At 36.1% G+C, this 71,276-nt stretch overlaps 1 protein-coding gene across 1 annotated transcript; it reads left to right on the top strand.

Annotated features, from left to right (window-relative positions):
- Positions 1-12,336: 12,336 nt before the first annotated feature.
- LOC120214529 (protein virilizer homolog) lies at positions 12,337-30,422 on the top strand. The gene is given in 29 exon segments (XM_039212413.1): positions 12,337-12,619; positions 12,831-12,919; positions 14,046-14,169; positions 14,658-15,317; positions 15,446-15,634; positions 15,637-15,813; positions 15,910-16,014; positions 16,121-16,303; positions 16,904-17,045; positions 17,134-17,315; positions 17,433-17,518; positions 17,619-17,667; positions 17,815-17,881; positions 17,979-18,460; positions 18,537-18,636; positions 22,632-22,765; positions 23,294-23,361; positions 23,452-23,668; positions 24,039-24,254; positions 24,411-24,566; positions 24,657-24,710; positions 24,797-25,011; positions 25,134-25,203; positions 25,320-25,648; positions 26,146-26,332; positions 26,409-27,722; positions 27,837-28,640; positions 28,734-28,805; positions 30,212-30,422. Coding segments are annotated over 29 exon segments (6,567 nt in total). The 5' UTR covers positions 12,337-12,544; the 3' UTR covers positions 30,233-30,422.
- The last annotated feature ends 40,854 nt before the right edge of the window (positions 30,423-71,276 follow it).

The raw sequence follows: 71,276 nt of genomic DNA, 5'->3' as shown, positions 1-71,276 counted from the left end.
ACGACCTTACGGTGACCCCCTTGGGTACGACCCACATTATTTATGGTCCAGGTTAAACGGTTAAAAACAACCCCCTAACTTTTAAATTTATACAATTTAATATTTCTATTTTTTATTTATTTATTTTTCTAGAACTTTAAATTTCAGTATTTTATTTTTCTGCCCCTTTAATTTACTGCATTTTATTTCAGTACTTTTAATTTCCAAAATTAAATTTTCTGTATTTTCATTTAAGCATCTTAACTTGAACCTCATTTTATTTTAGTCATTGATATTGTATGTGGTTAATTTATTCCTAATGTCTATGTTTTGCTCGTATTTTAGACTCGAAATCGAACTTGGTTATCTTTATTATTGCTACTCTGTTATGCACATATCATCATATCTATATTATTATTCAAACTTTATTTTTTATATAAATCATCATATTTTTTTATAGAGGAATGATAAATTATGTTATGAGGGAAATCTGTAATACCCCAAATAGTAGGTTAGTGATTAATTTGAAAGGAATTAAAGTTTGGAGGATTAAATTGAGTAATTGGTAAAGAATAAGAAATGACTTAAGTAAGACCAAATTGTAAGAGATAGTTTATTAAAAGGGAATTTTGGTCTTTTAGGTGAAATGAAATTAAAACCCATTTAAATTAGGGATTTAAGAAAAATAGGAAAGTGAAAAACACTTATTTCTCTTCTTCGTCTTCTTCCCGTGGTTTTCTCTCCTCCATAGCTCCACAAGGTAAACTTCAATTAATCAGTTTTTCCTTTTGATTTTGGGTTGTTATTGCAACCTTAGGTGATATGCAAGCTTAAGGAAAAGTTATATGAGATTAAAACTATGAAATGGAGGAAATATTAGAGATTTAAGAAAATGGGTTTTTAAATGATATGTTAATATATGAGTGTTTATTGATAGAATTGACTTGTCAAAGTAGTAAATAAGAGATTATAAGCATTAGATGAGTTTGAAAACACGTTAGAAAATGTGATGTAATTCTTAGAATCAAATGATATTGAAGGATGTTATATGTTTTAAGTAGCTAAATGAAGGAAAATTAGTATGGATAGATAAGGAGGAGTTTAATAGTATTGTATGGGGTAAAAATAACGAGAATTGACTACATTGGGATGAAAATCGAGTTGAAAACTGTAAGGAGTATCGATACCATGATAAGGGGTATTGATACCATGATAAGGGGTATTGATACCATGAAACATCGAATCTAATTTTGGTATTAATACCAGTAAGGAGTATCGGTGCCATAGTAGGATAGTATCGATACTATGGTAAGGGTATCGATACAAAGAAACAACGAACCAATTTTTGGTATCGATACCTGAAGGGGGTATCGGTACCATAGTATAGAAGTATCGGTACTAGGGTAGTAGTATCGATACTATAGAGCCAGAAAAGTTAAAATAGGCTGATATTGGTATAGAAAGTTAATGATATGTTCTTTTAAGTATTGTTAAGTATAATGGTTAGGAAATATTCTAACATTGGGTATGGTATATATTTTATGGATGCTTGAGTAGATCGGAACCAAGCTCCCGAAACAAGCAAAACTAAGGGCAAAGGAAAAGTACCAGAGTAATCAGCCTTACCTTTTGGATACATAGCAGGATAATCAGGTGAGTGCATTTAATTATGTACGCACATGCTACAATAGTAATAATGTAGAAATTATTAAGGTATGTATGTTTATTACCAAATGGAACTAAGTGTGCAAAATGTTAAGAAATTCATACTAAGTGTATGAATTTATGTATGGGCACTATGTGTGCGAAATAAGAAATTAATATCATTTGTATGAATTTTCGTATGGGAAATATATGTGAAATTGTCCGAAGTTTAGAATAAGAAAGTGAATTGTCGTAATTGTAGTGGATTTATGGGTATAATGATAGTAAAATTATGGTATTAATGCACTGGACTTATGGGTATAAATCATAGAATGTATAATGATTAAAGAGGCTAATTGATATTGAATGATTATTATAGTATAGACTGCTTTAAAAGAAAAGATTAATAGGCCTAACTATGCATTTGACAAAAAGGTATCATTTATGCCAGTTAGATGAAAGGCTAAGTGCCTTTGAGGCCTAACTATGCATTTAACAGAAATGTGTCATTTATTCCAAATAGATGAAAGGCTAAGTGTCTTTAAGGCCTAACTGTGCAACTGGTAGAAAGGTACCAACTATGCCAGTTAGATGAACGGTTTAATGCTGTTGAGTAAAAGAATAATAGACTAACTGTGCAATTGGTAGAAATGTACTAATTAAGCCAGTTAGATGAATAGTTTAATACCGTTGAGTAAAAGAATAATAGCCTAACTTTGCAATTAGAAGAAATTTACCAATTATGCCAGTTAGATGAACGATTTAATACCGTTGAGTAAAAGAATAATAGCCTAACTGTGCAATTGGTAGAAATGTGCCAATTATGCTAGTTAGATGAACGGTTAAACACTATTGAATAAAAACAAAAGGTTAAACACTGTTGAATGAAATAATGATGGATTAGTTGTGCATTTGACATAAAAGTGTCAAATATGCAAGTTAAATGTAAAGCCAAATACTTTGGGGTAGAAGATTAAAGAAATTAAAATGTGATATGAATGGCATATAAGTGATATTACGGGATGATATATAGGAAAGCATAAATAGAACATAATGGGCATGAAAGGATACCAAAATGAAAATCTAAAAGATACATGATCAAATAGCACCTTGGTGCAATACATGTATAGTACTTTCACATTTAAATTATACATGGCAAATAAAGAATAAATGGAGGGAAATATACCAAAATATAAGTAAGATAGGTATAATATGAATAATTTACATGATGGTATTAAAGAAGTATGGTTGAACTGAGAATGGCTTAACTGGTCTTTATAAATGACAAAATTAAATTCTTTATTCAATATTCATAAGATACCGCTGTATAAGTTGCAATATCATTGCAATATTATGTTTCACTAAGTAATTACTTAACGTGTATTTATTTCACGCGTAGGTAAAGACAAGGATTAGTTGCGTAAGGAGTGTAGCAGTAGCAACAGCTTTCATCAATTAAAGGTTGACTCATCAGTAATATTATGACAATCTTATTCAATTTAAAAACTTAGTTGGCATGTAATTAAACTATTACAAATATTTTGGAATGTAATTAAGTGATATTTTAGTATGTTGATTTCAGAAATATCATATTTTGTAGTTGGTTAAATTGAAACATTTTTTACGGGTTTTAAGATGACAAACATTTTTATAAAGTAATGTGACATATGTATCTTGTATACAGAAATGTATACGTGATATGGTGTTACATTTATTGGTATCGGAGCTATAGGTTTAGTCGATGCTCGGTCGAAACTAAGTTCAATTGAAATGAAAAAAAGGATTACATGTCATTAAGATTGTCATGGTTACTGATATGGTGTCATTAAAGTGTAATTGATGACAATTCTTACTAATTGAAATGTTATTATTATGTATGTTCTAATAGATGTTAGAATCCTTTAACTCTCATAGAGCGGGGGAACAAGAGATGAGAGAAGTAACTGGTAGCGAAAGTTACGAAGCTAATAGTGAGCAACTTATTCCATATGAAAATGCTAGTGCGCCTGCACATCAAGGGATGTCGGTACCATAGTATGGAGCTTTTATGCAAGCTCTCAACGCTATGTTGACTCATTTTCAACCTCCTCCACCTCTTTCTGCTCCTCTAACACCTAGAATGTTGATCCCAAAGGAGCTGAAGAGTTTGGGAGCTCCAGAGTTTCGAGGAGATGAAGGTGAGGGTCCTATGGAGGCCGATTTATGGTTAAATGATGTGATGTTAATGCTTGAAAGCCTGCAATGCTCAGATCAGGAAAAGTTGGGAGGCGTTGTATCTTTACTTAGAGGATCAACTCGAGTATGGTGGTCCAACACTACGATGTATGCACCACCGGAGCAAGTCACTTGGCAATTCTTCCTAGAAAAATTTAAGGACAAGTATGTGGGTGAACAGTTCAAACGGGAAATGTTGTTAAAGTTCCTAAATTTGAAACAAGGTGATCGAACAGTACACGAGTACGAAGCTGAGTATAATAAGTTGAGTCATTTTGCCGTGGAAGTAATTCCAAATGATAAGGCCCGACGAGATTGGTTTATTGAGGGGTTGAGGCCAAAATTAAAAGAAATGATGTTGGCTTTGAGCTTAACTAACTTGCTAGAAGTTATTAACCGAGCCAAAGCTATCGAGAGAGCACAAGAGGAGACATTAGCAGCTGAACATAGTTTACAGATAGGGAAAAGGGATGGAATGCCTTCAACTCCCTATTATGTTAAAAGAGGCAAGGCTCAAGTTCAGGAGATTCGGACAAAGAGAGTTCTGCAACAATTTCACAAAAAACAAAACAGTCTCAGTCGATGGCTACTAGCTCAGGTAGGGTGTATTCGGTTCGGTTTTTTACCAAAAATTGAACCGAACCGAAATAAACGGTTTTTCAAAATTTAAACCGAAACCAAATGGTTAAAAAACGAAAAAATCGAAACCGGTTTTTTCGGTTCGATTTTTTAACGATACGGGTTTTTCAGTTCAGATCAGTTCGATTTATCGGTTTTTCAATGAAAAAATCACTTGAAACTATAATTTTTTTACAAAAAATTGCCTATTCAGTTCAATATGGAATAAATGGGTTCCATATGGAAAACCCGAACCGAATCAAAAGAATTGAGACTTTAAACCAAACCGTATAATGCCAAACTGAACCGAACCGTTTTACTCGGTTCATGTCGATTTTTCAGTTTTCTCGGTTTTGTTGCTCAGCCCTAAGCTCAAGTAGAGCAGTTGGAGAAATAATAGTATGTCAGACATGTGGAAGAGTGCATCGGGGAGTATGCAGACTATTAGCAGAGCTTGCTTCCAATGTGGTGAGACTGGTCACTGTGCCCGAAATTGTCCAAAGAAATCTGGGGACAATTTAGTGTAATCTGAAATATATGTGGTAACCTCTAATAGAAACAGATAAAGTGGAAGATCAAGGGGACGAGATAAATCATTGCAGCGACAAGAGACTCGGGGAGTCGACATAATCTATAATATTACGACCAATAAGGATTGAGATGATCTGGAAATTTTAACATATATTTTTCATCTTTGGATGAACCTGTTTTGGTATTAGTTAACCCTTGATCTATGCACTCATACACTAGTACAAGATTGGCTAGAGCTAGATGAATTTTTGTAGAACAAATCTTGAGTAAAATGATAGTCGTAAACCTTAATAGGTCATGGGAAGAATATGACTGGAAAGTTAGTAGCCAATTAATAAAGATTCCAGGGACTATGTCCTGGGTGAATCATATAGAATTGCAAATTGATGAGTTGAGATCATTGCTTAAAGTGAAATTGATAATGATTGTGAAGAGAATGAGGTTTGGGTAATGTAATAGATACTCAAATAAGAAAAGTAGGATTGTTTGATAATGTCATCAAATTGGGAAAATAGAGATGTCATTTTAGATCAATATATTGGGTTACCTCTAGATCGAGAGATGTAATTCAAGGTAGTTAGTTATTAGAGTATTGAACATGATTTTATGATTTAGTATCACAAGAATCAAGAGGAATTATCTACTTGTGATTTAGAGTCGGCAGTAGTCGAGTTGCCTCAAAAGATTTGACATCATTATCGATATAGTGAGTGATACTATAGTGGTGCTAATCACACAAGCCTTAAATACTTGTGGAAATTGAAGAGAGTGAACATGAGACAGAGAAGATGTTCAGAACCTCTAAAGGTGTATGAGGTGATCATTATATTACAAAAAAAAATAAAAAAAATTATGAATAAGAATGATATAAGTATAAAATGAAAAATTAAGGACTTTTGGAGGTCAGGTTAGACAGATGTTCATAGTATTTGGGAGACTTTATATGTCTGATGCACTATTAGAGGAAAAGTTGCATATCAAGTATTTTCTAAATTGTTTCAATCAATCTTGATTTATGAATGGAAAATGGGTTTTGGGGATATAGAGATTCGATTAGAAGTGAATTATGAAAAAGAATCAAAGCATATATGGATTAGAGAAAGCCAGAAAACGTGTAATAAAACGATTCACATGGTTGAGAAATTGTGGTAAGTGCATAAAATCTTTAAATTCGAGGACGAATTTTCTTAAGGGGGAGAACTATAATACCCCAAATAGTAGGTCAGTGACTAATTTGAAAGGAATTAAAGTTTGGAGGATTAAATTGAGTAATTGGTAAATAATAAGAAATGACTTCAGTAAGACCAAATTATAAAAGATAGTTTATCGAAAGGGTATTTTGGTCTTTTAGGTGAAATAAAATTAAAAACCATTTAAATTAGGGATTTAAAAGATATGAAAGTAAAAAACACTTATTTCTCTTTTTCTTCTTCCTGTGGTTTTCTCTCCTCTTTAGCTTCACAAGGTAAACTTCAATTAATCAGTTTTTCCTTTCGATTTTGGGTTGTTACTGCAACCTTAGGTGATATGTAAGCTTAAGGAAAAGTTATATGAGCTTAAAACAATGAAATGGAGGAAATATTAGAGATTTAAGAAAATGGGTTTTTAAATGATATGTTGATATATGTGTGTTTATTGATGTTTATTGATAGAATTGACTTGTTAAAATAGTAAATAAGAGATTAGAAGCATTAGATGAGTTTGAAAACAAGTTAGAAAATGTGATGTGATGCTTAGAATCAAATGATATTAAAGGATGATATATGTTTTAATTATCTAAATGAAGAAAAATTAGTATAGATAGTTAAGGAAGAGTTTAATAGTATTGTATGGGGTAAAAATAACGAGAATTGACCACATTGGGATGAAAATCAAGTTGAAAACTGAAAATTCTGGGCAAAGGTATCGATATTGTTAAGAACAGTACCGAACTGATACTGTAGGCTAAAATGAGATAAATTAGATGAGTAGTACTGATACTGATTCAATCAGTATCGATATCGAGGAGGTAGTATCGATACCATGATAAGGGGTATTGATACCATGAAACATCAAATCTAATTTTGGTATCGATACCGGTAGGGAGTATCAGTACCATAGTAGGGTAGTATCGATACCATGGTAAGGGTATCGATACCAAGCAACATCGAACCTATTTTTGGTATCGATACCCGAAGGGGGTATCGGTACCATAGTATAGAAGTATCGGTACTAGGGTAGTAGTATCGATACTATGGAGCCAGAAATGTTAAAATAGGCTTATATTGGTATAAAAAGTTAATGATATGTTCTTTTAAGTATTGTCAAGTATAATGGTTAGGAAATATTCTAACATTGGGTATGGTATATATTTTATGGATGCTTGAGTAGATCAGAACCAAGCTCCCGAAACAAGTAAAACTAAGGGCAAAGGAAAAGTACCAGAGTAATCAGCCTTACCTTTTAGATACATAGCAGGATAATCAGGTGAGTGCATTTAATTATGTACATACATGCTACAATAGTAATAATGTAGAAATTATTAAGGTATGTATGGTTATTACCAAATGGCACTAAGTGTGCAAAATGTTAAGAAATTCATACTAAGTGTATGAATTTCCGTATTGGGCACTTTGTGTGCTAAAATATTAAGAACTTCATACTAAGTGTATGAATTTCCGTATGGGCACTATGTGTGCGAAATAAGAAATCATACTAAGTTCCTTTGAGGTCTAACTGTTCATTTGACAGAAATGTGTCATTTATGCCAGTTAAATGAAAGACTAAGTGTCTTTCAGGCCTAACTGTGCATTTGACAGAAAGGTGTCATTTATGCCAGATAGATGAAAGGCTAAGTGCCTTTGAGGCCTTACTGTGCAACTGGTAGAAAGGTACCAATTATGTCAGTTAGATGAACGGTTTAATGCCGTTGAGTAAAAGAATAATAGCCTAACTGTGCAATTGGTAGAAGGTACAAATTATTCCAGTTAGATGAACGGTTTAATACCGTTGAGTAAAAGAATAATAGTCTAATTGTGCAATTAGCACAAAACTACCAATTATGCCAATTAGATGAACGATTTAATACTGTTGAGTAAATGAATAATAGCCTAACTATGCAATTGTTTGAAAGGTGTCAATTATACCAGTTAGATGAACGGTTAAACACTGTTGAATAAAAATGAAAGGTTAAACACTGTTGAATGAAATAATGATGGATTAGTTGTGCATTTGACAGAAAAAGTTTCAAATATGCAAGTTAAATGTAAAGCCAAATACTTCGGGGTAGAAAAATAAAGAAATTGAAATGTGATATGAATGTCATATAAGTGATATGAAGGAATGATACATATGTGTATATATATATACATAAGATACAACAATGCATAACTAGTATGAAGGGATGTTATAAAGAAAAGCATAAACATAACATAATGGGTATGAAAGGATACCCAAATGAAAATCTAAAAGATACATGATCAATTAGCATCTCGGTGCAATACATGTATAGTACTTTCACATTTAAAGTATACAAGGAAAATAAAGAATAAAAGGGGGAAAATATACCAAGGATAAGTAAGATATGTATAATATGAATAATTTCCATGATGGTATTAAAGAAGTATGGTTGAACTGAGAATGGCTTAACTGGTCTTTATAAATGACGAAATTAAATTCTTTATTCAGTATTCATAAGATACTACTTTATAAGTTGTAATATCATTGCAATATTATGTCTCACTAAGTAATTACTTAACGTGTGTTTATTTCACGCGTAGGTAAAGGCAAGGATTAGTTGCGTAAGGAGTGTAGCAATAGCAGTAGCTTTCATCAATTAAAGGTTGACTCATCAGTAATATTATGACAATCTTATTCAATTTAAGAACTTAGTTGGCATGTAATTAAACTATGGAAAATATTTTGGAATGTAATTAAGTGATAGTTTTAGTATGTTGATTTCAAAAAATATCATATTTTGTAGTTGATTAAATTGAAACAAATTTTTATGGGTTTTAAAATGACAAACATTTTTATAAAGTAATGTGACCTCTGTATCTTGTATACAGAAAGGTATACGTGATATGAGTGTTACAAAATCTATGGAGACATCTCCCAGCTACAAGGGAATATGTCTTCGAGGATTTTTCGCATAAAAAGGTCATTTTTTATATTCGATTGGTTTTTATTTTATTTATTTTATTTTTATCTCATCATCTCGTTCTATTTTATTTTATCTCGTTTATTTTATTTTTATCTTTGATATAAAAAAATGCAAGGCAATGTCTTTTTGTGAGGGGAATCCAAGTCTCCTAACTACAAAGGGATTGCATTCCGAGGATTGTTCGCACAAAAAACATTCTTTTATTTGAGCATTTCTAAAAAATTTAATATAATACTATACTCTTTTAAACTATACATCCATAAAATTAAAGAAACACTATTTTGTGAGAGAAATCTATGAAAGAGCCTCATAACTATAAAAGAAGTGTATTTTCATGGATTGTTCGTACAAAATGGTGTGATTTATCTTATAAAGATAATTGTAATTTTTCGAGTCAAATAAACAACTTTACTCCATAAAAATAATGTGTGCTCTTTAATTTCTGTGCTCATTGTATTTATTATTTGTCATCATTTTCTTATTTGATAAAGCAACGTTGTTTTTAGTTTTTGAAAATTGACATCTTTTTAAATAAATTCGAATGAATAGAATGATAGTAATTTAAATATATTTTCCAGTTTGTAATTTCCCAACATTTAGACATCATATAATCGTTTAGGTACCAAACATAGGCGTTTTGGGGGTGCTCACTCTTCCCCATACGTAACCGACTCCCGAACTCTTAAAAATAAATTTTTGCTAAATGCATACCATTTTTTCGTCTTTTTATGATTTTTCTGAACAAATTAAAATGATATTTTAGGTATTCGACCTACCTAGTTTAAAGGTTGACGACGACTCCAAAATCAAATTGTTTCAAACCTAAATTTCATCGTCTTTCATTGAATTAAATTTTTAAGTCTAACAAATCACCGAGGGATACGTTATGAAAATTAGTTTTAATGGTGATAGTTATTTTTTTTGGAACACACAAGGGACTCTTGGTCCGGTTTTTAATCATTATTATAAACTTTTGTTGAAGACGCAGAAGCCGAATATTATTACGTTGTTGGCACCGCGTATTAGTGGGTAAAGCGCGAACAATTTTATTCGAAAGTCAGGCTTTCCTAATTTCTTTCAAGTGGAGGCGAATGGCTTCTCGGAAGGCATTTGGGTACATTGGAAAGACACAATTAACCTTGATTTTTTGGTAGCTTCGACTCAATATTTACATGGTTATGGGGTAGAGGTTGATAATCAAAGATGATTTTTTATTTCATTCATTTATGCGAGGCCGAGACCAGCAGTAAGAAATCAAATTTGGAGTCAGTTACAAGCGTTAGAAGTTGATGTCGATTCGGGGAAGATTTTCATGCCATTGTTAGTACGAGTGAACGTAAGGGGATCTGCTTGAAGAAATGGAGTTTGTTCAAAGTTTAATGATTTCTTATTTAATTTCGGGTTGCTTGACATGGGATATAAGGGTCACCAGTTTACTTGGCAATGGTATGGTATCTTTGAGAAATCGAAAGTGATGCATTTACAAAAATTTGGCTCGGACCGTAGGCCAATTTTTTATCACGATGAAAGGCCTCGGGGTAAAGTATAGTAATAGGTCGTTTCGATTTGTTCATGCGTGAAATTGTCATCCATATTTTGAGAATTTCTTAAAAGCTAATTGGGGAACGAATGCGGCAATGATTGATAATTTTATGAATCTACAGGAGAGAAGTCGATAATGGAATAAACAGGTCTTTGGGTATATCAGCAAACGAAAAACACTACTTTTTGCCAGAATTAGAGGAATCAAAATAGCGTTGGAGAGCTCGGATTCACCTTTTTGATGGATTTACATGATGCCCTGAAGGAAGGGCTGGATTCAGAATATTATCTGTATGTTTCGGATGGAAGATGAAGAGTGGTGTGAAGATCCAAAGGTGTTACAGCAACATGCAAAGTCCTACTTCCAGATCATCAACGTATAAACATATGATTATATATCCATCAATAATGGTTTTGACATACACATTTGTTACACTCATTAATTTTAAATCGATTTGATATTATGAAACTGTCAAATTTTTACTCCATTAATTTGGTGCTTGCTCAGATCATCATCTTTTTAGATATTACAATATTATTCGTGTGAAGGAATTAAGACTCAATCGATTTAATCATTTTATATTCATAAAAATAAAAAATATGAATAATACAAAATCCTAATATTCATGGTTATTTTTTTGACAAACCTAATATTCATAGTTTTTTTTGACAAAAATAAAATATTCTAATTTTATTAAGAAGGAAAGAATCGAATATCCAAAATTACACTTAAGGTTTACAATTAGATTTGTAAACTAAATATTGAATATTCTTTTTTAACCACAAACACAAGAAACTAACCACTTAAGATTATATAAGGATCATACAAGAAAAATTTAAAAAAATTAATTCAAAAAAATGAAAAAAGATAAATACAAACATATCTGACTGCTACGACAAATGAACCACAACATAAAATCATATTGCTAAAAGAACATTGATAAATGCAAATCAGAGTCAAATATCGTGAGAAAACTATCTACGAATGTAAGTTACGTATCAAAAATCCAATTTGAGGGTCAAAAGCAGAGAATATCAACATGATAACAAATGAAATCATCTTGATTTATCGCGATGACGTCAAATCCAACAATTAAAAAAATAAACAACAAAAACATCTAAATGGCTAAAGTTATTTGAGTTGACGAATCCTATTTTATAACTCGGATTTGATTTGAAATTTTTTTGAGTCGAGTCAAATTTTCGAGTTTTTATTTAAATTTAATTATAAATATTTATAATATTATAAATTATTTAATTATAATTTAAATGATATTTTATAATCATATACAACATATATACATTTTTTATATTTTTTCATATGTGATTTACATATATCATATAAAGTCGAGACAACTCAAACTTCGACTTAAAATTGAAAATTAATATACCAATTACTAAAAATTTCGAGTTATTCGAGTTGTATTTTACAACTCAATTTGAATTTGAATTTTTTTCGAGTCGAGTCTAGTTTATGAAATTACAATTTGAACTCAATTCGAGTAGAATTTTTTCAAATCGATTCGAGTAAAAAATTTAATTTTCGAATCGAGTCAAATTTTACTCACCTCTAAGATTTTATATCAACATTCAATAAATTAAAAGTACCAAATTAGAAAAAAAATTAAAATTTTAAAGTTTAAAGTAAAACCTTTTCTTACTCCGCCTTCCCTCTCAGATTCAAGGTCTGGTTTGGACACGAAACAAAAACTGAACCCCCTTTCAATCAGAACCGAACACTCTTTAACTGGCGGCGGGGTTTTAGAAATCAAATCCAAAACCCTAACCAATTCCAAATCCATAATTTTTTCTTCGAGTTTTCATGTTCCCTCATTAATCGACCCGAAGATCGATAAACTAAGACCACGAACCAAAATGGGTCGACCCGAGCCCTGCGTTCTGTTTTCTCAGACTTTCGTCCACACTCACTTGGACGAATACGTTGACGAGGTAAGTCTTTTTCTCGGCGTGGGTTCTTTCTCTACTTTTTGGCTTTTTCTGAATTGGGTTAGCGAGGAATAATTAAGTAGTGAATTTGTGGTGATTCAGGATTGTATCGGAAGTGTTTTGGTTTTTTGATTGAGGGTATTGTATTTTCTTAAAAAATGATTTATGGGTTTCGGTTTGTGTTTTGATTTTATTTTCTCGTTTTATTCTTCAGGTATTGTTTACTGAACCAGTTATTATAACTGCGTGTGAGTTCCTAGAACAGAATGCGTCCTCGGCTTCTCAAGCTGTATCGCTTGTTGGGTATGTTGAGCTAGTGAGGTTTCTACAGTTTTTAGGGTTATTTTTCTCTTGGGAATTTATTTGCATGATAATAGTGATGCTATCATTTTGTTCTACGCACATAACTTATTGGCCATTAGAAGCTAGGAAGTATGGATAAAATTGGCTTACCTGTCCATGAAATATAATATGTTATTTTGTTGGTATGATGTAGTTAAGTCGTTGAGATTTGAATTTGGCACCAGTGTTATGTTTAGTTGAAGGGAAATCACAGGAAGATAATAGGACTAGTAAGGAGAGTTTAACTAGGAGGGGCTTGTTCCTCCTTAGTCCTTAGGTCTGAATCAAAATAAATTTAAGTAAAAGAACTGTTGAATGATAAATTGAATAATTCCTTGTAATATCTTTAGATGACGCTTCTCTTTCATCTCTTTCATTTATCGATTACCATTTCTTTTTTCTTCTTTTGTCCAATTTTTCTCTACTCTCCCTTTCTTCATTTCCTGGCAATCCCTTTTTCTCCTTACCATCCTATCAAAAGCTCCTTAAAAATCAAATTCCAATTCTGCCAAAATCTGTGATAAGGAAAAGCAAGAATGAAGCTGGCTTACCTTTGATGCTTCTCTTATGAAATTGATATTTAAGATCATCTACCTTTATCATACCTAAAAGCAACCTCCCTCTTATATACTTGGAGTTAGGACCAAACTCGACTAATTCACCTCAAGCAATCATGGGTTCCCCAACAAGTGCGGAAGTTGAGTTCTCCTTTTCCTGCTTTATCATGGTCTAGATTGAGTGCTTTCAAACCCAATCATCTTACCAGAGACAATTTCATCGAGCCAAGCTAGGAGCTTGGAGGTTGAATTTGTTAAACGACTATTCAAAATGTGCAACTTTGTTGATTATAAACAATAATCGGTGCCTCACAGCTATGTTATTTGTATATAGCATGAGGTGTTGTTGCATTAATACAAATTTCATAATGTGTTCCAATATTCGGGTTAGTGGCAAGATATTAGAAATTTAGAAAAGATATACATTATTTTAAGCTGTGCAATTTCATAATTTTGGCTATCGGGCTTCTACTTTATTGGAATATTGAGGTTTTGGGTTTTAGAAATCTTTATCTATGCAATTTGTACAGGGCCACTTCACCCCCTTCATTTGCTTTGGAGGTGTTTGTTCAGAGTGTGGGAGAGACAAGATTTAGGCGCCTCTGTCAGCCTTTTTTATATTCCCATTCTTCATCAAACGTGCTTGAAGTTGAGGTGATTCTACAATTTTGCACCTTTGGGATTTATTTTGAATTCTAATTTTTTTTTTTGGTTTATGTTGTCTCACTTTTGTAGTGGCTTATATAAGCCTACTTTTGTATCTATATGTATGCTTTTATGTATGCCTATAGGTTTATTGGCGCATTAAAATGTTTAAAAAAGAACGAATTATTATTTTTTTTCTGGAATTTTCTAGCATCAACAATTTGATTTATACAATATGCAATTAAACAGTTTGTTGAGTCTGCAAAGAATATTTTAGCAACTTTAGTATACGATAGTGATCCTTGTAATTTTCCTTGCATATGGTTAATCCTGGATATTTTCAGTTCCATTAATTGTCTCATCTCCTATCCGTAATTATATCTCCTTTAATTGATAATACTTTATGCTTCCTAGCTGTCCATTGCGGTGTGCCTCTATATTGTGGAAGCTATATGCAAAAACTGAATTTGTTTAAAACTGTACTGTGATTTCTGCAGGCAGTTGTAACCAATCATCTGGTTGTAAGAGGTAGCTACCGGAGTTTAAGCTTGGTCTTATATGGAAATACTGCAGAGGATTTGGGGCAGTTCAACATTGAATTTGATGATAGCTCTCTAACCAATCTTGTTAGTTCTGTTGACGGAAAGCTTGAAGATCTACCTCTTCCATTACGCTCATTTAATCGAACATTTGAGGAAACTTTATCTTCATTAAATGTTCTATATTTACCAGCAGTCACACCAGATTTATCAGTAGAGGTTAAGCAATTACTACAACTAATGTTGAAAATTTTGGAATTGCCAAACCTTGGTTATGCGGTACATAAAATTCTCCATACTGTTTCATCAGCCGCTGCCTCACTTATAACCTTTGACTTGGATTCTAATGCAATTGATCAAAAGCATCTTACATCAGGAAGAAAAAAAGATTTTAAGGAATTGGACCATGGTATAAGTGAGGCCAGAAAGGAGCTACTTGATCTCTATGGGGCTCTTCAACGTAAATCCATGAATGAATCCTCTGAATCATTGACAGAATGTATCTTTATGGAGCCTGATGCTGATTTTGCTTCTTCCAAACAGTTGGTGGAAATGTTATTGCCATTCTTCCATTTCAATAGAAGCTCCTCTAGTTTTGGGCATTCCCAGCTCTCAGAGGTAATTGTATAGACGCTGTTTTACTTGTTATTTATATTATCTATATGCATTCCTTTCTGAATCAAAGATATAAACTTAGTACAAAATGAAAGCTCATCCGTTTTTTATATGCTTATCTTGATTGACAGAATGAAAATGTCATCTTGGGGTTGAACGTGGCTCTTTTCTTGTGCTCTAGTAAGGAGAGCTGCTTTCACTTTGTCAACTGTGGGGAATGGATCAGCTTACATGCATTTTTGGTCACCAGATGCAGAAATCTACTGCCATTACATTGTTGCTACTTGGAGTTATTGAGCAGGCTACTCGACATTCCGTTGGATGTGAAGGATTTCTTGGGTGGTGGCCTCGTGAGGATGATAATATCCCTTCTGGCATTAGTGATGGTTACAGTCACTTGTTAAAGTTGTTACTACAGAAACCACGACATGATGTTGCGTCTCTAGCAACTTATGTCCTCCATCGACTTAGGTTCTATGAAGTTGTTTCAAGATATGAGGTATGCCATGTGAAGTTGGTTGCGCATTTTTGCTTGTGCAGTTTTATATCTGAGACAATATTAATATTCCTTGCTTGTAATTTTATTCTTTACCAGTGTGAAATCTTATCCATACTTGGTGGCCTTTCTACTACTGCTAATGGGACAAGTGTTCCATCAAACAAGCTCAGAGGTGTTGGGTCACTGCTTAAAAAGCTTCTGGTCAGTTGTCAATCTTTCAATGGGATTAATTTTCCTGTTGTTTTTGAAATATGTGGTGGTTACCCTAAATGAACTTCTGTCATGTTTGTTCACAATGATAATGCAGCATTTGGTAATTTCACATGGCCCAGTTGAAGATCCATCTCCAGTGGCCCATGCAACCAGACATTTTATTCTTGGTCAAACTGATGGATTAGTATCATATAAAGCAACCAGTGGGTTGATTGCTTCATCAAATTGTTGCTTTTCAGATTGGGAAATGGACTTGCATTTGCTTGCTCTTCTTAAGGCACGCTACTCTTTTAGCTTTTATTAAAAAAATTTAATGTTCCATATTTTAACTTGTTGCTTTTGCAATTTGATTTCAGCTTATCGCAGGCATCTGTTTTGAGACTTTTTGTCTATCTTTTAAAAGTTTTGCAAGATGAAAAGTAAAATTTTGATAATCTATCATTGTATTTCATGTCTCGTGCTGATATGGTAATGATTACAGTTATCTAACAGAGATAGAACACTAAAGCTCAAGTAAATTGATAAATGACTATAGTGGTAACCTCTAACTACAAGGACATTGACCCTTGGAGCAACAAAGACATCTTTGTTGATGAAGGACCAGTGACCTTACCTATTAGCCATGGAAGAGGGTAAATTTGTCTATGATTTGCCATAAGATCCCTCTTGGTATTCTAACACTTTTATTTATTTATTTATTTTTCATTTCTAGTTATTGTGATTATGTATGGAGTGCTCATTATTGTTAGTTTTAGAGGGTTAATGCAACCCTGCAAGTAATCTATTATTTTCTGTATTTGTTTTGGATGAGTTGGGGGCATGTGAGCAAATAATTGTGGTTCTATTATTAATCTTGAAATTGTCTATTTTGAAGCAGGATAGAGGATTTCTTCCTTTATCAGCTGCACTGCTGTCAACAACTATTTTGCATTCTGAAGATGAAGATGTTCTCAACATTTCTTTAGAGATTGTGTCATCCATGGGATCTTTAATTCTCTCTCTTCTGTTTTGTCACTCAGGTTGAGTTAGTTACTCTGCATGCAAAATGGCTTTGTGTTATTAAGTAAATGATGGTTGACTGATGATGCTATGTTACTTCTGTTTCAGGGTTGGTTTTCCTCCTACATCAGCCTGAGCTTACTGCTACACTAATTCATGCTCTGAAGGGTGTTGATACTATGAATAAGGAAGAGTGTGTTCCTCTTCGGTATGCATCTGTTTTAATATCTAAAGGATTTACATGCAGTCCGCAAGAAGTTGGAATTATTGTTGAGACACATTTGAGGGTGGTTAGTTCCTTTTCTTGGTTGATACGAATTGTTGATAATCTTTTACTCCTTTTTCATTTATATTTTTACTACCAACATGTGACTTTGCATGTCTTATTTTTGAATATTTTGTGGTAGGTTAATGCCATAGATCGTTTGCTTTCAGCAAGTCCACAGTCTGAGGAATTTTTATGGGTATTGTGGGAGCTGTGTGGTCTTGCTAGGTGAATTACTTGATCTATTTCTTTAACATTGGATTTGAACTACACCATGGGTGGTTCTGACTTCTGACTGAAACTTTTCTTTTTAATATATATTTTGCAGGTCCGATTGTGGACGTGAAGCTTTATTGGCCCTGAGTTTCTTTTCCGAGGTACTGAAAAATAATCTCTATGCTAATATTCTACGGTGTACAGAAACTTGGTTTCTGCTTGATACCTATGTTTTACTATTAACAGATCAAGGTAGACTAACTGGCATTTATTCATTTTAATGCGATTATGTTCTCTTTCTTTGTCAGCTGTTTTCAGTTCTGATTGAAGCTTTGCATTCAGTCAAGGAATCAGAACTTGCCATCAAGAATAGTGGTACTGTTTGTTTTGTGGTTAGATTAAACTAGTTGAAAGGTTTCTTGTTGATTTGAATAACGCATTGCCTTATATTTGCTACATTCTGTATATGCAGGTGCTTCACCTCTTAATCTTGCAATTTTACACTCAGCTGCTGAGATTGTTGAGGTCATTGTTACTGATTCAACTGCAACATCTCTATCCTCTTGGATCGGACATGCCACGGAACTTCATAAAGCTCTACATTCTTCTTCCCCTGGGTCCAATAGGAAAGATGCTCCTACTCGGCTGCTGGAGTGGATTGATGCTGGTTTAGTTTACCACAAAAATGGAGCTATTGGTCTTCTAAGATATGCTGCCGTGTTGGCTTCTGGAGGAGACGCTCACCTTACCTCAACCAACATTCTAGTCTCTGATTTAACAGATGTTGTTGATAATATTGTTGGAGAATCATCTAATGCTTCTGACATTAATGTCATGGAGAATCTTGGAAGCATTATCTCTGTAAAGTCATTTGATGGTGTTAACCTTCGCGACTCTTCTATAGCCCAGATGACAACTGCATTTCGAATTTTGGCATTCATTTCAGAGAATCCAGTATGAAATTTTAACTTTGATTTCTATATTAAAACCTCAATTGATTCGACTCATTATGTGTAGCTCTTCATTGTAGACTGTTGCTGCTGCCTTGTATGATGAGGGTGCCATTACAGTTATTTATGTGGTTCTTGTCAATTGTAGCTATATGCTTGAGAGGTCCTCAAACAGTTATGGTAAGTTAATGTATTTCTGTTTTACGACAATTATGAAGGGGTTTTTTGATGAGACCTCCAATTCTTATGAAAAAATGTGTATTTCTGTTGAGTGTGTTGCTAGTCTGATTTAATTATATTGTACCTAGGGGTGAGCAATTTTTGGTTACAACAGAGTTACTCAAATTAACTGAAGCAATCTGTTTAAAACAGTTCTATTGCTTGGTTAAGTTCTGAATTAGGCTTCATCCAATTAATCAATTTAACATATTGTATATATATATATGTATATATATTATATTTTTATAAGCTATAACTCTTCCAGGATAATGCTTAACATGCAGATAGTCATCTATAGCCCAATAAATAATCTCTCGATGTTGTAAGCTTATGATGTCATGCCCACCAGATAAATTCCAACTAAAATTGTCTAAGAAAAGTAAAATAATGTTGGAATTTAGGCTCAAAACTTTGGATTAATTTTTAGTTAATTTTGTTAACCAACCAGACTAACTGATGCAATTCTTGTTCTATTAGCGACTAATTCATAAAATTCAGCCAATAAAATATACAACTTCAGTTAAATACGGCTTTCAAAATTTTTGCATGAATTAATTGATTGCTCACCTTAATTGCAGCTTGTAAACAGAAACTGATGTTTATGATTTTTATGGTTAAAAGTTACTATGAACACACTAGGATTGTATTATAAGTTCAATCAACATTATCTAATAATATTCTGCTGGAGAATAGGGAGTGCAATTGGGGGCCGAAACCGTTTAGACTGCTTATTCCAAAGAAGGCAAATCCGGAGGGATTGGAAGAGTTTAGGCCAATTAGCCTAGTGGGAGGTCTTTATAAAGTCATCTCTAAGGTCTTAGCTAGAAGATTGAGTTTGTATCTCAATGATATTATAAGTCAGTCCCAATTTGCTTTTATTCCGGGGCGAAACATCTTGGATTGCTCTTTTATTGCAAATGAGAGTATTGATTTTTGGAGGAAGAGAGGGCTGAAGGGAGTAGTTTTCAAGGTGGATTTTATGAGAGCTTATGATTCGGTAGATTGGAAAATTTTGATTCAAATTATGAGCAAAATGGGGTTTGGTGAAAAGTGGAGGTCGTGGATGTTCCAGTGCATGTCAACTGTTGAGATTTCGGTTTTGTTAAATGGGTCTCCTACGGAGAAATTTCATATTTCCAGAGGTCTGAGACAGGGTTGTTCGCTTTCACCTATGCTTTTCAACTTGGCTACTGAGTTGCTGCATTTACTGTTAACTAAAGCAATGGATATGGGATTGTTTTCGGGGTTTGATTTAGGACTGCAAGACCGAGCATTCAAGTTGTCACACCTTCAATTTGCGGATGATCTTATAATTTTCAGTAAAGGTTCCATTCGTGAGTTGAGGAATATTAGAAGAGTGTTACTGATTTATGAACTTCTGGTGGGGCTGAAGTTAAATCTAGGTAAAAGCAGGATTTTTGGAATCAATGTTGAAGATGGGGAGCTAACTAATTGGGCTGAAGTTATTGGCTGCTCGGTTGGATATCTTCCATCTGAATATTTAGGTCTGCCTCTGGGGTTCAAGAGGAATTCGGCTGCTATGTGGGATCCTATAGTGGCGAGATTTCATGCTAAATTGAGTGGTTGGATAGCTAATTCTCTGTCGATAGCGGGAAGAGTGGTTTTGGTCAAATCGGTGCTATGCTCCCTTCCGGTCTATTTTCTGTCTATGTTCAGAATCCCAGCTGCTGTGATACTTAAACTTAACTCTATCATGGCTTCATTTCTGTGGGGGGATTCGATTGACAAGAAAAAAATCCATTGGGTCAACTGGAAGTCGGTCTCTAAACCAAGAAATCTGGGGGGTCTAGGGGTCCCTAATCTAGCACTTTTGAACCGAGCTTTACTAGGAAAATGGGTTTGGAAGTTTTCTTCTGATAAGAAATCTTGGTGGAAGAAAGTGATTTGTGCCGCCTACAATTTAGATCCGAAGTCCATTATTTTGGAGAATTCGGTGCCAGCTCGTGCATCGTGGATTTGGAAAGGTGTGGTGAAAAACTTCTTCAACAGTGATGATTTTGGAGTGTGTCTTAGAAGGAATATGCGTTTGAAGGCGGGGAAAGGGGAAGATGTGCAGTTCTGGAATGATGTATGGTTGGGTGATGTTCCCCTGAAATTGTTGTTTCCTAGACTTTATGTTCTATCAATTAATAAATCGGGTAAAGTGAAGGAGTTTAGGGTAAATAATGCTTCGGGTTGGGTGTGGGACATCCAAATGAGAAGGAATTTGGCTGATTGGGAAGTAGAACATTGGATGCAGTTGATTTCTATGTTGAATAATACCTCTCCTTTTCCTACTGAAGATGATTGTTGGATTTGGTTAGGGAATGGTGAAGGAAGTTTTACAGCTAAATCTTGTTTAAACGCTTTCTATGAACAAGGTGGTTCTGAGCAGAATCAAGTGAATTGGGATAAGAATATTTGGTCTGGTTTAGCTCCTCCAAGGGTGAAATTGTTTGTTTGGCAACTAGTGCAACATAGAGTACCGGTTAAAGAGGAGTTAGCAAAGAGAGGTGTTGCAGAGATTGTTGACCAACGTTGTGTTTTGTGTGGTAGGGAGGTGGAATCAGTTTCCCATCTATTTCTGCATTGCAGGGTTGTGTGGGGCCTGTGGTCCTCCTTCTTGAAAATGTGGAATGTGTCATTGGTGACTCCAAAGTGTACCATGGAATTTCTAATTTTGTGGGATGATTTTATGACTAACTCTTTTATTTGGAAATTCATTCCTAGGGCAGTGATGTGGTCAGTATGGAAGTGTAGAAATGAGATTATCTTTCAGAAAGGAAAGCTGGATTTGGTCAGATTATCTTTCATTGTTAGATTTAGAGTGGCTTCCTGGTTTAGTGCTCGTTTCAAGGATGTGGGTATTCCTCTAGATTCTCTAGTAGGTGATTTGAAAATTGCTGATTCGATTGGTAGATCAGGAAAGGATTGCTCTCAACCTGCTTGCTGGGTTCCTCCACCGGAGGGGTTTCTAAAGTTAAATGTAGATGGAGCGATGGTTTCGGGTTGGGAAAAAGGAGGTATTGGTGGTCTGTTTCGAGATAGCAGAGGTCTATTACTTCAGTGGTTTTCTGAAGCAGTAGGGGGTGGTCCTCCTATCTTGGCAGAGCTGTTGGCTATCAAAAGAGGGATTTGTCTTATGGAGGAGTTGGATTTTGTCGCAAATCAGAGAGTTATCTTGGAATCAGACTCATCTAACGCTCTGAAGTGGATCCAGAATCCGGGTTTAAGCCCTCCTTTGCATCTATCCTTGGTGAAGGATATAGTTTCGCTTTTGATTGGAAAGGATATTATATTTAGGCATATTTCAAGGGCGGCAAACTGGGAAGCTGACAAACTTGCTAAAGATGGGATAGGGTGATTTTGGTTATTGTTGTGTTGTTTAACAGGAATTGTACCTCCCTGTTTGTTGGATGTTTTGCGTTAAGTTTTATGTTCTTCTGTTGGAAGTGTAGGAGTTTGTTCAATCTTGTAATCTGGTTCTTGTGAATAAAAGTTTTCTTGGCTCTCTTTTCCTCCTTCGTTGTTCCTTCATGTTACTCTCATAACATGGAGGGATTGAAGGAGGATTTTAATGAGGCCTCTTTCTATCAAAAAAAAAAACATTATCTAATAATAAGGGGTGGGTTGAGTAAAAACTTTTTGATAATGCTTTATTGTTTCCTAAGATTTTTGGGCTTACTAATGTCAAACTTCTCTCTCTTTCTTTCTTTCAAGTACACCTGAAGCTTTAGAAGATCTTGATAGGATCAAGGTTTATTGGGCTCTATCATAGCATGTTTTTGTCTGTATGTTATCGTCATCTAAGACATGTATTATGAATTGCTTGTTGACCTTGTTAAAATTATGTTGTTTATATTTCTGCCATGTCTATGTTCTGTGTGGTTCAAGACTAAAAGATTTTTTTTTATTATCCTTGATTTACGACATAACTTTGTTTTTTTCTTTAACAGTTTATCTTGTTGATGAGGGTACCGAATGCAATTCTACATCTGATTTATTACTGGAACGCAACCGTGAACAGAGTTTAGTTGATCTTTTGATTCCTTCGCTTGTATTGCTGATTACACTTTTGCAGAGATTACAGGTATGTTGCTTGTTAGTTATACTGTGTCCTTGTGAATCATCTTTTTGATTTGATAAGGAAGATAAATTTCTTCTTACAAAAAGCATCATGAGGCATTTTTTGGGTTTATGGGGAGATTGAAGATGCTATGTACTGACATTGTTTAGTTTGAATAGTTGCTAGTGAAGGAGGATAATGCTTTCAGACAGTTTTGTAAAAGATTGCTATGTTTTTGTTGTTTTAGCATTAACTCTTCCCTCTAATTGAGAAAAGACTTGGGGCATTAGTTATAAAGTTCATGAAATACCAATGCTCCTAAGATCTGACTCTTTGCACCCAGTTAATGGTTTACAGCATTTTTGTGCATCGTAAATTTTTGTCAATATACATCACCTTCCAAATTTGAGAACTGAGTTGTCTTATCCTCTACATATGGGAAGCTAAGGAACAGTTAATGGTTTATTGCATTTTTGTGCGTCGTTAACCTTTTTATCAGTTTACACCATCTTCCAAATTTGAAAATTGAGTTGTCTTATCCTCTACATATAGGAAGCTAAGGAACAACACAAGAATACGAAACTGATGAATGCATTGTTACGATTGCATCGAGAAGTAAGGTAATTAATATTTCACTGTCCCCAATAGATACATTTTTCATACCATTCTCATTTCTGGAGATAGGCACTGAGCATATTGCTGTCTTGCAGTCCAAAACTTGCAGCTTGTGCAGCTGATTTGTCCTCTCCTTATCCTGATTCTGCACTTGGTTTTGAAGCGGTCTGCCATCTTGCTGTGTCAGCTCTTGCTTATTGGCCAGTATATGGTTGGAGTCCTGGACTCTTCAATACAATTCTTGCCAGTGTTCAAACTAATTCGTCACTGGCCTTGGGACCGAAAGAGTTCTGCAGTTTACTTTGTCTTTTGGTATTTCAGTTTTCATTTTCTTTAATACTAGTAGCAACCTGGTATCCTTGCTCATATCAAGAAATATTTATTTAGTTAATGTTTTCTTGTTGCATGTATCTTATCTACAATGGTAACTATTAAGGAATTTGTTTTATTTCACCAGGATTGCTTGTTTTCCTTTTCCTCTTGCTTTTCTATATGACAATCTGGAAAACAATGAATCCCAAATTCGCATACTGTACTTACACTGTTTGCTGCTTTTTCCAATAGCATTTTCTGTTATTTGAAATGGAAGACCCTTCTCTCAACTTAGGACATGTTTTTTCTCAAATGGGGATTTCCTTTAATTGCAGCATTAACCAGTTTCTTTTGCCTTTTTTATTGCAAGAATGATTTATTTCCTGAAGAAAGTGTCTGGTGTTGGAAGAATGGGATGCCGTTGTTGAGTGCCCTTAGGTCATTGGCTATAGGGACTCTATTGGGACCTCATAAGGAGAGAGAGGTTGATTGGTACCTAGAGTGTGGTCACCTTGAGAAGTTGTTCAACCAATTGACACCACAGCTTGACAAAATTGCCCAGATTATCCAACATTATGCCATATCTGTATGCGCTCTTTCATCTACATGCTACTTTAGTTATCTTATCATCTGAAATAACTGGTTTTGCAGGAAATAGAAAGGGCGGGGGCAGGCTAGCTATATTATTTTGATAAACTTGCTTTGTATCATGTCCCTCTATTAATATATTACTTTTAAGCAGGCATTGGTAGTCATACAAGACATGCTTCGAGTTTTTATAATTCGCATTGCTTACCAAAAGGCTGAACAGGCTTCTAAACTTCTGCGGCCTATATTATCATGGATACATGATCACACTTCTGACTTATCTTCTTTATCAGACATGGATGCTTTCAAGGTGATAACTGTTAATATTTTTGCCCAAATTTCCATTTTTGTGGTTGTTTAGACTGTTATACCAAATGGTTTCCATTTTTCCTCTCTGCAGGTTTATAGATTCCTTGATTTTCTCGCTGGCTTACTGGAGCATCCATATGCCAAGGTTTTACAATCTATGGATTCCATACCCCCTGCCCCTCTTCCCCGACATTTTACAGTTTATTTTACTCATGCTGCTTTCTGCATCAGGTGCTGTTGCTTGGTGAGGGTTTTCCTCAAATACTAACAAGAGTTCTGGAGAGTTGTTTTGATGTTACTGATTCAGATCAGAGGCAGGTTTCAGATTGTAGAGATTCTGCTAAATATGGGTTTGCTTTGATCAGTTTGTACATCCCGGTTTTTCAGTCTATCTCACTACTATGTAGTTCTCGAACATTTCCACAGTATGATGAGAGACATGATATGTGAGTTGGTTACTTGCTTTGACATTCTCTCCCTCTCTCCTTAATGAATTGTCTGGAATGCAATTGCACATGATGTTTACTGCTTAATGATGTTTTCACTTAAGTTCATTGTGGTCTGCTAGGCACAAATTGGGAAGTTTGAGCCCCAAAGACTGTTCGGTATTTATTAATCTACTGTTGAAGTTTAGCAAGGTAATTGGAAGACAAATATATTTAGATAGACTCATCATTTTCTTATGGAGAACAAGATACGGTATAGGTTCACAAGATAGCTAATCTTGTAATTGAAATGCCATTTTGTTTCTCAGGTCCTACCAGTAGGAAGAGAATTAGTGTCTTGCCTTACTGCTTTTAAAGACATGGGTTATTGCTCTGAAGGTCGTAGTGCATTGCTGTCTGCTTTGCTGTATAGCAGCAGTTCTACTCACGAGGAGCTTGAATCAGAGAGAGGAAATGAAAGGAATGTAAATTTTTATTTTCTTAGTGAATCTGAATGGGGAAAGTCTCCCCCCTTGCTATGTTGCTGGATAAAGTTATTAAGATCGGTTGATTCAAAAGATTATTTATCACCTTATGCACTTGAAGCTGCTAATGCGTTGTCTTTAGGTACTTTGGGCTTTTGCATGAGTGGGAATAGGTGAGATGCGTGCATATATCACCAATCTCTTTCATAATATTGCTTCACTTCTATACTTCCAGTAGATTAGAAGATAGTGCTTAATATTTTTTGTTGGCAGGACTTGTCATTTCATCGTTTTAGAACTCTTGCAAAAACTCTTTTGGCGATTAAAAGAGATGGGTTTTAGAAAATTCAGCTTCAGTTATGACAGAAAATTGAGGATGGTTCAATTATGTTTCTCTATAGAAAGCAAAACATTGCATTCTTTCTCATCAAATGCTTGTAGTGGAATTGGAAAAAAGAAACAAGACATTTTGGGAACCAAAACAAAGAAAGCTGAAATCATTTTGAAACCCAAATGCAACCTAGCTTTCTCTTGTTATATGCACAAAGGATTTGTAATATGTTAAGCTTGATTCATGTTCGGTTCCTATAATGTCTGCACATTAGTTTCTGTGCTCATCTGTTCATTGGAAGACTATTTGTGGCTAACCTATGATGTGCTCTTGTATCAGTTTGAACACGAATGCTTTTGTAGCATTGAAATTCCTTTTTGGGCTTCCTGATGATGTGGCCGGGGTAGGTGGCTTTCCTGAAGATAACATTAAATATATCCAGGAATTTTCTTCTCTGTTAAGCTCAAGAATCGCTAATGATGATGACTATCAAACTTCATCCGATATACATATCACCATGTGTCAGGTATAACTAAGTGTAATTGCATCTTTCATTTCCCTGTTTTGTTTATCAAACTTTTTAACTTATCACTGATGTACAGGTTTCGGAATCTGTGAAATCATTGTTGTTATTGTTCCAAAATTCAACTGTTACGGTTAAGGTGGATAATACCAGCCTCTATGAAAGTCTTTCTTTCCCTCAAAACAATGTTCAAGTCCCTTCAGGAATTCATCACTTTGGACTAGGCTTCAACGAAAAGGCTGTTGACAGCCTTTACTTGGGAGGATTTGAAGATAAGTTTTCATGGGAATTGCCTGAAACATTTCCTGGAAGATTGTTGCAGACAGCTCTTCCTACAAGAAGGAAACTGCAACCAGCTGACAGCTCAAATAGGAGTGCGAGAGGAGACAACTCAGTTGCTGATATAACAAATCCAACTGCTTTTCAACGGGGACTGGGTCCATCTACAGCCTCTTCTGGTTCTACTCGAAGGGATAACTTTCGACAGCGGAAACCTAATACTAGCAGGCCTCCATCTATGCATGTAGATGATTATGTTGCAAGAGAAAGGAGTGTTGATGGTGGTTCTAATTCTAATGTAATAGCTGTTCAGCGAGTAGGATCTTCTGGGGGGAGACCACCTTCTATTCATGTGGATGAATTTATGGCTAGACAGAGGGAGCGTCAAAATCCTGCTGCATCAGGGCCAGAGACTGCAGCACAATCTAAGAATGCAGCTGCTATAAATGGCCCAGATAATGAAAAAGTAAACAAGTCTAAGCAGCTGAAATCTGATCTCGATGACGATCTTCAAGGAATTGATATAGTGTTTGATGGTGAGGAATCTGAAACTGATGATAAGTTACTCTTTCCCCAGCCAGATGATAATCTGCAGCAGCCTGCTCCTGTAATCTTTGAGCAAAGTTCACCACAGTCTGTTGTTGAAGAGACTGAAAGTGATGTTAATGGAAATAGTCAATTTTCTCACATGGGTGCACCTTTAGCATCTAATGCTGATGAGAATGGCCAGAGTGAGTTCTCTTCAAGGATGTCAGTTTCACGCCCTGAAATGTCTTTAACTCGAGAACCTAGTGTTTCTTCTGATAAGAAATATTTTGAGCAATCTGATGAGTCGAAGAGTGCTGGTTCATTTAAGAACTCTAGCGGGTTTGATTCTGCAGCTGGGGCAAATAGTTCAGGCTTCTCTGCCCCAGTTTATAGTAATGCACCTGCAATATCAGTGCAGTTGCCTGCAGATTCAAGGATAACTCTTCAATACTTCTATCCGAAGAGCAATGCACAGTATGGTAGTAATATTTCTGTGGCTTCTGGATCTAGAGGATTATATGAGCAGAAAGTTCTACCAAATCAACCAACTTTGCCTCAAATGCCACCTCCACCAACAATTTTACCCGTAAGTTCTCTAACTAGTAGTGCTCATTTGTAAGTTTCCAGCCCGACATTTGTTGTTCACCTCTTTCAGTTGATTGTTTACCAGCACTAAATTTTCAACCTTTCTTTCTTGCAGGTCCAATCCGATTATTTATCTTCAGTTGGTGTCACTCTGATGCAATCTTCTCTTCCCATGTCAGATTCTAAGTTTATGAGAACCTCTATGCCTTCACCCAGTGGAACTACCAGGCCTCCACCGCCACTTCCTTCAACACCTCCTCCATTTGCATCTAGCCCATATAATTTAGCTTCCTTAAATGCTTCTACTTCCCAACCAGCACTCTACAACCAGTCTGGTATGGGGAAAACTGAACTTCCTCAGGGCTCTGTTGGACCTGCCATTGATGCTCGACTTCCTACTTCAGCTTCTGGCTTGGCTTCTTATCCATCTCAACCATCGATGCAGTCATTAGTTTTTAATAGGCCTCCTTCAGTCCCTGTTACTCCTTATGGAAACTCACCTGGACTGCAGCAGGGTGATATCCACCCTCCGAGCAGCTTGCAGAACCCCTCAATACCCCAGTCCTCTATTCAGTCAATGCATTCTCTTTCTCAGTTGCAGAAGCTTCAACGTCCATTGCAGCCAACTCAACATCTTAGGCAATCCATGCAATCACCACAGCAGTTGGAGCAAGGAGTGTCTTCGCAAACCCCTGTTCAGATGCAAATGCAGTCATTACAGATGCTGCAACAAGCTCATGTTGCTCCTGTTAATCCTTATTATCCGCCCCCACAACCTGAGTTTTCAGCAGCAGAACACCAGCTGCAAGTTGAGCTTGCGCAACCACAAGCTCCACCGCAAGCTGGGGCTGCGTCACATCAGCAGCAAGATTCTGGATTGTCCTTACATGAGTACTTCCAGTCTCCAGAAGCTATTCAGGTACTTATCGTGCAAGTATAACCCCATGAAGAGGGAATGCATCTGCTTGATATTTCTCAATAATAATTTTATCTTTGCTCTTCCCGAATGCAGTCTTTGTTGAGGGATCGAGAAAAACTTTGCCAGCTATTGGAGCAGCACCCAAAGTTAATGCAGATGCTTCAGGTTTGTCTCTAAGGAGATTTCATAGTTGAGTTACACTGATGGACATGCAGAAAGCCAAGTTTCTATTTCTTAACTTGCTCTACCGAGGGCCTTTCCTCTTCTTAATATTATGTTGCCTGTAGACAATAGGGGTGTTAAAATCCGGGTACCTGGGTCTTCAGGTAGTTGATTTGTCGGCCCGTGTCCCGACCCGGATGCTGCAGGTACCCAGTAATCGGGTACTCAGATTTTGCGGGTACCCGTTTTTTTTTCATTTTCAAATTATTAATTTAAAAAAAATACATAAATTTAAATGTTCGAAACTTCAAATTACATACTCCAACATTTTAACATAAAATTTAAAAGTTCGAAATACAAAATCTAATAATCCATAATATAAATAAAACATAAAAATTCATAGTTAACTAGGGTAAATATGAATTATGATAGTCATTAACATCCAATTATTAAACTATCAAAACTTAATCCAATTATGATATTAAATTATAATCACAACCCATTTATAGACTTTAATTACCTAGACTATCAAAACTTAATCCAATTATAATCCAATTACAAATTAATCCAATTAAATTAATATCATATTTGATAGTCATAATCCAATTACTAAACTATCAAAACTTAATCCAATTATAATCCAATTACAAATAATATCAATATTTATACAAATTATCATGTTAATGGTTTAGTAATTGGATTATATTATATAAAAAAAAAATAGTAACCAGGCGGATAAAAGAGGGGCTCCCAAATTATCATGTTAATGAGTCAGTTTAAGAATGAGGGTTTGCTCTCAGTGGAGGTGGCTGGTTTTGTGAAGGGCGGTTGCTCCTCTCCTCTGATTGATAAGCGAAGCCTATGATTTCACTTTCACTTACAATTGATTATCTACAACAGCCCTTTGTGTCTCTTTGTCTCTCTACTCATTTCATACATACAACAATTTACTCGCATTAAAAAATAATATTGATATATATATATAAAACTAATTGGGTACTTGGGTAACCGGGTACCCGGAAAACTCAATTTTGTGACCCGGGCCCGACCCGGTCGGGTATTTTTTTAATAAAAAAGTACCCGATTTTTTTAGGTTTGGGTCGGCGGGTCGGGTCAACCGGGTCGTGTATTTTTGCACACCCCTAGTAGACATATGTCAATACCTACATTATGTTCATATACATTACTTCAGATGCGAATGTTGGATACATCCGACATTAGTTCTCTTAAACTTTTCCATGTATTTAGAGGGTTCTTGGATGTTCATATTGCTATCCTCATATCTGCATATGTTTTGGAAACTAGTACGTCTAGAAGAAATGAAGAGTCGGAATAACATAGCTATGACATGCCTAAATATTACCGGCCATAATATTCTAAACGAGGTTGCTTCTCATGTTCTGTAACAGGAAAAATTAGGTCAGCTGTAACATGATATGGGATTGTAAGGATGCTTCTTTCTGATGCAACATGTTTTGGATATGTAATCATTGATCCAAGACTACCAAGCACAAATCTCAAGCTTCAGTGGTAGCCGTTCTTCAAGCCCTGTTATTTTGTCAGTTGGACAATGTGTACATTCTTTTCCATTTATTATTACAATTTGCATGTTTTTTTTAATTGTTTTATGGTTATTGATGAGTTAGGAAAAAATTCCCATGCCTAGTTAGTTCCCTTGGATGACTAGCTGATGCGTCGATGCCGACATGACAATTTAACTATGTATATATATGCTTTATTGTCTGTTGTACTACATAAATAGACATTTTGTGCTTTCACTTGAAAAACTGGATATTTGTTCAATATCAAAAGGAGAAATTTTAACATATTTTTAAATTTTATTTAAAAATCTCAATTAGAAATCATAAAATTTAGCTTAATTATAAAACAATTTGTTTAGTATCAAGGGAAAATATTCAAACCCCGGTTTGAAAAAAATTCTACCATGATTTGAAACCTTTGAAGTTTGATAAGTGTACTAATACCCTACGATTCTTTACTTAATGAATTATTAAAAAAAACCCAATATTGAGAAACTCATGAAACATAGGGGTAACTGGAATTTTTATTAAATATGTAATTTAGATTGAACGTGATAATATTTTCGGTTGGAATCGAAGATATTGTATTGCCCATGTTAAAACATATAAATCAGATGAATTTTAGGTTGAACATAAAATGATATCATTATTGGAAAGTTTTATTGAGAAACTCATGTACATTATATGTTGTAACTAGGATTTTTATAAAATACGTAACTTTTTGGAACGAGCATGGTAATATTTTAGTTTAGAAATCGAGAGCTCTTCTGTTTCGATTTCTCAATTTTTATAAAATACATTACTTTTTGGATTGAGCATGGTAAATTTGATTCAGTGACTCAAATTCTGCATCATTTTGCAGCCTTATTTTAAAAATATTAAAACATATGTCAGTGTTTCTATCAAATGTATTTTCCAAAAGTATACTTTTAAATCTTGAAATAAATGAAAATAGGTAAGACAAGATAATTGCATTGTTGATATAATGCAATAGTAATTATCTAATACGAAAGTAAAACTAATTAAATGTTTAAATCAACGTTTACTTACATACTTACGGAAGTGTCTATTAGTACAGACTGGGTACGAATTGGGTGAGTTTGTTGTACGACATCTAAAATATGATTAAAAAATAACGTAGTTTTTTTGGTATCGATTAGTAATCTAAAATGTTATATATACTAGTAAAATTTCTGTTTATTTAAAATGCTATTTAAATTTTTAAGTTGGGTCTAACTTAATATTTCACGACAAATATCAAACCATTTTTATATGAGTTTTGATACCTATAATTTTCAACTTAAAATGTTATCTTTTACATACTATGTTATGGTAATTGTAACATTTTATGTTGCGCCTTAAAATCTTACCGGGTTCAACATATAAGGTTCTATGTTTTGGTAAAATTTTCAGTTTCAACTTAAAATCTTAAACATTTTAAGTTGAACACATTTCTCGACAAATATCGAAAAAAAATTTCTTTGAGTTTTAATACTTACCGTTTTCAACCTAAAATATTAGGGTAAACTACACGAGTGATCACCGAACTATGATCATCAACTATTTTGACCACCAACGTTTAAAAGCGATCACACAGACCACCAAACTATTTAAATGGTTCAATCAAACCACTAGTCGTTAAGTTTTAACAAAGGTGATGATGTGGCCGTTAATAAAAATTGGCATAATTATATATTTGCTCCTTAATATTTACACATTGTATCAATTTAGTCATTGGTTTATTCAATTAAATAAATTTAGTCCTCCAATCCAGAGGTGCCACATGTCACTATATATATGTTTTTGTGAAATGATCTCAAACACAATATATAAAAGATTGTGCACTTTAGAACTAAATACATTGCTTTGGCCCAGTGGCAAAAGCTTGCCCTCGTTCGAATCCACCCAAATGCCATTCTATTCCAATATGTTTTCCCGTTACACAGGTAGTGACTCGTGGTACTTACGGATTGGATGACTAAATTTATTTAATTGAATTAAAACAATGACTAAATTGATACAATGTGTAGATATTAAAGACCAAATATATAATTATGCTAATTTTTTTAACGGTCACATCATCACTTCTGTTAAAAATTAACGGCTAGTGGCTTGATTGAACCATTTAAATAGTTTGGTGGTCTGTTTGATCGCTTTTAAACGTTGGTGGTTAAAATGTTTGATGACCATAGTTCAGTGGTCACCAGTGTAGTTTACCCAAAATGTTATCGATATATATATAACAGTTTAGGTTGGATTGGTAAGTTTCAAAACTTATTCTTCAAGGTTCGATACATATCATTTCCAACCTAAAATGTTATCAATATATATAACAATTTAGGTTCGCTTGGTACGTATCAAAATTTAGAGTCTTAGTTTCAATACTTGTCGTGAAATATATTCGATCTGGGAAAATTTAAAACTCATGAAATGTTACTAGCAGCAACCTAAAATGTTATATATTTGGTAACATTTGAGGTTGTAAATCGAAAATGTTACATGCTTGGTAACATTTCGGTTGCAACCTAAAATACCCTCAATATTAAGTTGGAACCAATTAGAAACATATATAATATTTTAGATTATAACCGAAATTTTTATCAATTTTATGTTGACATGTGTAACATTTTAAGTTGGTAATCAGTAATAAAGCTTTTCCCGATTACGAACCGAAAATATTAAAAAATGTATAAACTTAATAATATTTTCAGTTATACCAATTTAAAAAGTTGTCTCACTTCGTAATATTTCCGATTTGTAAATTAGCTTTAAATTAAGGCTTTGCACCTTAGACTCACTCTTACGAATTTGGTAGTTTAACATGGAATCAAAATTCAATAAGTAGCAAAACCCAACATTAGAATACTGTTTTGAAAATATACAACTCAATGCATAACAGTACATGTTCAGAATTTTATTATTGATAATATATATATATTTTATAGGTATAATGATTCAAATTCGAATCTTTTAAATAGAATAATATTTGTATTTATTACTGAATTTGCGGATTCATCCTTTGGATCTTGTGGATTTACTTGTGAGGACTTTTTTTTTTCTGCACAAACTTATTAAGCATCTTGAACTGTCAGCAACATTATTGGGGTGGAACCATCAGCGTAAACATCATCATCCACCTTTGTTAAAGAAGCAATGATTTTGTGGAGCCAATCACAAAACCCCAGAAACATGTTAACTGCAGTAGCATGGCAAAGCAGGCTCTTGGTGCAATGGATGATCAAAGCAGGAAGCTTGTGTTCATTCAAAAGGAGTATATATACTGCAGATTGCCAAGGTAGGGAGAATGAGTCGGCAACTTTAAACATATATAAAGCAATGAGAAGGAACGAACTGAAAGGCACAAGGGCAAACAAAACCTGCAGGAAAAAGGATGTTAAACTAAATGACAAAGGGGAGTCAACAGAAAATATTCACGTGCTGGAATCACATATATTTTAAAAGATCAGTAGCAGAATCATGGGAGGAGCTAATAGCTTCGGGGGGGAATGCATTACAGTCGTGCGAGAAGGTTTCTCTTCTTATAGCCACCAATCAATGGAGAAAATTGGAGGAGTTTTTGAAATGGAAGTGGGAAGAGTGTGTTTCCGGGCCAGTTTTAATGAACAAAGTTCCCTTGATGGAGTCACCTGTAGTCGGAATGTGGTGGAAAAGAAGGTTCTAACAAAGGTAGGATTGGTGTTTTATACGAAATGTTCTTCATCGACCATACTGGAGTCAGATCATTGGAGTAAAGGTCCGATAAATCAAGAAGAAATCCAAAGTCCACTGGAAGAGGGAGGGATAAATTTACGTTGCATGGGGAAGATACAGGGATTTAAATAACGTTTGCGGTCGCGTTTTCGGTCGCGTCGCGTTTATCACGGTTGCGAACATAACGGATGCTATCGCGGTCATTACGGGTATCGAGGTCATGAATTTTTTTTAAATTTCACACGACTTATCCTAAAACATAATAATTTCACACAACTTTCTTTAAGCCACAATTAAATATAATTAAAATAAAAGAGTAAAATTTAAATAAATTTAAAGAACACAAAATGACTAAATTAAATATAATTAAAATAAAAGTGTAAAATTTAAATTACAAAAATTTAGATTACTGAAATTAAGACTAAATTAAATAAAAAATAAAATTTATACTTTAAATTAAAGATTAAATGAGAAATTCTAAAAGATAGAAGGTATATCAAATTAATATCCCTTAAAATTATATTTTAAAAAATTATATAAAAAAAATTAGAGTGGGACACGGCCCACCTACAAAACTCTTTAGATTTTTGAGATAAAAAACTTCTTTAAAATTTAATTTTAAAAATTATATAAAGAAATAAAAAATATTATAGTGGGACATGGCCCACCCACAAAACTCTTAAATTTTTAAGATATAAGAAAGTTCGAGAGACTTTCATCTTCTTGCTCCCCGACCTATCTTTCTAAACAAAAGAAGAAGAAAACAACCAACCTTTCAATTTCATCTTCTACAAAATCAGATCTAACTTAGATTTTTTATTTTTATTTTTTTTATTTTTACCTTCTTCACCGGTGGCCTTACTGCTCAACTCCTTGACCAGCGGCGAAGCACGACGGATACAGGTAAGATTTTTTTATTTTTTTACTGTAGCGGTCGATAACGGTAATAGCGTCCCGTTATCGGCTTTACTCATCGTTACCCGTTAAATTGCGGGCGCGATAGGTCGTTATTAGCGTGAATCCGCCACCAACCGTTAATTTCGTCAATCTCAATTTCGGACGGCGCCGCTACCGTTAAATAACGTCCGCGATAACGCTTTCGGTCGGCTAATTGAATACCTGGGAAGATACTTAGTGGCGGTGCCATGTTTGTCGAAAATAATGAGGTTAGATTTATCGGGGAGACAACAATTTTGGGACACAGTAGTGATGAAAGGTCTGACAACGTAATTAATAAGAAATTAAATCTCGACGTGGATAGTCTAGGAGTGGAGGTGGGGCAGAATAATATGAAGGAGAACCATGTTGAGACCCATATTGACAGAGACAAGTAACAATTAAATATTAACATTGGTTGAAATATTAAATTATTCAAGAAAAATATAAAGACTAATTATATATTTAAACTCGAAATTTAACATAAATCAAACGACCTTAGTGATTAAGGGATTATTGTTATTCATGAGGTCCTGAATTCAAACACGTATGTAGGGGTACGAGTGTTCATTGTTAAATAGTTAAAAGTCTTTATACAAATATTACCTTGTATTTACCCTAAATTAAAAAAAAACTCAAAACAAAACAACTAATTTGTCTAACATTTAAACTTAAAATGACTTAAATTGTAATTAAACCAAAAATTTGAGAACATAGACTTATCATTCTTTAGTTCGATTCCTACTTGATTAAATATTTAATATATATATATATATATATATTAAATTTAAATATTTATTTTTACATGAACTAAAATATAATTAAATCAAAAGTATATCGAATATATAAATTTTAACATGGGTCAAACCCCTTGGGCCTTAAGAGACCTCCGTCCCTGCATATTGGGCTCATGTAATGGCAAATAGACCCATAGAGGATGGATCAACGAGTCTAGGTTAATTTAGGGTATTCCGATTTTTTTTTTTTGCACATACACTTTATTTTGAGATCTATGATGTTTTTTATAATGCATGAAACTCGTCACGTTGAGGTAAAAAGTTTGAATAATTTTTTATTTGAACTCGTTACCTCGATGTGGCTAGTTCTAGTTCCACTGTAACCTTTGTCGTATTTTCCAAAATAAAAACTCAGGTAACCTAATGGGCAAAATAAAAAACCTAAACGCCCTAATGGGGCAAAAAAACCGAGTCTAGCTCAAGATGATTTGTTGTGTACTGGTTTTAAGAAACAAAACTTAACTAAAACATTGATTATTTTTTTCGAGTTAAAAGTCCACATTGACTAGAGAAAAAAAATTCAAATACCAAATTTGTTTTCTTCGACTGATGCCCTTTTGTCATTAATTAATTAACTATTTCTTTTTTCTAACAGAACCAATTAAATTTGCCAAGTTGAAACTTTTTAGATCCCAAAATATCAGATCACCCAAGAATTTAAGATGACATATTTTCTTCCATGCAACTAACGGCCACCCACGGTCATGACTCTCCCTGATCACCAAAAATCCCGCATAATGAATACCAAAACATCAATAAGATTGTCCCACAAAAACAATAAGTTTGGTCAAGCTTGGGCTGTAGATTTAATAGAAAAAAATTAGTATTTGCCTATAAATAAAAAAATTAAATTTTTAAAATTTAATAATATATAATTAAAGAATTATTCTATTAAAAAATAAAATTAAACTTTATACTTAATTTAACACAATATAAAAGAAAATTTTGCCAGAGATGATAACGTTATGGGTGAGCAAAACTCGGTTTGATTCGAAAAATTGATTTTTTGTCTCGATTAAACTCGACTCGAATTGATTTCGAGTTGTAATTTCGTAAACTCGACTTGACTCGAAAAATTTTGCAGTTCAAATCGATTTGTAAGATACAACTCGAACAACTCAAATTTTTTAATAATTAGTGGATTAATTTTAAAGTTTGAGTCGAGTCTCTCGACTCTGTATGAAATATGTATATCACATATGAAAAAAATGAAGAAATATATATGTATTTTATATGGTTATAAAAACTATTTAAATTGGAATAAAATAATATCATAATATTACAAATATTTACAATTAAATTTAAACATAAACTCAAAAATTTAACTCAACTCGAATCGACTAGACTCGAAAAAATTTCAAATCAAGATCGAGTTATAAAATATGACTTGTCAACTCGAATAACTCAAATTTTTTAACTCCACTAGACTCAATCGAATGCTCAATCCTAAAAATAATAGTAAATAAATAATTGAAGTAATCACTCATTAGAAAAAAGTTAATATTGAAATATTTACACAGCCTTTTATAATGTAAAAAAAAAATTAGAAAATTAGTTATAACAACCGCAAATGAAATAATTAAAGTAAAACTAACAAGTCGATAGATATCAAATGGTAATATTAAAATATTGTCTTGCAATATAGTTTTTTACAAGAATAAAAACAATTAATTTTATCACAATCCAATTCGATAGTTCAAAATATAGAAGATCAATGATATAACAAATGAATAAAATCTTGATCAATATCAACGACGTCAAATCTAACCCTAAGAAAAATAAACCACAAGAATGTAGAAACGACCGGAAAAAAGACAAGATATTTGCAGCACTTGACTGATTCCAATGTTGGAAACTCGGAAGGTATTGCTGTTTCTCATCAAACAAAACATTAAGTGGGTTGTTGCTTGGAGGAATACTGCAAATGAAGACAATAAGGTACGCATTAATTCAAGTTTTTATGATTAAGTTTGGATGGATTCAGTGGCGGACGTAAGTTTTGTGTTAACTCCGAAATTCAAATTTTTTTATATTAGTTATTTATTTTATTTGCTCAAAAAATATTTATTGACCTATAATCGGATGTATTTCTTCGTTGCAGATAAGATATTTTCAACACTTTCACATCAATTTCTTTTGAACTCCAGGTCTATACTGATATTGCTACTAGCAGAACCATTAATTTGGACTTTTACAAAGAACTGTTGGCATTGATCCCAACAGAGTTAAGCCAAACTTGAGTGCAATATTGGAGGAAGATCTTGGGATAGTGGCTGCTCCAAGGAGTAAGGGTGGTCCTGCAATATCTGCAGAGGTGTGTATCTCACCAACAAAACCGACCAAGATTTTTCCTCGTATGACAAAAGAGATTGGTATAGATCCAGAGAGCAGCCGTCACGTGTTCCGTCGTTGAAGACACAATATTTTAAGCACTCGGCCGATCTCGACATCGGTTGCTCGGAAGTTGTTGCTTTGTTTGTTATCAAACGAAACATTAAGTGGATTGTTGCCTGGAGGAATATGGTAAATGAAGATAATTAGGTACGTATCTCCCACCAAACTCGTCATTAAGTTTCTATGGATAGTATCTGCTTTTCACATAAATCAAATCTGCAGGTCTATACTGAGATTACTACTGACAGAATTCTTAATTGGGACTATTTCAAAGAACAACTAAAAACCTTTGTCAACCAAGTAGAAGTGACGAATCTAGGATACAAATCAACTGTTGACATTGATCTAAGCAGTGTTAAGCCAAAGTTGAATGCAAAACTCGAGTTCGATACTGAAACCATGGATGCTTCGAGTGGTAAAGTGGGGCTTGCAATATCTACAGAGGTGTATTTTAACAATCAATCCGATCAAGATGTCAGCATGTATGAACAAATTGATTGGCATGGATCCGGAAATCTGCCGCTAAATGTTACATCCTTGCAGACACGATATTTCGAGCACTTGGCTGATTCCGGTGTCGGATACTCCAAAGGCGGAACTGAGTTCCTGATCAAAGAAAACATTAAGTTGGTTGTTGCCTGGAGGAATGTGGCAAATGAAGACAATAAGGTATGCATCAATTCAATTTTTCTCTTTCTTTTGTATTAATTCGATACTAACAAACAAATCAAACAATTTGATAATCTTTCACATAAATCAAATTTGTTTCAACTGCAGGTCTGTACTGATATTACCACCGAGAACACTATTAATTGGGACTTCTACAAAAAACAACTGAAGAACTCTGTCAACCAAGCAGAAGTGACTAATCTAGGATACAAATCAATTGTTGACATTGATCTGATCAGCGTTAAGCCAAACTTGATTGCAAAACTCGAGAAAGTTATTTTTGCTTGATCTCCAAGTATCGTTACCTTTACTGCAGTATTGCGATCTTGCGATAACAGTTTTGGACGGTACCTTTATAGTTATATATAGCGGTTGTTATTCCGATAGCGGACTGCTGTTTAAATCTGTCTCAAATCTCGTCAATGTTTATTTTAATTCAGGTCGTGTATGATGCTCTAATTATATGGAGAATAAAAGTACTTTTTATTGTCATCGATTGTTTTTTTGGCCTTTAAATTTATTTTTCGCTCTATTTGGTGGAAAGGAGAAAATAAGGTTGCACTTGTTTAATCGTATATTATTATTTTTTAATGAAGAGAGCTAGTCACGCATCTAATCCTCAAACCGGTTTTCTTCCTTGATAATAGGCAGGACCTCACCCGGTGCAAGCCGTGTTGCCAATCCCAAGCATGCTTCGTTATACAATCCGCCGCTTTATTGCTGTTAGATTATCTGATAAATATATTCTATAGTTGTACATATCTCCTATTTTTGTAAAGGCGATAATCTTGATAATATTCTGCCTTATTCTTTGCTAATTAGTTCCTAATTTCTAGGCTTAGAATACTCAATGTACAATGTATATATTCTGACGTTTCTATTTGAAATGAGCACATTACAATCTTTCATGGTATCAGCCTTCTACGATCCAAAATCTCCCTAACAACCACCTCTCTTTCCCCATCTTTTTCTTCTTCCGCTGCACTCTCAAATGGCCGCATCACCTAAGTTTCATCCCACTCTCACTATAACCAATGTCAAGTCCCTAATCCCTATCACATTGGATACGGAGCACGGTATGTATTATTCTTGGGTGGCCTTGTTCAAGGTTCTTGTTAGGGTTCATGATTTTCATCACCACATTATCCCTCCTACGGAGGAAGAGGAAATCACTGCCTATGCCGCATCCAAAGCCATCGACCCGGCCTTATGGAAGCGTCTTGATGCCGCGGTACTCCAGTGGATTTATGGGACTATCTCCACGGACCTCCTTCATGTTATCTTGCTTAAAGACAACACCGCTCAAGGGGCGTGGTCACGCCTCGAATCGATGTTTCAGGACAACAAGGCTTCTTGGGCTACCCACCTTGAAGAAGAACTTGCGGACCTTGATTTCGGTAATTTCTTGTCAATTGATAGCTATTGTAATCACATCAAATCCTTGGCCGATCGCCTTGCCGATGTTGATGCCCCTCTCTCCAACAGCAGATTGGTTCTCAAACTCACGGCCAGGCTGCCTGAGGCCTATGTCAGAACGGTTGACATCATTCAAAACCAAGAACCGCTGCCCTTCTTTGAAAGTTGTCGATCCCGTCCCAAGCTTGCGAAGTAGACCATTAAGAATCGCTTGGCGAAGGAAGGAAGCTCCGGCAACCAAGCCGCTCTTGTTGCAGGCTCGGATTCTGGCACCTCTGCTTCATCACGTTCGACATCTAAGGGGAACAAAAAAAAATCGAACACTAAGTCTTCTGGGAAGAGCAAGAATGGAAATGGCCAAGTGGGCTAACAACAACATGGGCTTGTGCCATTCAATTGGCAGCAACAACCATGGGCCGGATGGGCACCTTGGTTGGCTCAGTGGCCCAACCCTCCACCATTCCCATACCCTACTGCATCTTGGCCCCTAAAAACCGATGTTGCTCCTACTTCTAGGTCACGTCCTACTGGGCCTGGAATACTAGGCTCACGTCCTCAAGCCTATACTGCAGCAGCTCCGTTCAGTCTAGCATCTCCATACAGTAGCTACGCTCCTACGGACATCGAGGCAGCGATGAATGCTCTATCCCACTCTCAGTCGGATGGAAATTTCTATATGGACACCGGCACTACATCTCACATGACTTCGGACCAAGGTATCTTTTCTTCTTATTTCAATTCGAGCATTAAACATAATAACATTGTTGTGGGTAGTGGACATCTAGTTCCAATTCTTGGTTACAGTAGTACTATTTTGCCTCTCCCTTACCCCCCGTTTCACTTGAACAATGTGTTACATGCTCCTAAATTGATTAAAAATTTAATATCTGTCCGTAAATTCACCAAAGATAATTCAGTTTCCGTTGAATTTGATCCCCTTGGTTTTTCCGTTAATGACTTACAGACGGGAGCCAGACTAGTGAGATGTGACAGTACCAGTGACCTTTATCCTCTATTCTCCATTAATCAAGCCACTCTTCCAGTCAATAATTCAACTTTTACTACTATTTCATCTGATATTTGGCATAACCGTGTAGGACATCCCGGTGATGCTGTTTTTAGGTCTCTTAGAATTAAAAATTTTATTGATTGTAATAAGGCTTGTAAAACTTTTTGTTCATCTTGCCCTCTTGGGAAACTTTCTAAGTTATCGTTTTATGATTCCATGTCACACACTGCTTCTCCTTTTGATATTATTCACAGTGATCTTTGGACTTCACCTGTCATGAGTACATCTGGCCATTGTTATTATGTTCTTTTTCTTGATGATTACAGTAAATTCTTGAGGATGTTTCCTATTGCTAAGAAATCTCAAGTCAAACACTTGTTCCAATCCTTTCATAGTCTAATACGTACATAATTTACTCGTGATATTAAGACCTTTCAATGTGACAATGGCACGGAATATGTTAATGGAACTTTAAAAGAGTTTTTTAATAACCATGGCATGTTCTTCCGTATTTCTTGTCCTCATACATCACCTCAAAATGGAAAAGTCGAACGCCACATAAAATCCATAAACAATATAATCCGAACCTTACTTGCTCATGCTTCTTTACCTCTTTCCTTTTGGCATCATGCTTTAGAGATGACCACATATCTCCTAAACATCCTTCCAACCAAAGTTCTAGGATTTAAGTCTCCAACTCAAGTTCTATACCAATGTGATCCCATATACTCGGAATTACGTGTCTTTGGTTGTCTATGTTTTCCTCTCTTCATCCACCTCTATTCATAAATTGCAAGAAAGGTCCACTCCTTGTGTCTATCTAGGTCCCGCCCCAAATCATAGAGGTTCGAAATGCTATAACATGTCAAGTGGAAAGATAATTATTTGTCGTCATGTCAAATTTGTTGAACACGAATTTCCTTTCTCTAAGCTTCACTCACCTCACAAAAACGACTATGATTTTCTGGATTATAATGCAATCTTACATCACTTGGCTCACCAAAGTGTTCCAACTCTTAATTTAGAGCACCAAGCTGACCCAACCTCTTCTCCTGGGCATGTGGCGTCAAACCCACTGCAACCCACACCCTCTGTTGGGCCTACTCCTCTCAGCCCATCTTCGCCCCCTCACTCTCAAGATGGGCCTTCTTCTTCTAGGCCGAATCTCTCACCCAGTACTGTTGCCCTCCTCATCCCAAACCCCCAGCCTATACCCATTCCCACCCCGTTACCAGGTCCTACCCTCATCAAATGACAACAAGAGCTAAAAATGACATCTACAAATCAAACACGAAATATTTTTCTAATTTCTCGGCCATGACTACCACTAATATTTCTCTATTACCTAAGAACCCTATTAGTGCTATTCGTGACCCAAATTGGAAAGAGGCAATGTTAGATGAATTTAATGCTCTTATTGCTAATAAAACATAGAATTGGAACCTATGCCACCAGATGTGGATGTAAGCAGGTCTATGTGGATTTTTCGACATAAAAGGCAATCTGATGGTTCTTTTGAGCGATATAAAGCTCGTCTTGTAGGTGATGGGAAAACTGGCTACTATTCGTACTGTTCTTAGCATTGTTATTTCGAAATATTGGCCTAATCACCAGTTAGATGTCAAGAATGCTTTCTTACATGGTTATCTCAACGAAACAGTATATATGCATCAGCCTATGGGTTTTCGCGACAAAAGTCGCCCTGATCATGTGTGTTTACTAAAGAAATCACTCTATGGCCTTAAACAGGCTTCACGAGCCTGGTATCAATTTGCATATTTTGTTGCCACTATTAGGTTTTTTAACATTAAATCAGATAATTCTTTGTTTATCTACAATCAGGGCTCGGATATGGCATATATTTTGTTATATATTGATGATATCATTTTTATAGCTTCATCTGATCGATTAAGAAAACACTTTATGGTTCTCTTGGGTACTAAATTTGCTATGAAGGACTTGGGTCCTCTCAGTTTCTTTTTGGGGATTATTGTATCCCACAATGCTAATGGTATGTTTTTATCTCAACAACAGTACACAACAGATATCATTGAAAGAGCTGGTATGGCTAATTGCAGCTCTTCTCCCACTCCTGTTGACACCAAACTGAAACTCAGTGCTTTGAAGGATTCACCTTATGAGGATCCTACCAAGTGCCGTAGTTTGGCCAGTGCTTTACAGTATCTTACTTTTACTCGACCTGACATATCTTATGCAGTTCAGCAGATTTGTCTTCATATACATGATCCCTGGAACGAGCATATGAGTGCTCTTAAGCGTATTCTGCGCTACTTGCAGGGCACATTGTCTTATGTTCTACATCTGTATAAATCCTCAATCCACAAGCTCATTTCTTATACTGATGCAGATTGGGGAGGATGCCCGGATACTAGACGTTCTACTTTCGGCTATTGTGTCTTTATAGGTGACAATTTAATATCTTGGTCATCCAAAAGACAACCAACTTTGTCACGCTCCAGTGCTGAGGCAGAGTACCGAGGAGCAACTAATGTAGTTTCTGATTCTTGTTGAATCCGAAATTTATTACTTGAGCTTCACCATCCTATTCATAAAGCTACTATGGTTTATTATGACAATGTGAGTGCCATTTCTTTATCAGGAAACCCGGTACAACATAAGCGTATTTTACGAAGTACGAGTCCTACATGTTCCTTCCCGTTATCAGATTGCAGATATTTTTACGAAGGGCCTACCTCGTATTTTATTTAAAGATTTTCGGGACAGTCTCAACATTCGTGAACCTCCCGCTTTGACTAAGGGGGTGTGTTAGAATATCTGATAAATATATTCTATAGTTGTACATATCTCCTATTTTTGTAAAGACGATAATCTTGTGAATATTCTGCCTTATTCTTTGCTAATTAGTTCCTAATTTCTAGGCTTAGAATACTCAATGTACAATGTATATATTCTGATGTTTCTAATTGAAATGAGCACATTACAATCTTTCGATTGCCTTCCATGGACGACGTGAACAAATTGCACCTTCCAGCTGCGTTCCAAACAGTCCAGCAAATGCCGAACCAACGATGATATCCTTTCCATGGTTGCTCCTCTCTGAAGCATCCTTCAAGCGTCCCTACTGTCCAGCTCGACGATAACCTCTCTCAAAGCACAATCCACGACAGTAATAGCCCATCAAAAACACCCCATAGCTCGGCCTCGAGCACCGAGCAGACCCCCATGTTCCTTGCAAAACCACCAATCCATACACCCTCAACATCCCGAATTAGCCCCCACATACCTCACCAGTCTGTGAACTCCTTGCCTCGTCCGTATTGACTTTGCACCAACACGGACTAGGTGGTCACCACTTAATATCACTTTGAAAGGGAACTACTAAGCACGTTCCTAATAACTGACAGCGGTTTAGGTTTAGGATTTTGGGTTTATGATTTGGGATCTAGGGTAATGGTTTTAGGGCTTGAGATTTTGGGTTTAGGATTTAATATTTATTTGTTTTCGAGAGAAACGGCGAGCCTCATTAATAACCCCTTCTAGTCCTAATAAGAAGAGAAGAGTACCCAAATTCTATTACCGAAAACCATGTCACAAGAAACATAAGATGCAATAATTTTGGGACAAACTGAGTTGAACAACAAAGAACTACATAACCGTAGTGCCTAGGTAGCCAAAGTATGTGCTACCTTGTTGCACTTGCAATTTTATGAATTGAATTACTAACGATGCATTACAGTCAAACAATTTTGGGCTTCCTGTAATTGAAATCTTGTAGTGGAAACATCAGGTGGTCTATCCCGGATCTTGTTCACTACCACAACATAATCAGACTCAAATACCATATTCGTCCATTGGTTCTCAATAGCAAAATGCAAACTAGCCATAATTGCATGCACTTCGACAATCCCAACTTCCCCACAAGATGGTGTTGAGACCGCCATACCCCAGGGGTAACCCAGCAGCATCACGAGCTATTATACCCACTACTTTCATTCGTCGTTGTGGATCAAAAGCCTCGTCAACATTTACTTTAACAACTCCAGGATCGGGAGGATGCCACTTCTGCTAGGCAACATTAGTCGGCGTCTGTTGTAGTGGAACTCCCACAGTTGTGTGTGCTGCTCCACGAACAGTGGAATTCCTGGCCGATTTAAACACATTCTGGAGCACCTGCACATTTAAAGCTATAAGCCATGGAGGTTGAGGTTTATCCTCATGGACTAGTGTATTCCTTCCTTTCCATATATGTCAAAGTAGAATCGCAAAGTCAGTGAAACGTTCCAAGGTGAACAACTGTGATAACGCTTTTACCCAACTTAAACTAGATTCTCTGGGTGCAAAACGAGGTATCCTAGAAAAACCAGCCTCCGGCATGGCTACCTAGGCATACCGACAGCCACGCAAAGCATGAGCAGTTGTTTCCTCATCAGCTTGGAACGTAGGACACAGTCCAGATCTTAAACCTACTTCCTGAAGGTGTTTACCAACAGGGAATCCATCATGCGCCAAGCTTCACATATGAAGACACCAAATTTTATCCCGTTATATAATATATGTCCTTTAATGTCGTTACATTACATAATATACTTACATTATAGATTATATTATATAATAGTTTATTACATTTACCTACATTTATTTTACATGTCACATGTCCGTTTCACAAATAAAAAAAACATTTGCAGGCCCAACAAATCGCTGGAGTGCAGCCCACCACGCATAGGAATAGGGTTTTCTGGAAACCCTAGCTTGCCTCCCTCTTGTCCCAGCCACCAAACGCCTCGACAGTTAGATCTAGATGAGATCCAACGGTCCACAATAGACCCTATTGTAGGGTTTTAACCTTCACTCATTTCAGCGCCGCAACTGTCCCCGTGCGAGAATCCTCGTGTCCCACGTCTCACCAGGAGCCTATCCCCGGTTATCTCGGCACCAATTCCCGATCCCCTCGGTGCAAGGAAAGTACAAGAAGCCAACCATAATCAACAAGCAAGACAGCGTTTTAGTTTAGGACTTCAACAACCCAGCCGAGTTTTACTCGGATTAAAATTCTAAGATAGGGTATTTGTTGTATTATAAATAGAGATCTAGAGGAAGGAAATAGGGGGGGATTGGAACACAAGATCACTAAGTGACAACCACACACACAAACATACAATATCACGTACGAGGATATCAGAGAGCATATTACATAAAGTACAGGTCTTGTAATCGTTCGACAACATAAGAAATAAAAGGTTTATTTTCTTTTTACCTCTGATTCGGTTCAACTTGCAAGTGGCTTTCTTTTGTTTTTTTCGCTTGATTTTTAGTCAAAAACACAAAGGGAAAATGAGATTTTGCCGATGAACGAAGGAGGGCAGTCGAAAGATCTTACTCAGATCTAGCCTCCCGAGGCACGATTTTAAGAAAACAAAACTCATTTTTGAAACCAGGGGGCCGAAAACTTTCGAAAAAGCTTACCTTTTTGTGTTTGGCCACCGATGAACGACGGTCGCCGCCGACCAACGGCGGCGGCAAGGCGGAGGGATCACCGGAATCTGGGAACCAGCGACGGTGTTCATCCTGCTTGATGAACAGACGAGAGGGAACGAGAGAAGGAGACGAGAGCTTCAGCGAGAGGAGAGAAAATGAAACTATCAAGCCAAAACAATGGCTTATATACGTGACCCATTTACCTATTCAGGGTCCACATGTTAACCCGACCCAGGGGCCAGATCCGCACGTTTTCGAACAAAACTGGGTTAATCCCAGTTTTAGTCCCCCTTCGCTTTAATTCCTTCTTTTCGCTCCATTAATTCGATTTTAAGGCCAGTTATATCTCAATTTCGCCACCCAACTTTCTTTTTTATTCAATTTAACCCTTATATTATTTTATTATTTTATTTATTTTGTTATGTATACGTATATTTTTAAATGTTTTATTTATATACCTATTATTAATATATATGTATTTTTAATTATTTTATTTATTTCTTTATTTAAGTATTATATTTTATAATTATATATATATAAGTGTATTTTTCTTTTTATTTTGTATATTTCTTATTATTTTCGTTTTTATTCATTATTATTATATTATATTATATTTCTTTTTACTCTTTTGTCTTTATTATTATTTTATATATTATTATATATATATATATATATCTAACCTAACCTTTGAAATACCATTTTTTAGGGTCCCCCTTTTGTCTTTATATGACAAAACTTCACGTTTCCGTGAAGTGATGGTATTTTGTTTGTTTTTCTTATATTTATTTATTAGGTTTATTATATTATATATATATATATATATATATATATATATATATATATTTGTTCTACACGTTTTTTAACCTTCTTTTCAACTTTTTCAATTTTTATTCTAATTTTTTCAACTTTTCAACCTTTTCCTTTTAGCCTTTTTGACTTTTTTTTTATATAAAATTACTATTATTTCCTAAACGTTTTTCCCTTTTAAATCTAACATTTTTATTTTAGTTTTTTTAGTTTTTCCCTCCTTTGATTTTTTTTATTTAATTAATCTTTGTTCAATATTTCTTTTATTTTATTATCTAACATATTTGGACCTTTTTTAGTAGTAATTTCAAATCAATCAAGGGTAAGTAATTGGGGTCGAAACGTTACCTTTTAATTTAACTTGTTATTTTTTTAATTAAGACAACTGGAAATTACGTAGTACCGAAAGGGCGGTTCAAGGGTGCTAATCCTTCCTTGACCGTAACCGACTCCCGAGCCCGACATATTTATGGTAAGACGCATATCAGGTAAGAAATAGGGTATCCGATCAACCCATTTATTTTTAAATAAATGATCGGTGGCGACTCTAACCCAGTTTATTCAAGTCGAAGCTCGATTCCAGGGCCCAACCGAAAGACGGTTCCGACAGCTTGGCGACTCTACTGGGGACACAGGTGAGTGAGTCAGGCTAAGGTAATTTCCAGTTGTCTTTTTAACGAAAAGGGTAAGTTTGAATTTTAAGGTAATATTTCGATCCTTATTACTTATTTTTGATTATATTTTTTGAGTAAATAGTTGGACTGACCGTTTTCTAATGATTTCAGCTTTTCAAACATTTTTCATCTAAGGCTCTAAACCCGAGCTCCGAACCCGTTTTAAGTGGGGGTGAAAGCGACGCCTTCGTGTGAATTTATTCTCCGTATGGGCATAAGGGAATGTGTCTTCTCGAGTTTAACTTAGTCCACACAAGCCTGTGATGGGTTTCGGACTAAGGGTCTGGTCGGCCCAAGGGGGCGCCAGCAAGGAGAACTCGGGTACCGTTTTTAGAACCTAAACCGGGAGACTTTGAATAAATAGCGCCTACCCCAAAACCACATTCCAAAACCTAGGACATTTCTTTCCTAACCTTTTTGTCCTTATGTTTTTCCTTTACCATTTTTTTATTTATTTTTATTTATTTCCATTTTACTAACCTTTTTTTTGCCTTTGTGTCTGTTTTTAGCATTTGCATCATAACAAGAGGCCATTGATCCCTAAAAAGGTGTTTATTAAAATTCAAATAATCTAAATCCATGGACAAAGGTGTTGTAATACAAGAGATTGAAAACGCTGAGGCACGACTATGGTCCGAGAAGGCTCAAAGTGAAAAGGGAGACAGTCTTCAAGGAAGCTATGTGTCAGAGTTGGTTCGCTACACCCCTATCAGCCTAAAACAGAACAATGTACAAGAGCTTCGAGACATCTGGGACAGTTGGAAGAATGATCGGAGACAGAAGTTCAGCCAACGGTACGGTGACATTGCACTCTTGATTCATGTTAAGACTGAGGAGCCCTTAATCAGAGCCATGGTTCAATTCTGGAACCCGGGATATAGTTGTTTCACTTTTAACCAAGAGGACATGGTACCTACCATCAAAAAATACACTACACTGCTGCATTGTGAAAGCATCAAGCTTGAGCGAGCCTACATTAAACACATCAAAAGCCAGCCCTTCAAGAATGCACTGGCCAAAGTTGCAGGAGTAGATGAGAAATGGGTAATCGATCGGACTCAGCGTAGAGGCAATGGAGAAGGAATTGAATGGATCCACATAAAGCAACTAATGAAAAACCACCCTGATGAGTGGAAGACTATAGACCTTTTTGCACTGGGTCTGTACAGTTTGATCATCTTTCCAAAAGCTTTGGGGTGCATTGACGCTGCCGTGGTGGAACTATTTGAGCAACTTTCTAAACGAGTTAATCCAGCACCAGCCATCTTGGCCGAGACCTTCCGATCTCTCAACCATTACCGAAGAACTGGCGGAGGAAGATTCACCGGTTGCATTCAGCTCCTTCAGGTCTGGATGCACAGCCACTTCTGGAAGACTAACGGGGTTGCCTACCGCCGTTTCAGCACCACCTATTCACCTCTAGGTGAATTTATCACCTTAAAATGGCATGAAGTCGCCTCGAAGGAAAAATGGATGAAGGTCTTTACGCATCTTCAGGACCGGGATATTGTTTGGAGAGCCCCCTGGCTATTTCTCAGTGACGTTCTTTTCCGATGTGGTGACTCTGACACTGTGACCTTACTTGGACTTTGGGGAGCAGTCGTGTATGCTCCGTTATTAGCACTTAGACAGTATGGAGCACGCCAGTTTGTCCCAGCAACTTGCGGGTTGGCTAGGTCAGAGTTTGAGTGTCACGGCGACAGCTATAAGAAGATGATCAAAGAAGCAGCCGATTCGTGGAGGAAAGTATTCCGGATGGATGTTGTAGTTACCAGAAGCATGCTCACTCCAGATTATGTAGAGTGGTGAAGATTGAGAAAGAATGACAACATTCCTGTACCAGACTGTGACGACACCCGAACCATGGAAGAACATCTCAGGCATGTCCCTTCTGAACTCGGGATAGCCAAGACCGAGTTTGAAGCCGTGAATAGTGAGCTGAAGCAAAGGATAAAGGAACTTGAAGTCGAGCGCTATCAGTGGAAGCTAGATGCTGACTCTCAGAAAGACCGGGCAAATAAACTGGAAAGAGAACAGAAAAGAGTCTGTTTTGAGTTCGAAGACTTGAGAAAGGGGTATCAAGATAAGGTCAAGGATAACGCCAAATTAAAGGTAACCTCTGAATACTGGAAAGACGAAGATCATAGCCTGAAAAGGAAGTTTGAGGGGCCTGATGAGAAAGCATGGAAGGAACAGATGAAGACTGCCCAAAGACGCTTGGCAGATAGTCAATATCAGAACCAGCGCTTGAGAGTTCGGGTAGCTGACTTAGAAAAACAGCATGAGAAAGATGGCAAGACAATAGCTGAGTTAGAAGCTATTGTAGATGGGTTCAAGAGACAAGAAAACGAGCTTCAGATGGTGCCCTTCGACGGAGGAATACAATGGCGTTTCCGTTGGGAACAAGCACAGCGAAAGGTGAGGGTCCGAGACGCAACCATTCGAGATTTCCTGGATCAAGTGCAAAAAGCAGCCCATCATCTTCACGGCCTAGCAAGGGAAGTTGGTGTGGTTCGACAAGGCATTCAACCAGTGACAGATGAAGGTAGAAGACTTGTCAACCTACTGGAAGCTGTTCGGGGTCTAGAGGATTTAGTCCGAATGTACCTTTAATTTGTTTTTATGTCTCTTAAAAGATAAGACATTTTTGTCTGAACAAGGGTTATTTATAATAATGAACACTTTTCTGGATCAATGCCTCCAATTGCATACATCATGCATTGCATTTCTTGCATTTTATATTTCATGTCTGTTTATTTTATATTTTCCATGTTTTTACATTCGTATTAACTAACAGAACATGTCTCAGACACCAAGCTTACCACCGCAAGCAATAGATACACATCACCCGCACAATACTCGAGCAAAAAAGAGGCAAATGGAAGCCAGAATGGAGAAGATCGAAGAGAACATGGCAAGACTTCAAAAGGAACTAGAAGATAAGATGGCTCAGAACAGTGAAAGTACTCTGGAATCCATCAAGAGAAATCAGGAGTCCTTGGTCGACCAAATCGTAGCCAAGTTGTCGGGTCTACAACAAGCTAGTGCATCAGGGGGCATTTCTTCAGAGGGGGTGGCCATACCACCAACCCCGCAAGTGGTTATCTCACACGGAATATTACCCGGGGACGCATCTGTTACTAAAGGGAAAGCAGCACTACCCGGGGACTCATTCGTTACCAAAGCAAAAGTTGCACCTGCTGTGAAGATACAAACTTCTACGATCATCCCTGACGATCATCCGGATGATTATCATGTCCCAGACTTTGATGAGGAAGATAAAGCCAAAAAGATGGAAGAAAAGATAAAAATATTAGAAGATCAAATAAAGATGGTCCAGGGAGACCATGATTATTATGGAGTGGATGCAATGAAGCTGAGCCTAGTTCCAGACTTAGTGCTTCCACCAAAGTTTAAAGTTCCTGAGTTTGAGAAGTTCGACGGGAACAGCTGCCCTTCAGCCCATATCACTATGTTTGTCGAAAGATGACAGGATATGGCGGGAATGACCAACTCCTGATCCATTGCTTTCAGGAGAGCCTGTCCGGTTTAGCTATTCGGTGGTACAACCAGCTTAGTCGAACTTATATCAAGACGTGGAAAGACTTAGCCAAGTCTTTCTTGGAGCAGTATAAGCATATCAACGACATGAGACCAGACCGGGTTATGTTACAAAGCCTAGAGAAGAAACACAATGAGAGTTTCCGACAGTACGCACAGAGATGGAGGGATTTATCTGTGCAAGTTCATCCACCCTTGGATGAAAAGGAAACTTTGTACAGACCTTGAAGGCACCTTACTTCGGGCACTTGGTAGCAATCACGTCGGGAAGTTTCTCAGATTTAGTCATGGCCGGTGAAATGATCGAGTTGGCCATTAAACAAGGAAAGATTGAGGGAGGAGACTCCAGTAAAAACCCTCCCGTGAAAAACAAAGAGCGAGAGATCAACAATGTAAATACTTACAACGTCAGTAAGGGGGTTACGATCTCAAGCTCAAATTCCACAGCAGCTGTGCCATCCGGTACTTCTAGACAGAATCAGAGAGAACCAAGAAGGGAAAGGGAAAGGGAGCAGTTCGAACCCATTCCCATGACATATAAAGAATTATACCAACAACTCTTCGACACTCATGCAGTGTCGCCTTATCCTATGAATCCAATAAGTCCCCCTTACCCAAAATGGTATAACGAGAGCGCTCACTGCGAATACCATGGCGATGTGTAGGGGCATTCGATTAAAAGTTATCTCGCATTCAAGAGACTTGTGCAACGAATGCGGAACAAGAATTGGATCACTTTCAACTCCGGAGCACCAAACATCGCCCAGAATCCCTTGCCCAATCATCAGGAGACAGGAATCAATGCCATTACTACTGAAGGGGGCAGGAGAATTAAATCAAGTGTTTCGGAAATTAAATCTCCTTTGGCTTGGGTATGGAGCCAAATGGTAAGGGCGGGGCTTCTTGCACCATACCCAGATACGACAGAAAAGGGAGATGGTAACCATTGTTGTTACCACAACCAAGAATGGCATAAAGTGCAAGATTGCCCAGAGTTCAGATTGTTAGTCCAGCTCATGATGGATCGAAAGGAGCTGGAGTTTTACGAAGAAATTCAAGAGTCCTTGGAAGCAGATGTTTGTGCCACTGGAGAATCATCAGACAGAAGATTTGGTAGGGGTAGTCCTTTGATAATTACCCCTAAGGCAAGCATGACAGTAACAACACCAGCCAAGGTAGTAATCTCAGCACCTCGGCCTTTTCAATATAAGGACAATCGGCAAGTGCCATGGAAGTACGAATGTCAGGTGAGTACTTCCGGAGGATGTAATAGTAAAGTGGGGCAAAGACCACTTGAGCCGTTCAAAGAAGATGTGCTAGTTGTCAATGAACCTATAAAGGAGGAAGAAGCTAAAGAGTTCCTCAAGATCTTGAAGCACAGCGAGTACAACATTGTAGAACAGCTCCATAACTTACCTACACGTACTTCAATGCTAGCACTATTTTTAAGCTCGGAAGCACACCGAGAAGCGCTGTTGAATGTCCTTAATCAAACGTTCGTGCCACAAGACATACCAGTCAGCAAGATGGATCGACTGGTGAACAATATTCAAGCTGATAATCTCATCTCGTTTTCAGATGATGAGATTCCATCAGGAGGAAGAGGCCGAACAAAGGCGTTACACATTACTACCTACTGTAAGGGGCACGCTTTACCAAGTGTCTTAATCGATAATGGTTCGGCTCTGAACGTGATGCCTTCGATTACATTGAAGAGGCTACCAATAGATACCTCTCATATGAGAGCTTGTCAGAATGTGGTCCGAGCATTTGATGGGACCAAAAGAGAGGTAATCAGAAAGATCGAGGTACCATTGACCATCGGACCAGCCACCTATGATGTTGAGTTCCTTGTGATGGATATCATGCCGTCCTATAGCTGTCTTTTGGGAAGGCCATGGATTCATCAAGCAGGTGCAGTACCCTCCACGTTGCACCAAAAAGTTAAATTTGTTATTGATGGGGCCTTAGTAATTATCAACGCTGAGGAAGATATCGTGGCAAGCGTGACCAAGGAGACTCCATACATCGAAGTAGACGAGGAAGCGGTAGAATGTTCGTTCCGCTCCTTAGAGTTTGTGAATGCCACATTCGTGGCGGAAGGAAAGAGAATCCCAAGACCTCGACTCTCCAAATGCACAATGATGGAGATCAAGCAAACCCTGGGCCGAGGCGCCAGAACCGGGAGAGGTTTTGGGAAATATTTGCAAGGAATGATTAATCCTGTCCTTCTTATCTCAAAATTAGACCAATTTGGGCTCGGTTTTCAGCCCAGTTATCATGAAAAGAGAAAGGAGATCCAAAAGAACCGGGATAGAATGTTGGCCAGATTGACTGGAAACGAACTCCAATGGAAGCCTATGACATTCCCGCCGCTTTTTAGAACATTCAAGTCAGGTGGTTATGTGTTTGAGACCACCATATCCGAGTTAGAAACGGCTCTGGAAGATCTGAACATCAATGCCGTGACCACAGAAGATGTTGACAACGGAGATAGATCCAGGATATGCCCTCTGCCACGTGGGTTCGTGCCTAGCAGTTGGTCGGTGGAAGAACTACCTGTGGTTTACAAAAATCTTTCAGAGTAATATTCAAACTATCCCTATTTGCCTATACCCGGGGCAATAGGTGATCTTTTGTAAGGGTGAATAAACATTTTGTTTAAGTTTAATAAAAGATGCATTTTCTTTTCCATGGCAAATAAATTTTTCTTTTATTTTTGAATTCATTATCTATCTCCTTCATTCCAGTATTTCATTTCCAGTTACTCTCAAAGTTAGTTCTTGACCGTTCCGTGTGGGATATTATCCTCTCACACATGCACAACTTCCTCCTTTCAGGTTCCCAGATCACGATAATGTGGGCACTGATGATCCTGATCCGGAGATGGATTTTGAATCAACATTTGTCTTGGGGAATTTGATGAATGCGATAATGAAGAGGAGTACAACTTGCCTACCGAATTGTTGAGAATGATAGAAAGAGAAGAAAAGCAAATACTGCCACATGAGGAGGCGATCGAAATCTTAAATTTGGGCACTGAGGAAGATCGAAAGGAGGTTAAAATCGGCACAACTCTTTCGACTGAAGCAAGAAAAAACCTGATAGTCTTACTTCAGGAGTACGAGATGTGTTCGCTTGGTTGTATCAAGACATGCCGGGACTAGACACAAATATGGTAGTTCATAAACTGCCAATCAAACCAGAATTCAAACTTGTGCAGCAAAAACTGAGAAGAATGCGACCAGAAATGCTCCTTAAGATCAAGGAAGAATCAAGAAGCAATTTGATGCTGGTTTTCTCCAAGTATCCAAATACCCGGAGTGGGTGGCCAAATAGTGCCTGTGCCGAAGAAGGACGGGAAAGTACGCATGTGTGTCGATTACCGGGACCTTAACAAGGCAAGTCCCAAGGACAACTTTCCTCTGCCACACATAGACACTCTGGTGGACAATACGGCCGGGAACGCCTACTTTTCATTCATGGATGGATTTTCGGGGTACAATCAGATCAAGATGCATCCCGAAGACATGGAAAAGACCACTTTCGTCACAATGTGGGGAACTTTCTGTTACAAAGTGATGCATTTCGGATTAAAGAATGCTGGGGCAACATATCAGAGAGCTATGGTGACCCTGTTCCACGACATGATGCATAAAGAGATCGAGGTTTATGTCGACGACATGATTATCAAGGCACAGACAGAGAATGAACATGTCGAGAATCTGAGAAAGCTCTTCCAGAGATTGAGGAAATTTCGGTTACGACTGAACCCTTGCAAGTGTACCTTCGGGGTGACATCCGGGAAACTATTAGGCTTTATAGTCAGCAGAAAAGGCATCGAGGTTGATCCTGATAAGGTTAAGGTTATCCAGAGTCTACCTCCTCCACGAACACAAAAGGAGGTCCGAGGTTTTTTAGGAAGATTGAATTACATAGCCCGGTTTATATCTCAGTTAACTGACAAGTGTGATCCAATCTTTCACCTTCTCCGAAAAAACAGCCCTGGAACATGGGATGAAAACTGTCAGATTGCATTTGAGAAGGTAAAAGAGTACCTGTCCCACGCTCCTATCCTGATGTCCCCTATCCCAGGAAAACCTCTGTTCTTGTATCTCTCTATATTTGAGAGCTCCATGGGGTGTGTCCTGGGTCAACATGACGAGTCCGGGAAGAAGGAAAGAGCCATCTATACTTAAGCAAGAAGTTCACCGATTGCGAGGTCCGATATCCTCCTATGGAGAAGGTTTGTTGTGCCCTGGTCTGGGCTACAAAAAGACTCCGACAATACATGTTGTATCACACCACTTGGTTGATTTCCAAGTTAGACCCACTAAAATACATGATGGGTGTACCTGCTCTATCCGGAAGGTTAGCCCGATGGCAGATGCTTTTGTCTAAATTTGACATCGAATACGTGAGCCAAAAAGCGGTAAAAGGCAGTGCCATATCCGATTTTTTGGTAAGCAGAACTGATGAGAGCTATGAGCCGCTGGACTTTGATTTCCCAGATGAAAACTTGATGGCCATATCTTTAGAAGAAGCAGATACTTCAACAGACAGCTCCTGGAGAATGAATTTCGATGGAGCATCAAATGCATTAGGACATGGCATCGGGGCAATCCTGATCTCTCCGGAAGGGAGTCATTACCCATTTACCAGCAGACTAAACTTTGATTGCACCAATAACATGGCTGAATATGAAGCCTGTGTCTTGGGAATTCGGGCTGCACTGGGGCAAAATATAAAGACTTTACGGTTGTATGGAGACTCAGCCTTAGTAATCTATCAGCTCCGAGGAGATTGGGAAACTAAGGATATAAAACTGATAGAATACCGGAGACTAGTGCTGGATCTACTCGAAAAGTTCGACGAAGTCACCTTCCACTACGTGCCTAGAGAAGAAAATTAGATGGCTGACGCTTTAGCTACATTGGCAACCGCATTCAGGGCTGGTGGAGAGTCTGAAATGATGCCAATTAACATGCAGTCGTATGAGTACCCAGCTCATTGTTACCAAATTGAAGAAGTGAAAGACACTAAGCCTTGGTACTACGACATTCTACAGTATATCAAGCATCGGAGTTATCCAGAAAAAGCCACCGAAATCGATAAGAGAACCCTTAGAAGGTTGGCAGCTGGATACGTCCTTGACGGAGAGGTTTTATATAAGAAAAGCCATAACCAAGTTCTGTTAAGGTGCGTCGATGCTGAAAGGCAAAAATGATAATGGAAGAAGTACATGATGGAGTTTGTGGAGCACATGCAAATGGGCATATGATGTCAAGACAAATAATGAGATGCGGATATTTTTGGTCCTCGCTGGAAAGCGATTGCATCAACTATGCTAGGAGATGTCATAAATGTCAGATTTATGGAGACAAGATAAATGTTCCACCCCATCCGCTTCATGTAATGACGTCACCATGGCCTTTCTCTGTGTGGGGCATGGACGTTATCGGGCAAATCCATCTGAAGGCTTCGAATGGTCACCGTTTCATTCTCGTAGCAATTGACTATTTCAAGAAATGGGTAGAGGCTGCGTCATATGCCAGTGTCACTCAATCCACCATTTGCAAGTTTCTGAAGAAAGAAATTATATGTCGGTATGGTCTACCTGAAAGGATTATCACCGATAACGCAACAAACTTGAACAACAAGATGATGAGTGCTGCTTGCGAATAGTTCAACATAAAACATCGCAATTCCACTGCTTACAGACCAAAGATGAACGGAGCAGTAGAAGCAGCAAACAAAAACATTAAGAAGATAGTGGAGAAAACGACTGAAACTTACAAAGATTGGCATGAGAAGTTACCTTTTGCTTTGTTCTCTTATAGAACCTCGGTACGAACTTCGACTGGGGCAACTCCGTTTTCACTAGCCTATGGAATGGAAGCAGTCCTACCCATTGAAGTCGAGATTCCGTCTCTTCGAGTCTTGACAAAAGTCAAACTAGACGATGCAGAGTGGGTACAATCCAGATATGATCAGCTTAATCTGATAGAGGAAAAAAGACTGAAAGCCATTCATCATGGTCAAATCTATCAGAAACGAATGATTCGGGCACATGAAAAAGGTGCGCCCGAGAATATTCCGCGAAGGGGATCTAGTGCTAAAAAGAATTTGGCCAGTCCAGAAAGATTTCCGAGGAAAATGGACGCCAAATTGGGAAGGACCTTATGTCGTGAAAAAGGCTTTCTCCGGAGGAGCCCTCATCCTGGCTGAAATGGACGGACCTGAACTGCCACATCCCATTAACTCGGACGCAGTCAAGAAATACTTCGCTTAGGATGAAAACACGAGAGGGCGTCCTAAGTTAAAAAAAAAGGAAGAAGAAAAGAACGTTTAGGGTGAAAACCCGAAAGGGCGCCCTAAATTGAGAAAAGAAAAAGAAAAAGAGGAAAAAAGAACAAAAGAAGAGAAAATAAGGTGGGTTCAAGATGAAAACCCACAAAGGGCGTCTTGCAACCAATGATGAGTCCAAGTTGAAAACCCGGAAAGGGCGATTTGGATATTAACGGTGGAAACATCCCGCCTCATGAATCTTCTACGAACTCAACAAATCGGAGAAATGTTGCACCCTCCCAAACGTTGTCGCATTTTCAAAGATCCTTTGGCAAAGGTTGCATTCAAGGTCACCAAACGGCTTTTCAGCTCAGAAGTGCCCACGTTATCGACATATCATCGTGTATTCGTTTTCTAGAATGTTTGCCATGTATTATTTGTTCTTCTCCTCCCTTATGAATAAAGACAATATTTCCTCTAATTCCTTCTGAGCATCTTGAATTAGATTTAAACCTAATGATTTATTTATTTTTTGTGAAAGATAATCGCATATTACTGTACAAAGATTCATTGAAAAGTACAGGTACCCAGAAGCCGATCAAGGCTCATGCACATGCTTGAGATGGTTGAGGAGAATCTCCAAAAAAAAAAACCAGAATGTGCGTATCAGATTCAAACATTTGAAGAATTCAAGATCAGAGATCGGAACTTCAAGCTTTCAAAATCAAGAGTCAACAACGACAGGCCACCGGAGATCGAGATTTCTCTCCAAAGCCCAGAATAACATATGTTGCATATACATTTTAGGCATACCTAAGAGCATGACATCCATAACATCGCATATATGCATATCTTTGTAGGTTTTACCCAGAGTCAATTTCAACTAATCAACGAAGGATATTGGACTCCAGACAACGCAAGTTCAACTTCACGACGAAGGGACCGCTGGTTGTCAACAAACATTTCTCAATTTCAGAGCCAATTTCGACTTCACAACGAAGGACATTGGACTCCAGACAATGCAAGTTCAACTTCACAACGAAGGGACCGCTGGTTGTCAACAAACATTTCTCAATTTCAGAGCCAATTTTAACTTCACAACGAAGGATATTGGACTCCAGACAATGCAGGTTCAAGTTCACGACGAAGGGACCGCTGGTTGTCAATCAACAATTTCCCAATTTCAACTTCACAACGAAGGATATTGGACTCCAGACAACGCAAGTTCAACTTCACGACGAAGGGACCACTGGTTGTCAATTAACAATTTCCCAATTTCAACTTCATAACGAAGGATATTGGACTCCAGACAACGCAAGTTCAACTTCACGACGAAGGGACCGCTGGTTGTCAATCAACAATTTCCCAATTTCAACTTCACAACGAAGGATATTGGACTCCAGACAACGCAAGTTCAACTTTACGACGAAGGGACCGCTGGTTGTCAATCAACAATTTCCCAATTTCAACTTCACAACGAAGGATATTGGACTCCAGACAACGCAAGTTCAACTTCACGACGAAGGGACCGCTGGTTGTCAATCAACAATTTCCCAATTTCAACTTCACAACGAAGGATATTGGACTCCAGACAATGCAAGTTCAACTTCACGACGAAGGGACCGCTGGTTGTCAATCAACAATTTCCCAATTTCAACTTCACAACGAAGGATATTGGACTCCAGACAATGCAAGTTCAACTTCACGACGAAGGGACCGCTGGTTGTCAATCAACAATTTCCCAGTTTCAACTTCACAACGAAGGATATTGGACTCCAGACAATGCAAGTTCAACTTCACGACGAAGGGACCGCTGGTTGTCAATCAACAATTTCCCAATTTCAACTTCACAACGGAGGATGTTGGACTCAGAACAATAATCGGATTTCAACTCTACGGTAGAGGATATTCGATATGGCCGAAATTTGTGTCTTTTAATATTTACTCTATTTCCGTTACACGATAATGAGCAAAGAGGGGCAGCTGAAGACACCAAATTTTGTCCCGTTATATAATATATGTCCTTTAATGTCGTTACATTACATAATATACTTACATTATAGATTATATTATATAATAGTTTATTACATTTACCTACATTTATTTTACATGTCACAGGTCCGTTTCACAAATAAAAAAAACATTTGCAGGCCCAACAAATCGCTGGAGTGCAGCCCACCACGCATAGGAATAGGGTTTTCTGGAAACCCTAGCTTGCCTCCCTCTTGTCCGAGCCGCCAAACGCCTCGACCGTTGGATCTAGATGAGATCCAACGGTCCACAATAGACCCTATTGTAGGGTTTTAACCTTCACTCATTTCAGCGCCGCAACTGTCCCCGTGCGAGAATCCTCGTGTCCCACGTCTCACCAGGAGCCTATCCCCGGTTATCTCGGCACCAGTTCCCGATCCCCTCGGCGCAAGGAAAGCACACGAAGCCAACCATAAGCAACAAGCAAGACAGCGTGTTAGTTTAGGACTTCAACAACCCAGCCGAGTTTTACTCGGATTAAAATTCTAAGATAGGGTATTTGTTGTATTATAAATAGAGATCTAGAGGAAGGAAATAGGGGGATTGGAACACAAGATCACTACGTGACAACCACACACACAAACATACAATATCACGTACGAGGATATCAGAGAGCATACTACATAAAGTACAGGTCTTGTAATCGTTCGACAACAGAAGAAATAAAAGGTTTATTTTCTTTTTACCTCTGATTCGGTTCAACTTGCAAGTGGCTTTCTTTTGTTTTTTTCTCTTGATTTTTAGTCAAAAACGCAAAGGGAAAATGAGATTTTGCCGATGAACGAAGGAGGGCAGTCGAAAGATCTTACTCAGATCTAGCCTCCCGAGGCACGATTTTAAGAAAACAAAACTCATTTTTGAAACCAGGGGCCGAAAACTTTCGGAAAAAGCTTACCTTTTTGTGTTTGGCCGCCGATGAACGACGGTCGCCGCCGACCAACGGCGGCGGCGAGGTGGAGGGATCACCGGAATCTGGGAACCAGCGACGGTGTTCATCCTGCTTGATGAACAGACGAGAGGGAACGAGAGAAGGAGATGAGAGCTTCAGCGAGAGGAGAGAAAATGAAACTATCAAGCCAAAACAATGGCTTATATACGTGACCCATTTACCTATTCAGGGTCCGCGTGTTAACCCGACCCAGGGGCCAGATCCGTACGTTTTCGAACAAAACTGGGTTAATCCCAGTTTTAGTCCCCCTTCGCTTTAATTCCTTCTTTTTTATTCAATTTAACCCTTATATTATTTTTATTTTTTATTTATTTTGTTATGTATACGTATATTTTTAAATGTTTTATTTATATACCTATATTAATATATGTATTTTTAATTATTTTATTTATTTCTTTATTTAAGTATTATATTTTATAATTATATATATATAAGTGTATTTTTCTTTTTATTTTCTATATTTCTTATTATTTTCGTTTTATTCATTATTATTATATTATATTTCTTTTTTAGTCTTTTGTCTTTATTATTATTTTATATTATTATTATTATATATATATATATCTAACCTAACCTTTGAAATACCATTTTTCTAGGGTCCCCCTTTTGTATTCTATCTGACCAAAACTTCACGTTTCCGTGAAGTGATGGTATTGTGTTTGTTTTTCTTAGATTTATTTATTAGGTATATATATATATATATATATATATATATATATATATATATATATATATTTGTTCTACACGTTTTTTTAACTTCTTTTCAACTTTTTCAATTTTTATTCTAATTTTTTCAACTTTTCAACCTTTTCCTTTTAGCCTTTTTGACTTTCTTTTTTATATAAAATTACTATTATTTCCTAAACGTTTTCCCTTTTAAATCTAACATTTTTATTTTAGTTTTTTAGTTTTTTCCTCCTTTGATTTTTTTTATTTAATTAATCTTTATTCAATATTTCTTTTATTTTATTATCTAACATATTTGGACCTTTTTTAGTAGTAATTTCAAATCAATCAATGGTAAGTAATTGGGCTCGAAACTTTACCTTTTAATTTAACTTGTTATTTTTCTTAATTAAGACAACTGGAAATTACGTAGTAACGAAAGGGCGGTTCAAGGGTGCTAATCCTTCCTTGACCGTAACCGACTCCCGAGCCCGACATATTTCTGGTAAGACGCAGATCATGTAAGAAATAGGGTATCCGATCAACCCATTTATTTTTAAATAAATGATCGGTGGCGACTCTAACCCAGTTTATTCAAGTCGAAGCCCGATTCCAAGGCCCAACCGAAAGACGGTTCCGACAACATAAATATACGTATTTTTGGAATAACTGGTAATTTAACAATGACCTACCAAACAGGAGACGTGTGGCCCGGTGAGTGTTGCTGACTTTGTAGGCACTAATATCCAGACCGAACAGAGTGCACACCGAAATCATGATAGCCCTAAATAATAACCTCCTTAGAACACAGGGTAATAGTGGTAACTAAGATCGCATTGGCATCTGCCCTCGTGAACACCTTTCAAACGCGCGATTCAATCTACGTTGGACAATCCGACATCATAAATAATGAATCCCGAAATCTTGCTGGCAGGGAGGAATAGTAATCCCCTATGAGTGTCACCTTTGTAGAACCACCCCATTTATCTGTAACCAGGTTCAACTGACTATTAATACCAATGCGTCTATAAATGGCTCCTTCCATCGACTGAAGCACCCTGGAAATGCCTTTCCATGTATAATAACTTTTGTCTCCTTGTCTCGCATTCATAATATCACCATGAGGGAAATATTTTCCCCGCAAGGCTCGAGATAATAAAATATTAGGGAACCAGATTAACCTTCAGACATGCTTTCCTAATAATGCAAGATTGAAAGAACGTAAATCACATAAACCCAATCCCCCTTGTCTTTTTGGTTGACAAATCTTCGACCAAGCGAGATTTAAGATTTAGAATTAAAGTAAAAAAGATATTATTTTATTTTAGTTAAAAATATTTATAGTTATTAACTATAAATTTTAATTAAATTTAATTCATTATTTAAATTTTCTCCCAAACATCCCTTTGTTCCGTTTCTCATCTTTTTTCACCAAAATCTCTCATGTTTTCTTCAATTCCTTCAAAATTTTCAATCAAACTTTTTGCAACAAGGTTAGTCCCTCTTCCTTGGCAACAAGCTTTTTACCTTTGAAGATCAATTAATGTACTCTTTTGCAATGTTTCTAATTTAATTGAAGAACATGAGCGAAATTAATTTTTTTTCAGATTTTCATGTGGGTTTTCTAAGAAAAATTATAATTTATTTTCAGACAATATTAGTTTATTTTGATGGTTTGATATCAGGTTATTAAGTATAAAAATCATTGATGGCTAATTTGAAAGATTTTTTTTTATGATTTTGGATGTCAAAATTGGGCATTGTTCTTAATTCTGAGATTTTGTTCATGAGTAATCAAGTAAAATCTCTTCTAGGTATTCATGGTTTAGAGAACAAATTTATGGCCAACTCTACATGTTTTGGTATGATGACCATTTTTCAATTTAGAATTCCAACATGAGCATCCTTGCATTATCTTTGTTTTTGATGCACCAACTCACTACATGATTTAGTAATCTTGATGCTAATTAAAAGGTTATTTACATGCACAATTATGGTTGCTACATGGACACTTAAGGTGTCTACTTGCTACATGATTTACACTTGATTTCCTGTAGTGATTTTCGGTGCATCTTAAACTGGTTTTGTTACATGATAAATTTAGATCTATGGGCTATTGAATTCTCTTGGAAACTTTAGATATGGTGACATGCTATAAAATTTTGAGTATAATCTACAGGTGTATGGGTGATCTCTTTGAGATCTACTAGAGACGATATAAGCTGGTCGCTTTGCTTTGTGCAAACGATCTACGTTGTTGGGAATCTTTGAGAAGGGCATCCTCTGCTAGGACTACAAGGGAGACAGATATAAAGAGATCCATTTATCCTTCGAATTCGATATTTAGTTTCATAAGATTGAATGCAAGTCGATATCTCAAACAATGGTTAACTATAAGCTTGATGCTATACATTTATGTTTTGTTTATAAAGAATACATTACACGACTTACATACCTATTTTGATATCTTGGTGTACATGATTTCCAGCCTTGATTATGAGTTGTGATATTGAAAGGAAATTGCACACATATGCATGTTGAATGTCCCCAAGTAATTTATTTGATAGTCATGACTTTGTGGTTGTATTATTCATTTATTGGGTTCGATTGAACTCTCACTCGTTGTTTATCATGTTTTCATGTCCTAGAGACTCCTATAAGTGAAAGGCGACCAAGCAAAACAATTCTAAACATTTCAATTTAGTAAATAATGTTTTAATGATTTGAGATTATGACAAGATATATGTTGCCTATATAATGAGATATAAACATTAAATGTTGGATTTTTAGTTTGATTTCGGCGTTGGATTTCAATTTTCTTTTATTAATGTATAGATTAAAATAAAGATTGATCATGGCCTATTGTAGGATTTTGGATTCATGATGGATGTTTGGTATAATGATTGAATTTGATTGGTATGGTTGGTAGCTTGTTAAATTGTATGTTACCTTGTCAAATTGTGTAATGCCATGTTGAATTGAATGTTGCCATGATTTGATGATGTTCAAGTATGTTGATTTGTTGTTTTGGTAGTTGTTAGGCATTATTTGTATGTTTAACATGTTGATTTTTATGTTCAAAGAATGCTTTGTATGTCCACTAAGATTATAAACCATAAGAAGTACAAAACTGACCAAATATTACATGAATTAGCTTGAATTTGAGTGATCCTTGTGAAAGGATTGATCCCTTGTGTGAATAGATCGATCCAATAGCTGCTGACAGAAAAAGAATTGATCCTTTTTTGCTCGAAAGATGGATCCTTTTTGAAAAAGAATCGGTCCCAGGTTTTTGAGCTCAAAAAACTTTGTTGAAATTCATTTTTAGGTCCCTAATTTTGTATTTCAACACATTTTTAATAAAAATGATTTATTTGCATGTTAGTCACTGAACTTCAAGGTTAAAATTGAGGGTTAATTCGTATTCGATTTGAGTTGAATTTTCTCCTTTGAGTTTTTTACTGTTTAATTGCATGTTTAAACTTGAAAATTAGGATTTTCATGTTCATGTCAAAATGTATTGCCATAATTCAATTTAGTCCCTAAGAATGTTTGTATGTTTAATTGAAGGCTTGATTGATGTTCAAATGTTCCCAAATTTTGCATGTTGTATTAATATGACCTTAATATAAACTCAGTAAATTTAATTTGAGTTTTGAGCATGTTTGGTATGTTGATGTGAAAAGACAACTCGTAGGCTTGTAAACTGACTTCCATGGAATTTGTCTGATTATTCTTGCAATCGATATACTATAGAACTTTTTATGTTTGTTGTACGATGTATGCCTATTTGTTGCAAACATGCTTGAATGAAGAAAAGAAGAAGCATTATGTCTTTGAACACTTCGATGGTTAATGCTACAGGTCTTCCCTTTATCATCCCATTCAAAAATTTCCTTTTTAAACTTATTTTGGGCTGCACGAATCAGCATACCTCAGTAATTAAAGGAATCGGTATTGTTTCTAAATATTACAGGTTCAACGATCCGCGACTGCAATAAGGTAATTGAGAATTCATTGTAAAAATGTTGAGAGTAATTAGAAAATGTACTACTTTATAATCATTTTAATTTAATAAAAAAATTATTTTGCACCCAAATAACAATCTAATCGAGCCCAATAATGACCCAATAGTTCAATTTGAGTCCTCAATTTGACTCATAATAGTCCGGGTCAACACAGAAACTTTGGCTCTGAAATTCAGATTGTTACATCCTAAATATTTTCGTCATCATAACAGAACTTCTAGGACTGGCCCAAAATTCAAAGGTATGCCAAGTTTGGCGTATTAGGCATTGCAAGGTCTGCATGTGCTTGACCATAAATTATTCGCTGACCCTACTTACTAAACAATTCAAACACGCCACTCTCTTTTCACACATGGCTGATAGTCTCATTCAAATGGGCAACATGCAAATAAAACCAGCAGCTGCCTATAATTTGAAACCCTGTTTGGCACACCAAGATTGGCTTTAAGGGTGGGAGGACCGTCACCTCTCTCTCTCTCTCTCTCTATATATATATATATATGAATTAGTATCCACTTATACGATATAAAATTCTTTAGTTTTGCACATATTTATGATCATTAGGTGAATGAAAATAGATAGATAAGAGTGAGTCATTGTTTTTTCTTTCCAGTAAATATCTTCATATTTCTTACTTTTATTTCAACTATATTTTCACTCATCCAACAGTTTAAGTCTATGTAAAACTAAAGAGTTTTAAATTGTGTAACAAGATTTTCTCTCTCCCTCTCTCCTCTCTCTCTCTATATATATATATAATTTCCGGTATAAAAAGTGAACCTGGGTTAAAAGTAGGGCGGAATCACATGGTAAGGATAAATTTAGAGGGATTGACGGATTTTTTTATGAAAATTTTAAATTTTATATAATTAAAATAATTTATTTATATTTTCTATTGATAATTTATTTTATTCCTTTAAAATTTTATAAATTCTTAAAATTTTAAAGACTTGTTATTCTTATCATAAAATAATGGATCCATCCTGTCATGTAATACGTTGTTATTCTTTATTTATATTTTCTATTGAAGCTTGTATAAGGTAAAAGGCCCGTAGTTGACTCAATTTATATTTTTTTCTAATTGTATTTTCGTATCAATTTACATTTTATATCTATACCTAACTTAAAATCGTAAAATCTAAACCATAGTCCCATAACTCCTAAACCTTAAATCATAAATTCTAAATTCTAACTTAAGATTTATAATTTAAGGTTTAAAGTATACAATGAAGTAATTAAATAATTTTGAGGGTTAAACTGATGAAAAATATGATAGTTCGAAAATGATAAATTAAATATTATAAGGATAATGGTCAGCCCTAAGCCTTTGTATAATATGACACTATAATATAAAATTTTCAATTCCGCTAATAATTAAAAGGTTAATGATTTTACGGTTAAAACAACTCTCCAATAAAAAAAATATAGTATAATACGTTGTTATATGTAAACCTCTATGATAGCTGTGCAAATAAAGATTAGTAAAAAAAAGATTTTAAATTAAAGAGGAAAAAATCAAATTAGGGGTGAACATTGTTATGAGTTGTCAACATATAATATATACATGTGTTGGGTGGGATTGAAATTTTGATTAAATTAAAGTAATTGGAAGGATAAGGACTGATTTTGAGAGTAGGCAAATTACATTGTCCTTTTCTAGAACCCGTCATTATAAGGTTGTTAGAAGGACCACAATTCCAATTCCATGTGAGAAAAATACCAAATCCATCCCAATTCCCAATCGCATATTACCGACACATAATTTAACATAGCACAAATCATAACGAAATGTATCACTAAAACCACGTATCAAAATGTATCATAAGTAATTTTTTTTATTATATAAGTATTAAAAAATATAAGAATTTATCTAAAATTAATCATTAATTAAAATTTAGTTTTAATTTTAATAGAATTATATTTAAATTATGATTTTTATTCCGAATGCATTTAATTATTTCATTAATTCTTTTTATGAACGGCTAGAATTCAATCTGTTGCAAAAAATTGTTAAGTATGTAATTGATTAAATTTCTTAAGTGTTTGTTAACATTTAGCCATTCTTTAATGAATTTAGTTTATATGAATGAATGAATACAAACTGTATAATACATCTGCATATACGTATGTTTTCTGACTCCAGGAATTGGAAAACAACATTAAGCGAATCAAAGAAATGGAAGACATTGCTATATTTGTTCAACTAATCTCCCCTCAATCAAAACTCAGCCAGAAAAAAAGAACAAGGGAGGAGATATGATGTTAGGACATCTCCAGCTTAATCCCACATTTCTTATAAATAATTTGGTTTTTTTTATATGACTTCAAACTGACGACAACTGTAACACCCACAGACAGATGCATGTGACTCGATCCGATCTGAGGTGTCGTATTAGGGCTACCGGAGCGACCAATAGTAAAAATCCCGAAAAATTTAAAATTTCTGTTCAAACGCGTAAAATCATAAAATAATTTATAAATAATACAAATTCAGAAAACCATTCATATGTTATAAATAGGATTAAAATCATAAAAGTTTCAGACTCTGATATAAAAACAGAATACAACCTACATGCCCCCTAATCACATTCACCGTACTCCGCAAGAAACGCCGTTGGAACTCCTTTACTGATATCGATAGCTGCACTAGTATGATTCTTTTTACCTGAAATGATGAGTAAAAGAGTGAGCTCTGGGAAGTTCAGTAATATAGAACTACCAAGTGATGCTGAAGGACATGCATATAAATAGAAAAGCATAATTTTCCTTATTGATTCAGATGTCTACAGTTTTCGGTTTGAGCTGAGGTTCCACTGATATTTCTTCGAGTAAAAGACATGAAGATTTCATTTCATAAGAAATATTCAGAGGACCAATTTCAGGAGATCAAAATAGGATGTCTAGTGTGTTCCAAAAAACATAGTAACATATATAAATCCTTTAAAATGTTTATAGTTTAAAACTTATTTTTAAAAACACATAATACCCTCCAACCGAACATCCTTTGTAGTTCCTCATAACTGTATTCATAAGGACTTACCCTGAGCACACAGTAAATGAGCCATCCTAAGGAAGTACCTTGGGGCCTATAGGCCTACCCAAGGATCTCCTTAGGTCTGTAAGGATTTACCAGCTTGATCAGAGCTGAACCTCTACACTCCAGTATCCAGTAGAAATCAGATTTAATAGTAAACATCAATACCAAGATCGTGATCTAGTAAAATCTGGTAAGAGTGACCATGAAATAAATCACAAAACTACCCTCCACACGTACACCATATGCAGTCCCATGATTTACCCAAAAAGTTCCTTGGGGCCTGAGAGCTTACCCAAGAAAGTTTCTGGGGGTCTCGGAGCCTACCCAAGGTTCACCTTAGGTTTGTAAGGATTTACCAGCTTAATCAGAGCTGAACCTCCATATTCCAACCTACCCAGATAATGTCCCAATAAAACAGTTCAAGATATAACCAGTAGATTCCATGATCCATAAATCAGGAACAATCATATTTTTCAGTGAAAACAGGAAACCATATAACACATTTCAGGTAACCATAGTTCATAAACCAGTAGATTCCATGATTCATAAATCAGGAACAATCATATTTTTTTAGTGAAAACAGGAAACTAGATAACACATTTCAGGTAACCATAGTTCATAAACCAGTAAATCAGTGATTTCAAAAAATCACATTTTAAAATGGGTAAAACATTTACATGTCACATAAGGAACACACTAGAGGATCTAATATTATTTGGAGATACTTGGTATTTATCAGGTAGGGAACCATAAAACTTTTGTAATTTAATAAGATTTTAGAATCAAGATCCCTATAAAAGGGGGTTTGATAGCTAACTGATTCATCATTCATTCGGGAAGTGATTTATCAAGATCATATAGTATTTAGATATTTTTCGTAGGCAAATGAGTATTACGCAGACATTCAGAATATTTTACATCAAAATTATTGAAGATTTATACATAACATGAGTGTTCCCATTATTGAGCAAATCAGGGGCATTTTAGACAATTGGTTCTTGGAGAATTCTTAGTAATTTAATCTAATAAGAGTAGAGCGATGATTTGTGGTATTTAAGAATATATATTGAATTATCAAGATTTCGAGTCCAATTGAACCAACGATCCCAACACTGCGATACTTGTTAATCATTCGGACCGTGATGCTTCACTATTATTCACTTCTTATTAGTGACTGCTCCAGTTGATCTGATCAATATCAAAATCATCCTTGATCAGTTCTTGAGGAGACAAATATGCATTTCATTGTTATTTATTTTATTTTCACATTGTAATAGTATCCCAAAATGTCCGACGATTTGGGTCGTGCTCCATAACCTTTAGAGGTTGTACATCATTTAGGTTCGTCGGTGTTCCCATAGTCTATCCAGAGACATTCAATTGATCCAATTCATAAAGGTATTTAGATCATCTCGGTATTTGAGGTTATTTTACTCATTTGAGGTCCAAACTCATTAGTTATTTCAAAACTTAAGGATAATCCATCATTTAAATACTTCAATGACGTGTCGCACTTTCAGTAATATAGTCTTCAAAAAATCATTCAAAAACAATGAGATCGACATATTAAGAATTTTCAAATGTAGGAGTTTATTTTTGGGTTTTTTAAATAGAGCAAGAATTTAATCGGTGATTCCAAGGTTGAAGTGAACCAAAATATAAGTTCTAAGGTCGTCTCCATTATCATAACCATCCATAGTCCTTTTTACGCTTTGTGGGTATGTTATTTTAGTTATTTCGTAACTCGAAGACAATTTGACAATTTAGATCAATCCAAACATGTATTTTTTGGTAATTTGGTCAGATATATTTGTTTAGCATTATTTTTCGCTCTTAGAGATAATCATGGTTTTTTTGCAGTGCAAGGACATTTTGGTCAAATTACAATTCAAGGTTATTACAATCATTTCCTTCCGTCCAATCTTTCCATTTAATTCAAATTTTCTAAATTATTCAAACAAGAATAGTACTTTTGCTCTCAGGTCAGTCCAGGCTATTTTTACCCCACAGGGGCAATTTCGTAATTTTATACTCAGATGATTTCTGTATTAAACCTTTTAACGAAAATAGTTAGAATTTAATAATAATTCTGAGGTTATTTGCTCTTCAGGCTAATCACTGCACTTGAAATAATTTCTTATCAGTCTTTCGATCCCTTTATGTAATTCGATTGAGTAGTAATCAATTTATCACTTAAACCGTATTCGGTTTGATTCCATGCATAACCAAACATGCATAATAGATCAATCGTATACATCCATGCGTTTATCCATTATCAACATGTTCCATGAAACATGCAAAGAGATAGTAAAATATTACCTCGATTTTTGTACTCCACCGATCGAGCATTTAAACTCTATTCGATCACTCTCAAAAACTTGAATTCAACGTCCAATAATTCCTCGAATACATACCAATAGAATTTACATCAGAAACTGAACATAATTGAGAAACCAATTTGAACCCGAAGATAAAACACGGAAAAACGCTTACCGAGTATGAA

Source organism: Hibiscus syriacus, unplaced genomic scaffold (genome assembly GCF_006381635.1).
Source record: "Hibiscus syriacus cultivar Baekdansim isolate YM2019G1 unplaced genomic scaffold, ASM638163v2 tig00110065_pilon, whole genome shotgun sequence".
Classification (NCBI taxonomy): Eukaryota; Viridiplantae; Streptophyta; class Magnoliopsida; order Malvales; family Malvaceae; genus Hibiscus; species Hibiscus syriacus.
Note: the sequence above shows the minus strand (reverse complement) of the source record. Positions and strands in the feature narration are given on the sequence as shown.